The 60948-nt window shown below is 43.3% G+C and overlaps 2 protein-coding genes and 1 long non-coding RNA gene across 3 annotated transcripts in view; 2 read left to right on the forward strand and 1 right to left on the reverse strand.

Moving 5' to 3' along the window:
- yjefn3 (YjeF N-terminal domain containing 3) overlaps positions 1-20408 on the forward strand; it is a 44650-nt gene extending 24242 nt beyond the window's left edge. The window contains exons 2-6 of the mRNA XM_064331780.1: positions 7399-7507; positions 14732-14842; positions 17892-18005; positions 19048-19198; positions 19624-20408. Coding sequence (XP_064187850.1) covers positions 7399-7507; positions 14732-14842; positions 17892-18005; positions 19048-19198; positions 19624-19820 — 682 coding nt within the window. The 3' untranslated portion in view covers positions 19821-20408. The remainder of the gene's footprint in view (positions 1-7398; positions 7508-14731; positions 14843-17891; positions 18006-19047; positions 19199-19623) is intronic.
- A 4216-nt stretch (positions 20409-24624) lies between these two features.
- On the forward strand, positions 24625-47333 carry cilp2 (cartilage intermediate layer protein 2). The gene is made up of 10 exons (XM_064331781.1): positions 24625-24884; positions 32251-32334; positions 33086-33355; positions 36026-36208; positions 37827-37982; positions 38605-38922; positions 39314-39422; positions 39696-39853; positions 42240-44671; positions 44887-47333. Exons 1-9 carry the CDS (start codon positions 24821-24823, stop codon positions 44657-44659), a joined length of 3762 nt encoding a protein of 1253 aa, XP_064187851.1. The 5' UTR covers positions 24625-24820; the 3' UTR covers positions 44660-44671; positions 44887-47333.
- A 2046-nt stretch (positions 47334-49379) lies between these two features.
- LOC135253026 (uncharacterized) lies at positions 49380-51348 on the reverse strand. The gene is made up of 3 exons (XR_010329518.1): positions 51014-51348; positions 50446-50561; positions 49380-49403 (listed from the first exon to the last, which is right to left on the reverse strand). It is a non-coding gene; the product is annotated as an uncharacterized LOC135253026 (long non-coding RNA).
- Positions 51349-60948: the final 9600 nt, after the last annotated feature.

The raw sequence follows: 60948 nt of genomic DNA on the forward strand, positions 1-60948 counted from the left end.
GAAACAACCAATAGAGTATGACTTTTCAAAGCCCTTTGCAACTGAAATGACAGAAAAGTTTTTAAAAAGTATAAGCTATTTTCAGATATCAATGTATTATTATTCCTTGAAACAGAAGTGTGAGAAACGTATCAATGTCGAGGAGCAGTGGGCTTGTAAAATGTATCGCTCAGGAGCATGAGCGTGGTCACACCCGTCTCTGTACTTGCACAACCAATGAAACGCTGTCCCCTGCCCCAGTCCTAGTCAACCTCCTCGCTGCAACTCCTTTGCCTTTTACTCCATTATATCGAATCCAGCCCTCCTGACCAGCTGCCTGTCTTTGTGTTGTCCTGTTGCACCGACCTTTCTGCTCTGTGCTCTGTTATTGATGTCTGAAAGGCTGTGCTCTCCCTCGCTCGCTCCCTCCCTCCCTCCCTCACCTCCCACCGGTGTAACGGTCACCTGCTGCGGAGTGCTGCCAACCTTGCAACTGCCCGCTGAGCCGTCAAACCTTTTGCACCTGCTGTTGGCTCTGAGACTTCAAGAGTCTGTTCAAAAACTGCACAGTAAAAATGTCCAGCTCTAAAATTCAGGTCTAAAGGTGTTAATTCAGCTCTAAAAGTGTTAATTCAGCTCTAACACATTTGGTCCTGCTGTGGACTTCCAGCGTGGGACCAAATGTTGTCTGTGTGGTTCAGCTGGCTGTCGTGTCTCCCGATACGTTTCTGTTTTTCACCGTGAGCGTCGGACGACCACGATGAGCACGCCGTGACTGCATGCATTTACAGCAGTGATTGGCTGGATAAGGGAGACACATCACCCCACCTTCATCTCTCTGTATTGAGTACAATAGAGTATTAATGAGTTCTGGGCCCATACTCATAAAACATCTCTGATGAAGAGTCTTGTTTTTTTTTTATCACAGTGGATAATGTTAGGATATGCGAAGGGAAAATCTAATCCGAGATCAGAGCTCTTTTCAGATTCTTTATTAACACATGTACTGTTGTTCACAATCCAACCAAGATACCTGGATTTTTTGCCTTATGGAATACTGGTTCTGGATTGTGAAGCTTATTAATTAGCATACAATTAACTTATAATTAACTCTCTGTGGTGTTGGTATGACTGAAAACAAAATGGCTACTGCGAATTGCTTATTGGACATCACTTGTAATCCATTAAAAGTGACAAGGTATAATTTGGCATTCTTCCTGAATTTTCAGGTGAACCATGAAATAAAAGTGTAACTCCGAGCCCAAGTAATTAAAAGCAAAGTGATGTGGTCTAATTCCCTTCCACTCTGCCCACTGTCAGAAGTAATTAAACTAACCCCCCCCCCCGCCCCCCATAGGTGAAAATGGAAATGACAGAAAATGAAACAAGACAGAATAAAATACATTTGATTATCTCAAGGGTTCCCTCTTGAGGGATTTGCTCATTGCACAGAATTATTGTTAAGTGGAGCTTAATCAGGCACAGGGAATGGTGACGAATCATGGGGGACCGAATGGAGACCTATTCGCCTGTAGCCAGGCTTTATTCCTTTGCCTTCCCCATCCTCTTTCTTCTGAAGCTAATAAGTATGTGACATTGGGCAGTGCTTGACTTTATTTGAGCATAAATGGCACTTGAAACATCAGGGCACCGGACCCTGGACTTGCTTGAGTGGCAGTTGAACAAGTGTGGGAAATGCAGTTATTTAGCTTGTCTTGAGAGCTGGGTAATTACAGCACGACTTACACGAAAAAGATGGCTCACCACGTGGATCCAGATTTAGGAGCTGTTTGGTTAATTATCACTTGTGGGGGGGGGGGTGTCATGTGGAAGCTCTCAGTCTTCCGTGGCTCCTTGTAAGGCCATATGACATATTTAGGCTTTTGTTCTTTTTTTTTTTTAACTTTGTTAACAGTTGCTAACTGTGGGCATTAAAATACTTCATTTGCATGGTGTACTTTCTTTCTTGTAATAAAAAGAAGACACATTATATCAATGTGCCGTTGCGTGCACTTTAATATCATGCCAATATTCCAACACTGTGCATGACTACAAGAATACAGTATATAAGTAAGTATACAAGTACGTCACTGCAGGATCATGTTTTAAAAAAAGCCATGAGAACTGTTCACAAATTCTGTGTGTGTGTGTGTGTGTGTGTGCATGTATGTGTGTCTGAGTGCAGGTGTATATGTGTGTGTGTTTGTGTGTATAGTGTGTGAGTGTGTATATATATGCAGTATATGTGTGTGTGTGTGTGTTTGTGGGCATGATTGTGTGTGCGTGTGTGTTTGTGGGCATGAGTGTGTGCGCGTGTGTATATGCATGCATGCACACGCGTGTGTTTTCCACAGGAGAGCTGTAGGTGTCCCTCAGGGATTGTTACCAGGGGTGCAGCCTTGTGCGCTGAGCTGTCACAGTAAACATGCTCATTAAGAGATGTGATTACAGGCGCGGGCTGCAGTGAGGAGCCCAGGGGGGGCGGGGCGCCACATGGGGAAATTAATGAGAAGTTTTGGGGGGGGGAAAGGGTCTCTCCTGCGTGCCGCTGTTGTTCGCTTCAACAGATGTTCCTCTGCATGGCCTCCCTGGGTTGTGTGTTTTTATATGCAAACTTGCTACACAATATGGTCCCCCCCCCTCCCCGCCCACTTGACTTAAAGCTGGCGCTGAACCTGAAGGAATTTGGCCTCTGACTAACAAAGCAGGCCCAGTGAAGGCCTTTGTTTCAATCTGGGCTCGTATTTGGCCGGACCCGCTCAGCTGGGCAAAATTCCATCAGCCTCACCAGCTCGTGACCACCACACTGGAACCATTTTGTGGGGGTCCTGCGCTGGCCAAGTCCTGGCCCAGCTAACACGAAACGCTCTTACACTGTTGCTGCAACGTAGCGGCGATGTTATAGCATTGATGAACCAATCCGGAAGCATGGTGAGAACATTTTGTGTTGGCTGGGCTAGTGCGTGGCGCTCACACACCGCAGCATCGCACTTGCAAAACAACAGTTGGATGGATTCATGTTGCCTAATGCAGAAAGCGGTAAGAAACCGCATCATGGATTTCCAGGGAGACGGTTGCCCTGGTGATCCAACACAGGTTAAGGCAGGAACATATCCGCAGGTGTACACTAGTCGGGAATTTGAAATTAAAATTTTAGAAAAACAATAGCAATTTCATTTATCATTGTGTCCCTGAAAAACCGGAGAAAAATGTCTTCTGTAAATTATGTATGCAGACTGTAGTGGCTTCTACCCACTGAAGGCAGTTGGTAAATAACAAAAGGCATGCTGTACACTACCGTAAAGTGAACTAAAAATGTAATTGAGGTGAGGAAATGTTCAGCAGCATTTGATGGAAGCAAAGCTTATGTGCCGTAAAAGGATCCCTAGTTGCTTTGAATTTTATAAATAATGTGACTTATCTTTGTTTTTCATTAATAATGATTCCCTGGTTACCTTACTCTGTGTCTCCAAAAATCCATTTTGCTGGTTTGGGCACAAACAAGGATTGCATCATCCCAAAGAGGGATTACTGAATACTGTGCTTATCTAACATCTATGTCATGATAGGTGTTCTGCGGTACCATGTGAATTCGGTTTAGACAGACAGTGCCCCCAGGGAATTGAAAAGGACCGCCCCCCTGACACACACACACATCCACACACACACGCACGCATGCACGCATGCACGCACGCATGCACACACACACACACAAATGGGGCTTGAGATATGTGTTTCATGAGTTTCACCTGGATCGATGTGTGTGGGCACTGTTTACCGTAAGCAATGCAGTGACCCACGCACTATTCATGAATTTCTTTGTTGCCTTGGCAACATACTGTGAAGATTATGTCATTATTCTGGAGGAGCCGAGTAAGCCATGTCCCACAGTCGGTTAGACTCGAGCTAAAAATTATTTTGCCCCCAATTTCTTTTCATTCTCACCAGAAGCTTTGAGACGTCAGTTTGAATGAAACCTAACGGAATGAACTGAAGTCCTTACATATATGCCCGGTCAGTACCAATGATGTGACTGAATCTGATTAAGTTTAGCTCAGCAAACACGGTCAGTTGAAAGGAGGGGCAGGCAAGGAAGACTGTATCTCTGTCTGGACTTCCTGCCAACTTCAGCTCATTTGTTTAACTGGCCTCGCCATATGCGATATGTGTTCTGACATTTTTGCCAAGCTTTTTGATAAGCTCATGATTCACAGATGATGGCATCCCTGTCAAAACATTGTGCCAAAGCATTGTCCCTGATGAAACATTTTCCCTGACGAAACATTGTACATCTGGTGGAAAGAAAAACGGGCATACACCCTGGCTGAATAGATTTGCCCATCCCTGATTTAAAGGCTTGTTTTTAAAGATGGCCTTAGTAGGTGTAAGCTGAGCTCATCACAACGTTATGAAAGCTGATGTGCTTATCCAGTACGTCACTTGACATTTTACTTTATTTATTTATTTAGCCAGGTAGGTCAACTGACAACTTGTGTTTGCAAATGATGACCTGGGGAATCAAAGTGAGCAAGGGATTGTGGGAATCCAGTCAAATCTAAGGGATGGGTGATGGGGGATGGGTAGGTGGCCAGATTTAGACAGCCAGTTATTTATTTATTTATTTATTTATTTATTGTGGGATTTTGGCCAGGAAACAAACAGCCCTATTCTTTCAAAAAGTGTCACGGGATCTTTAGTGACTACAGGACCTCTGTATAACATGTGTTACGCTGGTGGTATGGCTGCTGGAAACTAACAGTTAAGACAATATCAGGTGTGAACTGCAATGACATTTAAAATGCATTACTTCTTTGCTTGGTACTTCATTGATTTCTAGAAGGAAAATACAAGTTTTAACAATCAGTTCAATATTTTGGAACCTTTTGCAGATTACCCATATGTTTGGCTCTACTGTAATCAAAACACGAGTGTCCATCTGGTTTATATAAGCATTAAATGTCTGCACAATACCTGTATCAACACGAAAAAGCACAGTAGCAGTGCATAAGGAATCCACAAGGTGTCTCTAGTGTAATAACCTATGCCTCGTGAAAAGCTCTTGACTTCGTAACAAGCTAATACATTTGAAACTGCCCTTTAGCTACAGGGCATTGCACATCATATGAAGAAGAAAATCGCTTTTAAAAGATGTGTGTTTTGGGTCCATTTTATAAACTCACTTCAAATTCTTGCTCTAGATGAAATACTTAAATCCAGAGCAATCCTACAATTCAATTTCATACAATTTTTATTGTCCACCTTTGAAAATGATTTTTGTACGATCATCTCAAATTCCACCCAAATAGAAAATGGAACAATCAATATAATGGTCTTTTTGTAGTGATGTGGATATAGCGAGTGCTCAAAAATGTTGGTTTGTCGGTTATTTTTGCCTATTTTACCAGTGCAGCATTGTAAAAATCAGATGCTCCATACTATATTATCAAATTCAAAATGATCTCACCTACATAGTATGAAAAGGGAGTCAAATTATTATTATTTTTTAACGCACATTCTGTAAATGGCATCAACTTTTCAAGTAACTTACGCTCAGAATTGCTTGGATACTTAAAATTCACCTCCATTTCCAAAAGGCTAATGATTACAGTCCAGTCCAGGTGTAAAGCAGTGAGTCACCCAGTTATGACTGAGTACTGAATGCCTGTTATTTCACCCTCCGAGGTCACCATGCAGCCTACCGTGTGAGCCCTGAATCTGAGGCTCCAGTCACATGACACTACAAGCATTTAGCAGACACTTTCATCCAGGGCGGCATTACACGGCTTTTGCATTTTCACATAGTTACTCATTTTTAAAGCCAGATATATCCTGAAGCGATTGAGGTTGAGTACCCTGGCTCAAGGGTGCGGCAGCAGTGTCTTACCTGGGAATCGAGGCTGCAGCCGTTTGGCTACAAGCCCAGTTCCCTAACCTGTTAAACTACACTGCCACCCCCCAGCTAGTCCCTGGGTGTGCCTTATCCATATGGCTCTGCTCTTATCCCTGGAGATTCAGGGAGCTAAATAAAGAGACTCGGCTCAAAGAGGACAGGAAGAGAAGGCGTTTGTCATGTGAAGAATGAAAACCAGCTCAGAAACAATACGCTCAAAAATGCCCACCGCTGGCGGCCATGCAACTCACACCTCTGTCCTCAGACCACTTGGCAGTGTCGTGATCAGACAAACTATTCTTGAGTTACGAACCAGAGGCCGCTTCTGGGGATCCTGTTAAAGCCCGAGCTTGTCTTCTGAAGCACGTAATGTCAGCCGCCGTTCACCTGCGGACTTGATCCACCAGCAGGGGTTGCTAGTGAGCAACAAGACACTGTCATGCCAGCAGAAACCCGCCTATCCCTGGGAGATGCTGGAGCCAGTTGTGTGTTGCACAATTGGGCTGCCAGCCTCAGTCAGCACTGGCCTGACCTGGATGTGATGCTGGAGCGTTTGACCCATCCATGCACCAGAACAGTGCCTTAACAGGCTGGGTCTCCCCACACATGCTCTTCTGGTCCATTTTAGCAGGATAGTCTAGTGGTTGGATGTTTGACTGGTAACTGTAGAGCTGCTGGTTTGAGTTCCTGGTGGGCATATAGGGATGCTAACTTGAATCTAGAGAGATGAAGTCGGGTCCCTACAGGAAAAGAAACAACTCTCTTTACTAAACAAAATAACACAAGCTCTTTTTACCCCTGTTCTCTCTCTCTTTCCTCTCTCTCTCTCCCCACTTGCAACTATGGCGTTCACTCTGGAATTTCTCCCAGGGTGTTCTTGAAAAAGAGGGACATGTTCTCAATGGACCATCCCTGATTAAATAAAGGATTAATGAAAAATAAATGATAAATAAATTTCTATGTAACCATGACTTCTACTGCACTGCTGTGCCCAAGCTCTGGAATTACCTACCTGAGCGCTTTAGATCTACCAACCCCATCCACTCTTTTAATACACTCTTTTAAGTTAAAATCTTACCTGCTTAGGAAAGCCAATGACATTGTTTGATGTGCATAGTATGCACTTCTGTGTGTAGTGGTTATGGTTTCTCTCTCTTGTTTCCTTGTACATATTGTTTGTTTCTTTGCTGTTATTTTTATTTTATTTATACTGTTTTTGTAGTGTTCTGCATTGTTCATTTTAGCATACTGTACAGTGCTTTGAGAATAATAATAATAATGATTATGGTTATTATGATTATTATGATTACTATAATTATGATTATGATTGATATGATTACTGTGATTATGATGATGATGATGATGATGAGTATTATTCATGATATCACATAGGCGCAGCAGATAGAGCACCATGAGCCACTTAGCAGTGAGGTAAATCCAGTTCAGAGCATTGTTGAACTGCACCGACGCAAAGTCGCGGGCAGATACGCTCCTAACGCGCTTCTTTGTGACCTCGCCTTCCCCTGCAGCAAGGCAGACGCCGCCGCCATAGAGACAGAGCTGCTGAGGGACTACCGCTTCGGACAGCAGCAGCTCATCGAGATCTGGGGTCATGCCTGCGCCATCGCCATCGCCAAGGTCTGTGCTCTTTCCTGCAGGCCAGACGTGGGCAACGAGGGTATATACAGCTCATTGAGGCAGGATGATGGTTGGAAACAAAAACCTGCAGACACGCTGGCCCGCCAGGAGCGGAACTGCCCACCCGTGCTATCGGCGCTAAACCCCAACTATTTTATCTCTCCATCTTGTGTCTTTCCCTGGCCAGCTTCCTCTGCACCTCCGCCTAAGCTCTACCACTCCCTTCCCTCTCGTTTAGCGCTGTCTTAACAGGGACACGGGGCACACATGTGGATCCCATCCGACTGTTAAATAAAAAAGAAATTAATGATTGAAATGAAACTGCCTTAACAGCAGCTCCAGGACACTGATCATAAAATCAGCAGCACATTTAAACAGAATTCAGTAATAATGCTGGGGTGAAATGGGCTGAATGGGGTGATCTGGTTTAACTGGTGGAATACGGTTTGGCAAATGGAAGCATTACATCACCCTGAACAACGTAACGTCCAAGCTCCAAAAACCATCCCCTCGCCAGACTTACACAGTCATCAGAACTGTCTGCTGTGAGTCACACTGAGGATGAGGGGTAGAGTTGCTTATTACACCTGCGGCTTATAATGCTCGATTAACCTGAGATTTGGATTTGAGCCTAAGTGAATTATCAATGGGCACTCACAAGCGTATGAGGAGAGGCACCATTCACACATTAGACCGTACTCGATTAGTTTAACCTCTTCAACACGCCACATTGGCCATAGACATACTGCACTGTAAATTCTGATTTCTATTTTGTATGTATTGATTATAAATTGAATTTCTGTGCCTTCTGCACTCCTGAATTTTACACTGATGTGTAAAACTGATGTTCTCCACTTTGCTAAGTCACTCTGGATATGAGCATCTGATTAGTGCGTGTAATGTAATGTAAATTCTGCTTGGGGCATTGAACCATGTTTGCCACCTAATAATTAAATAATGTAACATTTATTTACATTACGCTTGTCATGTATAATCATGCAAAGCAAAATTAGGAAGCCATGTTGTATTTCAGGTTACTGCTATGATTGCAGCTGAAGATTATGATAGCAGTCAGCATCAAATTGCACGGATAATAACAAGTATTACAGCAATGATGATTCATAGCCTTTTCCTACATGGACATGGTTGAATTGTCATAGAATGTCATCTGACTGAACCTCAGAACTGGCACATGAGATAATGTTATATTACAATTTTACATGATTGTATTGCATAGTACAATGGAAAACTATACATTCCAGATTTACATTTGAACTGCCAACTGGATGAATATAACACAAAGAGGTGTGAATCTCACACTGCTATATGTCGAAGTCCCATACCTTAGAGACTGATTCTCAGAATGCTTGACATCTATTGTCATTTGTAGCTGCTGATAACAGTCAAAGCGCTTTCAATGTCGTTTCGAGTAAGTAGAGCAAATAACCCCCCCCCCCCGAGCATTGCTGCTGCTGAAAATGTATTTTATGTATTTTAGCTGTTTTTGGCAGAATGCCGAAGGCAAATTTCCATTTCATGTAAATGTAACGGACAATAAAGTTTCCTTATCTTATCTTATCTTATCTTATCTTAAATACCGCTCCGCTTCTCTCTCCGGAATCTCTCACCTGCGGAGTTCCTCTACCTCGCTGTGTTCTTCTAATCTGCGGCCGTTTGCCACTGGCTCGGCGTTGCTGTAGTGATGTACGCGGTGCTGATACTCTCACATCAATCATGTATGGTTCGGGGCGGAGGTGTCGGCTCGATGGGAACGTGGGTCACGCCGCTAATTAGGAGAGCCGCCGGGGAGGCGCGTCCGCGGGGACCCTATTAGCGGCCCTCCGTCGCCCCGGGTAAACACCGCGATTGCTCTCCAGCATCTGGACGGGACCAGAGCCGCGCGCTGGGATCCCTGGCAAGGAACCGAAAAAACAACATTCCTTTTGCGAGGTGCGGAGCGTAAAACCCACTCGACGCAACATTCACTGGCGGGGCAACGCAGAGGACGCCGCGCCGTCCCATTCTCTTTCCTCTTTTCTTAATCTTCTGAAGAGTACGATTTTGGAACTCTTTCAATTACAAGTCGTGATTGGTACATCAGCATTAGAATGTTCAGTTAAGAGCATTCTAATAACCGATTTGTGGTCTTACACCTTGACGGGTTAATGGCCAGAGAAATCCAAAAATGGGGGTTTGTTTTGCCTCAGATACGATGGGCATACTCCCCACCTATGTATTAATTAGGGACACCGTGCTCTGATTGAACTTAAGCTGTTTCCGCCTGGGAGACCAAACAGGATTTTTCAATTCGGCACTCAGGGAGGTTGGAAATACCACAGTGCGACACGAAGTATACCTTAAACGACATGCCGTTTGCAACGCTCTTAAAATTTTTTTTTTTTTTTAATCCTCTGGCAGTTCTCAGCCGCTTCCCGTGGACACGCGCACCCTTTTCAGTTTTCACGCGAAGTGAAATGGCCTTTTTAAAAAGGACCAATGCATGTTCCATGACCTGTGAGCAGCTATCATTTGAACTTGTATGTTTGGAACAGGAATTTGATATTTTCTGAAAAAAGAAACCAATTGATGTCTGGAAAATAAGCTGAAACATCAGTGTTTTAAAGGTCCAAGCACACATCAAACTGAATGGCTACTGTATATAATGAATTCTTGGTCAGTTCAGTTGAGCTATTATTAGTCTTCTTTTTATCTCATAGGAACAAATTACTTTATTAAGTTCTAGAACCTTCTGCAGGAAGCAGCTTATAATTTGCAATATATTTTCTGTCTTCTTTCAGAGGTTATAATATCCGCCACCGGTGCATATCACAAGAGCAGTCCGCTAATGAGAACAAAGATTCTCACACCAGTGAAACATGTTTTCTTTACCACTTTATAGCACATACTGTATAATTTCAGTACCCACAGCTGTGGGCATCATTATTATAACCACTGCGCGTTCTGTCATCTCTCTTCCACTGATTATCTTCGCCATTGTCAGATGCTGGAACTGAACCAAAGTCCTTGAGTCTCAAGTCCAATAAAATAGTGTTATGTTACTTCTTTGTGCATTAAATACAATGGAATGTCACATAAATAAGATCACTAACTTCATTCACAGCTTTTCAACTGCAGTATTTTTTGACCTACACCTTGACTATGTTAGAGAGAGAAAGCATTCTTTACATACCGGAGCCAAAGCACCTTCACCCGGCACAGACAGGGTGTGTCAAATAGTGTCACTGTCAGGGGCGCCACCAGGGATTTCGTGCCCCATGAAAATAACACAATGGGCCCCCCCACCCTCACAATGACCCCCCTCCACCCTCTCAATGCCCCCCCGCCCCCCACAATGCTCCTCCCCTCCACCCTCACAATGGCCCCCCCACCTCACAATGGCCCCCCCATCCCCACAATGGCCCCCACCTCTCAATGGGCCCCCCAACCCTCACAATGGGCCCCCCCACCCTCTCAATGGCCCCCTCACCCTCTCAATGGCCTCCCCACCCTCTCAATGCCCCCCCCCCCACCCCTGGAAATGAATATTTGTTTAGAGACCCTGTCAGTCTGGGCCCTTGGAATCCTGTCTGTCCATCCTGTTCCCTCCCCCCCTCCTTTTTTTTGGTCCCTCTGGTCACTCAGTGGGTTTACATGATGCTTGAAAAAGTCGATTTATTGTATTAGTCTGGCTAAAACTGGACTTTTAAAAATCATGTAAACATTGTAGTCCGACTGAAATCGTGCTCATTCAAATTTTTCAAAGTCAGAATAACATACCTAGATAATGCGGTTGTGGTCGATTTACTACAGCATGTATAGGCTACGCTTCAATAGACCAAAAATTGGCCTAGGCGTTCTGCGCTTGTTCCGTAATTTACATAGCCACTACTGTGGCCAAGCGGAGTCGATAACATTTCAGAAAATATATAACTTTAAAAGATTTAATTCAATCTTCTACTGGGATTTTTGTCGTTTATTGAGGGTGTGACAGAAAAATTTGGTGCCGCTGACTATAATCAAATGTTTTTCACATTTACCGTTTGATTGAGCAAGTACCATGCAAAGTACATTTTTATGGGTTAGTGCTGTCCGATTGTGCTAGCTACTTCACATTAACCTTGTACGGCGATCAATAAAAGCTAACAGCACAGGACCATTTAATTATTGTCACTTCTATCACCACTGTAATGAACTAAAAAAAATGTGACAAACAACCTTTTCTGTGAGAAATGCATTGTCGAGCTCACACGCATACACTGCTGGCGACATTCTAAAACTCAGTTTTGCCCTAGTATCATGGCGAAAAAAACACATTTCTGGATGGACGAGGAGACTAACTTCATGCTATCGCAACTAAAGGAGTTAAATATCCTAAAATTCATGGATGGAAGAAAAACGCGGAATGGCGAACTATTCAAAAAAGTTGCGACAAAATTGGAGGAAGCAAGATTTATAAGAAGCCTTCGTCAGACACATCTCAGTCATGTATATTGGGACAACGACAATAATCCAATCAAATCTCATCTTTGGCCAAATCGAGCTATTAATATAGATCGATTTCAACTGTGCAAGTAAACGCACTGCCTGTCAAACTAATAAAATCTGTAAAGGTGTCAGTAGTGGCACGGCTGTGCTGAAAGGTGGGATGCAGGGCGAGAGGGGCTAGCTGGGGGTGTGTTAGCCAGCGGCCGCAGCGAGCGGCCCAGCCTGCTTCGGGACGCGCAGTGGAAAGTGCGTTATTTAAAGTCGACATCCTGTGGCGCGGGCACTGGTATTTTTTCCGATCCTGTCAGGGTTTATTTTAATTTAAGTTTGGGCTTTTAAAAAAAGACAGGGATGCCATTCCCCGCCGGCAGCTCTCGCTATGGATAGAGCAGCTGACAGTGATGGAGGGCTGGCTTCTCTCTGACAGGTCAGGCTGCCCCTGATGCCGGAGAGGGAGCCTACGAGACAAGCGGCTAATTGCTAATGCTTTCTCTCTCCCCTTGTCTCTTTGGCTATCCGCATTTCTCAATCCTCAATCCATCTCTCTCCCTTTCTTTCCTTTCCGCTTTCTCACTCTCTCTTTCTTATTATTTTCTCTTTTTTTGCGTGTCAATATTGGTGTGTGGGTATCATTTTTATTGTTTGAAAAGGGAAGTTAGAAGTCAAGTCTCTCTTTTTCTTCTTCTTCTTACACTCCCTCTCTTTGGGAAAAACACAAAAATAACAATACCTTAAAATCAGAGATCTGTACAATTTACACCAAGGATGCACACTCTCACACAAGTTTCCACTAGTGTGAATTGATGTGTCTTCAGAATGAATGTGCAGTTTTGGGTGACGTGCCCAAGCCTCACTGCACTCATGTAGCTGACTGTGTGTGACAGGACGGGTAGCTGAGAAAAAGCCATCAGATATGGCACCACAGATGGCTGGAAGGGACACAGTATTCCATACAAGGCGCAAGCATGAGGGCTGAATGTGAGGAGCACTTCAGCTCCCCCGTGAAGTAAACACCAGGAAAACGGCAGTGGCTCTGCCGTTCCTTATGCAAACGTGACCTTCCCGAGTCCTGAGTGCATCCGGCTAAATCATGACTGCGACCAGGCGTCCCATGGGGCTGTGCGCAATTGGCAATAGTGACCCCCCCTCCCCACCTCGCATTAGCGAGGCACCTGCAGCCTGCCTGCGCCATCTGTGTAAATACGTGTCCTCTGGGACTGTGGCCATGCAGGTGGGCTGCAGAATGTGAAGACGTGGCTGGCTGTGCACGCTTGAAAGGATGCATGCTTTAGTGCATTTCGTTCCGAACTGATAGAGGATGCATGCGTTACTGCGCGTTCTCTTGACCCAATGCAGGATGCATGCGTTAGTGTGCATCCTTCCGAACCGATAGAGGACGCATGTGTTAATATGCATTCCTCTGAACAGACGGAGGATGTTATAGAGAATGGATCGGCCAACAAATACCGTTGTGCAGTCCAGGAGACCAGTATGTATGGAGGACAAACGCTGCTTTAAAAATACTAATAAAAATAAAACACAGAAATGAATGGAAGCAAATGTGAACTAAAATCAGTCCAAACAAATTTGCCATGGTTTATACGCAGATGCTCAAAGAGGCACAGGAACAGATGGCTGGACGCCTTTCTTTTTTTTTTTTTGTACAATTTCCATGGCCCGTGTTTTCTTCCCGTTTTGGCTCTGGTAATTGTACTTATCTAGTTACCACTGTGCCACCTACGCCCACGCGTGTGCTGCACCTCCAACGCTTCTGCCAGCCAGCGATGATTTCCCCCGCCACAGGTCACACGCTTTCAGAGCGGCTCTGCTCGGGCCAATCAGAGGAGATGTCTGTCTCTCACTAATGAGGACTGTCACCTCTGGGCACCCGATGAATTGCTCGGATGGACATATGCTGCTGATGAATCCTGGTGGACTGATTACCCACAATGCCCTCTGACCAGTGAAGACTGCCAGTTACGTAACTGCCTTTGTGTACTGCCAGTGCAGACTCTCAGTCATAGGGCCTGATTTACTAAGACCTTTAGCACATGCAGAACCTTTTAGCGCATGCAAACCAATAACATGACCAATGATTGGTCATGGCATTTGCTTTGCACCAATCAGCGGTTGTGTTGTGCTAAAAGGTTTTGTACATGCTAAAGGTCTTAGTAAATCAGACCCATAGTCGGCATAATGACATAGCCAAGACCTGAACCTGCTGTGTGCTTGATGGCCGTTGGGTCATACAAGGAGCTATTAGGTACACACAGCTATTTTATAAATTAAGCCATATTTTAGATTCTGTCACCAAACCGATTCCAGCGGCAGAATCCCTTTGACGTTAGTGAGTCTTTCTATTACCTCTGTTGTTTTTTAGAGAGTGAAGTTTGGACCCAAATGATTTATTTAACCGGTTAGGTGAAGATGCGGGCAATAGAGCCGCTTCTGTGCCTTTAAAGTTTATCACGATAAAGGGATTCCTGAACCCCTCTGAATAGCGTGCTTATGGAAACCTGTGGTGCTGCCAGTGCAGCAGTCTGGCTATGTGTGCACTGTGCCCGGGAAGATTTCAAGCATTTTTCAATGTGCTATAATATATGCAGTAAATATTTTTATTGCTTTCGCAGATGATATTATATTGCTTTTATATGGTGATTTTATTGAAATCTCTCTCTCTCTCTCTGTCTCTCTCTCTCTCTCTTCTCTTTCTCTCTGTTTCTCTCCCTAACCTTGCAGGCCTTTCCTCTGAGTACTCTGAGCAAGAAGCAGCCGACAGTGCTTGTGGTCTGTGGCCCTGAACAAAATGGCTCCATCGGCCTGGTTTGCGCCAGACACCTGCGTATTTTCGTAAGTAAGGCTTGGCTCAGAGCAAGACCACAGTGCTGGGCTGCTACATACGGTACATCCTGACAACTCCAGTAGCAGCATACAGCAGGTTCTGTCATACTGTCAGTCAATCAAGTGCAAAACATTCCACTCACCGATACTAGCAGGGTTCAGAGTGCGTTTGTCAGACATATCTGTTGCAAGGCTGGAAGTGTGTGTGTGTGTGTGAGAGGTTTCACCGTGTCACAATGAGCACCTGTGAGTCACTCCACGTTAAGAATTTCACTTCCAAGAAAGTTTAGATGGTTAACGTCCATGATTGCAACACTCCTTGGTGACTTATTGAGCTTGTGGTACAATAAAAATATTTTTAGTTCATGAGATCCAAAAATAATTACTCAAGTATTTTTAAAAATATCATCAAGTGGTTACCTCACGACCACAAGATACCTAACTCTTGATTTTTAATATTTCCTAAGAGGTTAATGTATGGTGGGTTGTTAAAGTCTTAATGAGCCATTTTATTATTACCGTGATCAGAGTAGTAGAATAAGTTTAGGCAGCTTGCCATTAGAGACTGCCCAGCAATGTAATCGTGCTCTCAATCATAAAATGCTTCAACAAACTCAGCATCGAAAAGGTAGTAGCATGGACAGTTGTGTGGCTGATTGTTTATCATTTGTTGATGTTTTTATTGATGTAATTTGTCGTCATTTATTATTTATCTATAGAATCTCCCCATAACAACAATGCAAGCAGCAAATAGCCTACATGGTAAGCAGGTCTCATCTCCAGCACACATTTAGGGTGTGTGAGGTGGGTGGTGGCCAGGCCTCATAACCCAACTGCTTCTGGTGGCTACTGATCTATCACAGACTTACGGTGTACGATAAAAGACATTACAGCTCATTCAACAGACATTCAACAGACAGGACTGCGGGCTTTGGAAGGCAGAGTTTTTATTGCTAAAATAGTGCAGCCAATAACTATGAAACACATGCTAAAAAACCTTCAGATGAACGTGTGCCATATGAATTTGCCATATGGACTTCAGATGCAAGATTTATGGAACATTTAGATCTTCTATTGAAAACAGATTTTTTTTTCTGTAAAGTTGGTGGAATACTGTCTGCCAGCCATTCCAGTCAGACCTCATGTGAATTGGAGCTTCATCATGCCGTGTGTGTCACGTGTTGGAGATGTTTGAATGCACAGTCTGTTATCACACCCGATGGGAGTGTGATAACTAAAACATAACCTCCTGGAACCCCTCATTACTGTTTTAGATGGGATGCACCCTTCCAGGATACATTAAATAGCACGGCACACCTTTACAGATTGTGTTCTGGTGGGCCGGAGAGCTTCGAACCTTAGCTCTCATTCTGCCAGGGCCAGGGGGAGGCCAGGATTGAGACTGAGTTGGTGGAGGACGGTGTTTTCCCTGCTACAGTTGAGCATGGCTGATTTTAACGTGGGACTCAGTCATCTGTGTTTGGCCTCAGCTTCAGTGTCCTTGGCACCATGCGTGTATTCCCGCTGTCCTGTTCTGCTTTGTGCTTTAAATAACCCAACGAGCGAAACGTTGGGCGCGGCTGGACCGAAATGTCCCGCGGCCGCGGCTGAACCTGAACGTGCGCATAGCAGGGATGCCATCGTGCGTCCTGGTGGCAGGGCGCTCGTCCGCCCCTCCACCTTTCCTGTCTGGGAAAATGGAAATGATTCGCTTTGCCCCTTTGTCTGGGACGTGGATGAATCCTTCTAAACGTCCACACCTGGGGGGTACATCACATTCACTCTGTAGTTCTTGAAAAACTTGTGGGACCTGCTTTTGAGCTGTTAGTTTACCTACCGTTAAGCAGCAACTCAGGCTGTTGCTTAAAGGTCATGGTTCATAAGCTATGTTGCCAGGCGGAAAAAAACAACATTTATTTATATTATCCCACGTAAGAAAAATAAGCAAATACTGTAAAAAAAATTTTTTTAAAAACCTCAATGGTGTACTAGTTAAATAGTTAAAAACCTAACTTAATAATTAACATTAATAATAAATATATAATGTTGTTTTGAAATAATGAATAAAATCCAAAACAATATTTCAATTGAGCGCTTGCATCGGCCGCTCTGGCCTGCTCTTTACCTTGAGAGCAACCGCTGTAAATAGTTATAGACCGTGACCAAAGGAATGTCACGGTCCAGATGTTTACCTGTGAGAGCCCCGACTGGGTCGAGGGGAAGCTCGGGCAAAGTGCTCGGAAGCTTGAGAATAACAGTGAACCTGTAACCTGGGCAACAGGATGTGAAGTTGTTTTTCTTTCACCCGGAGAGGGAAAGCCCCCCCCACCCCCCAGGTGTCCTCACGGCGCAGTGTTTGTTCCTGTATCATGTCTGGAGCCAATCGGAAAGGCAGGGGCAAATCCCTGGCCAATTGCAGCGCGGGGGATGCCCGCAGGTACTCCGTGGCGTCTCCGCCTTCAAACACGTGCAGCCGCCGTTGCGTTCTTTGGTGAACACACACGGGCTTCAGATATGCAAACCAGGCGCTCCATAGTACAGCCCCTCTGATTTACAGTCCAGAGAGCCGATCCTCTGCATGCTGACAGGACGAATCATTCCCAGGGGCCCCTGGGCCTTATGAGGGCCCGGCCCTGCTACAGAGAAAAGCACCATGACACTGTTGCCTAGCATGACAACAAAAACACACCTCCGCCCAGAAGAGACAGTCTATATGTGCTCAGAGTCTATCTGTGGATTTCTGGTCTTTATCGTGGGACGCCACCTCCTGCCATTTTTATCCACATATCTCTGGCTTTTCGCTCACCTTGGCCTTTGATTGCATATCGCAGTGTAGTCAAATCCCAGGGGCCTTTGGAGAGTGACCTGACACACCGAACGAGAATGCTGAATCCCCAATGCACATTACAGATGGGGAACAGACCAACAGCTGACATCCTTTCTTAAAACTTAAATCAGTTCAGGACTTCAGCCACTCATAGTCAAGTTAAATTGGCTTGATTTAAAGGCTCTCTCTCTCTCTTCCTCTCTTCTCCCTCTCTCTCTCTCTCTCTGACAGGAGTATGAACCCACCATCTTCTACCCCAAGCGCTCTTCTCACAGTCTTCATCAGGACTTCACAGTTCAGTGTGAAAAGATGGACATCCCCTTCCTCTCCTACCTTCCGACAGAGGTGACTGGCAGGGGCACCACTGAAAAATTCCACTGTAGGAGCTTAAATATGAAATGAAAAGGGTTTCCCCCCTACACAGTTACTAATGACAATATCAGATGCTAAATAAACAATGAATAAATTCAAAAACAACATAGATCATTTTTGTAAAGCACCATTGATTAAGACATGGTGCGGTCAGATTTTAGGACCATGCAATGTGTCCAATTCTGTAAAATGACATATATTTTCCCACTGACAAAAAAAAATGTCTTGTTTCATGCACAGGCTTTCTCAAATGTAACATGCTTCAGCATAATGGGCTTTACTGTTAGGTGTTGTTCTGTAGCAAGGATGCCATGGCATAGGAATTCTGTGAGGCGTTTTTGTTTTTGTTTTTGTTTTTGTTTTTGTTTTTGTTTATGTTTTTGTTTTTGTTTTTGTTTTTGTTTTTTATCAGAGTGCCTGACTTTAGTTAATTTAATAGCCAGATAGTTTTTCTCAGGTTTCTTAAAGTATTTTGTCTGTAATTAACTCACTGCAAGTTCATTCTGAAATGACACTATTTATTGGAGAAAGGTGTGGAGCCTTCCAAAACGGCCTATTTTTAGTGCCTTCTACCAACAACTACCCTTTGGTGACATACAGTATGTGTACTTTAAAATGTGACATTTGTACTTCCATGGAATGTGGCATTACGCACAATTGTATTAATAATTTAAGCGCACATACATGGTATCAAATGAACTGAGATTCAGAAAAAACTACACTGAAATACCAACAGACAGAAGTGCATTTACATAAAGAGTTTATTAGGTTGGTAAAATCCCGTTCCCAAAATGTTTTTTTTCTATGTATATGTACCCCTTTGTTGTGAGATAACAAGACTTTTTTCCGGTGATGTGCAATGGCGCTACTCTTCGGACACACAGTTGCAATTTTTGGTGTAAATGTAATGTGAAAAGTTCTTGAAATCTTTAAAAACAATGGGTGATTTTTCTTCATTGTGCTGGAATGAGATGAGCTGATGAGGCTGTCTTTGTGCTGTGATTAATGCGTTCAGGTGCAGTTGATAAATGACGCCTATAACCTGGTGATCGATGCTATCCTCGGGCCCGAGACAGACCACACGGACATGAGAGAGCCCTATACGAGCATCCTGCTCACCTTAAAGCAGATCAAGATCCCCATCGCCAGCGTGGATGTGCCATCAGGTACCATTACTCTAAGGAAATCCAAGCCGCAGTGTCACCAGTGGTTTGATCATGTACAGCCTCCTAAACCCAGGGCAAGTTTTAGCAATCTTAAACGCACTAAAATTCTCAGAACTATCCCTGCGGGTTCAATTGAATTGTTAAAAATAACAGAGGTTTTAAAATAAAAATGCACACTGGGAGAGTAAAATGGTGGTGGTGGTGATGATGATGATGATGATGTAGATTATTATTATTATTATTATTATTATTATAAAAGCAAATCCTATGAAAAGTCTTGTGAATTTATTAAAATTATTTTTTCATCTTGTGAAATACCAAGAACATTTTATGATACATGACATATTTATCATTGCCTTGACCATAAAGTATTGATTGCCGATGCAGACTTTGAGCAAGACTGTATATATCTCTGATAAATCAAGGTTGGGATGCGGATGAGGCCAGCACAGATGGAATAAGTCCGGAGGTCCTCATCTCCCTCACGGCACCGAAGAAGTGCGCTGCCAGCTTCCCTGGGAAACATTATTTGGCTGGACGGTTCCTACCCTATGACATCCAGAAGAAATATGAGCTCAATCTGCCAGAGTACCCTGGCACAGACTGTCTTATAGAATTGTAATGGGCACACCTGAGCTATTCTTTCCATAAAAATATACAAAAAAATATATACAAACACATTTTTGTATTTTACAGTTTGTTACAGTGCTATATTGTTATTGTGCTCTATAATATGAGTCTGAAGCATATTGTGGCCTAGTCAGAGTTTTATTTCTCTGCTAATAAAAAACAATAGAAAGAAATATTATATATTTAGAGTATGTAAGTGGTCTGAGTTACAGTATATGAAGTAAATTTGCAAAATAGTTTGAGGATTGTTCATGTTAATTGCAAAATTCCTTTTTTAATTTCCCTCCCAAATAAACAGGACCATTTTCACCAATGGCAACGTGTTATGAATGCTGTGCGGCATAGGTATTTCATACCTTTAACCTTTGGCGTTCTTTTTTATTTATTCTTACGATCACCATTTTTGATGTTCACACCACCTGTAAAATATAGCTTCTGTTCTTGTTTTCCCTGGCTGCATTTACATTCTGTTTTTTCATTTATTACAATGCTCTCTTTCCTGTATCCAACCGATTAACTTGTTTGATATTGAGCAGTTGTAGGGATTATTCTTAGGTTAATTAAAGCTCTTGACAAGCCACCAAGTTTATAATGAGTGTTTATGTGCAAATTCTTTTTTTTCCAGCATAAGAAAAATTGAGGAGGATGCTTGAGAAAAGGCAAAAAAAAAACCATGAAGGAGAGAAGTGGAGAAACAAGGATACCATGCACTAAACATAAAACCGCTTTCCCTGCATTCGCCCCCGCACCCCCCCCCCCCCCCAGGAATAGAATTAGGTATTATGCTGCAAGTTATTTCTGTGTTTGACATGCTGTTCCACAATCTGCACACCTGCAAACCAGGGACTATTTTCCACCCTACTGATTTCTCTGGCTACAGCACTTTACAGTGATTCATGATGACCACTGTGGCTGATTGTGGCAGTGAGAGAGGTCTTAGTAACTAACAATATTGCAATAGCCATAAAATACAATATTTGACCCACCTTAAACAGTGTACCTTGCTAAGAAGTGTGGTTCAATCACACCTTACAGCTGAAAAGCCGAAGGTGATTAAATTCTCGCACAGAATCTCAAAATTTGAGATTGCTCTGGAGCTGGGACTTTGGGACAGACGAGAGGAACAGCGTGGTCCCCTGCAGCTGGTTCTAATGATGGCAGCCGGGAAGCAGAGGTACTGCAAAGATGAACACGTCAAAGAGACAAAATTACTGCAGATGTACACAGTGTTGGAGTGCCCCTTCATTCCAGTACTGTGTTAAATCCTTGAATGTTACCCAAAATAAAAAGGGAACACTTTCATATTACTTTTTTAAAGTACTCACTCAGTATGGCTTATCTTTATTGTAGTGAGTCATAAAATGATCATGCACACACACATTTAAAGCTGCAACATCCTCATATCAAATGAGTACAATAAGTACAAGCAGGTTAGCATAACAACATATATTCTAAAACTGATACAATTCAAGATACAGGAGATGGGCAAAGGGGTCAGTGGCAAACATCAGTGTTTCCATTACAACACATTTATTTCCTATTAAAATATTTGACTGCTGATGGAGGAAGCAGTCTTAGAAATGATCTTTTTCTCTCTCATTCGATCTCTCATTAAATGAACACGCTCCTTTAGCAGTGAATGGCAGTAATGAGATTATGCCACTAGAGGGCGTTAAGGCTGATGAAGTGGTCATAGTGCCTTTCGTATTCCGCTTGGTTGCTGATGTTGTGCAATGTAGACAACATGTTTCTCATTTAGATAGCATTTGTAACCCACCTAAATAATGACAATTGTCAATTGAACAGTAAGAATCATAAGCAATCTTGGCCGCTCTTCCTTGGCTATAAAATGTAAAAAAGATATGATAACAATGACATACAGTAACCTAGTATTAAATATTGTAGAAATAGATTGCAAAAGTAGCATGTTACTCCAAAACCTGGACTGTGATATTCCTTTAAAATTCAATACAAATACAATGACCTAATGTCTGCCTACTGTTTAAAAATTCCCTAAAACCATCACAAAGAACCCCCCTGTGAAAAGCAATAAACATGAAGACATACGCTGGTAATCACACCTGTCAGCACTACAAAGACGGCCTCAGACGTACGAGGAGCGGAGAGCACCGTGCGCGGATACTCCCCGGCCTGGAATGGGTCTTCCACGTTGCGTAACCGTCATAAAAGGACGGGGAAAGGAGAAAGGCTTAAGGCTCAAGGTGAAAGCATATGGTTGCCGAGACACGGCAATAAATGTTCGCTCGGGAAGTCTGTTCTCAGAATCGACCTCCTGCAAGGCACCGGGAGCTACACGGCCTTACGAGGCGCCGGTGACCTGGAGGTGCTGACGTGAAGCTCCGGGGGGATCCCCCGGGCAGGTGTCCCCACCGCTGGATCACATTTCTCTCTCCCTTTGAGGCTCTGAGGCAAATGTACACTGCACATAATATGTGTCTGCCTTTCAGGGTTGTGCCATTTTTTATTTACAGTGGAAAAAAGAGTTGCTTCTTTCTTCAGAGAAGTTTTGTGACTTGAACATTTTAGAAAAATTAAAGTCTTACACGACTTCATGAGATCAGAATGAGCTGGGGGGGGGGGGGGGGGGGGGGGGGGATGCAAAATGCAAAAAATGAAACTGCAGTTTCTTGCTAGTAACAATGATGTTTAAGTAGTGGTGAAAAAAAGATGCAATACTTGCATACATGCATTAGTTAAAGGACAAAAGTGTTTATTCAGAACCTTGTATTTTTAAAAGTGATTTTCTCTCATCTTCCCTGTAAGAATTATGATGCATTATTGATGAATTACAGGAACACTATTGCACTTAGTCTGAGAGTAAATGCGTCCTTTGGGGCCTGTTCTATTTCTGTGTGTTCTTTTGGGAGGTATAAAGGCTTTTTAGAAAGGAATTATCTGATAAGCCAATGTTTGTCATAACTGTAACGCTTCGGGTGTATACATGTGAGAAGGGTATGGAACAGTTTATGTATGAGGCAGTGTGTTCAGGGCTGGAAAAACCTGAAAAGGTCAGAAGAATACTAACATTGTGGGTGGGATTCAAGGTCATTGTAGTGGAACGTTGATCCATTCAGTTAAGTAAAGGATATGAAACCAAGGATTCTTAGACCATAGTGGAGATTTGCGGCAACGGTTAACTAAACAGAACCAAGCTAGTCTCTCTCTCTGCTGAGGTGGAATAAGGTGGTTCTGGGATTGAAATAGAGGTTTGTAATGTGGCTGAATATTCATAAAAGTGTTAATGAAGCATAAGAAGGGATCTTTGCTCGTCAGTGTAACCGTACGTGCTAATTGAGGAGCATCACTTTTCCGGAAGCATTTCACAGCCAGCGCCTCTAGAGACTAGCCGTCGTTTTAACGACAAGACAATTCCATGCGTTATTATCATAGCCTTAAGAGCAGAGATGGAGTTAAGGGGAAAAATGTTAACTCTAAGTCTTCATAAACAGCTCAGAAATCCAGCAAAGTACATGAAAATAATAATAAATACAGACACAGCACTCAGCATAATCATCAAAAATCCAGCAGCAGAATTATGTTAAAAGAGCACACACATTTGCAATAATTATTGCTTTAATTTCTCACAAGAGCAAGATACTTACCATAAAGTACACACATACGCACACACATACACAGACATTCATGCAGGAGCACATCCAGACACACACAAGCAACGATCCTTTGACAGTACTTGTGTTTCCACAAATCATACACAAACCTATATCAGTGAAAACAGAATGAAAACTGTGATGCATAAAATTAAATTTCTAGACTCCCCGTTGGTTTAGATAGACTGTAGATTAAGCAGCTTAACCTAAATTACCTCAGCACTACTTTGGCTCTATAAATAGATGACATGTCAAATGGGAACTAAGTTCCCCTTTCCCCTGGGAAAGTAATCTGCCAAACAAATAAACAAAACAGATTTTTTTCCACCACTAATTGAACACAGACTAAAAGCTTATTAAGGCAATAGAAAATCACCCCTGGATAGCATCTAAATGTCTAATGAGGTCTGATCAGTTTGTTCCTTTCCTGAAGCATGTCTAACAATATTTTGTTGCGCAGTGTTTATTGACTGGCACGCCATGTGATGCCACTTCCTCCTCTGGCAGGACGGCGCGGTGCAGTCGGCTCAGCGGCTGTTACAGTCGCAGAGCCGCAGCGCAGACGTTCCCCGTCTGCTGTCCGCTGCTTCCATGCAGCCTGAGCGAAGGCAACTGGTGCAGAGGTCTGCTCTCAGCCAGACCCGCAGAGAGCTTTTACATGTCAGCAAAATTAAGAAAACTGCTCCTCTTGAACCTACACAGGACTGCTGTAAGATCAAAGCCAATCTGTAGTAATATGTGTTTCATATATAGGAAACACATTGGAATACACAATGATTCCTTGGGAAGAAAAAAAACACATACTATACATGGATGTGCTATTATGATTTTAATAAATTATTTTCTTTTATTGATTCCCCACTCACCTGACAAATGAAAAATGTTCTTCCAACAGCAGATGTATAAATTGGATAAAGAGAAGCAAAAGGACGATAAGAACAGCCAAACCATGAACATTTGGAAACGTCGCTCCTACAATCAATAACCAAGACGCCCATTTATTCATTTTTTTTTTTTAACTTGAGGTTATTTTCATTCCTTTCTCTTTTTTTGGGAGTGACCAGAAGAACACAGATGTTAACACACGCTGGCCAATGGCAAGCTGGAGGGGGCCGGATTGGACTACACTCCGAATGTACCTTCTTTTAAACCTCCGAGCCACAGTGCAACACGCAATTCTCATCATCCAGAGTTACAGGAGAGGGCAAGCTCTTCAGCCAATACCACTTAACTTCCTAAAACTTATCTTTATATGCGTGTGTCAATATATTTATTACATAAATAAAGTTGGAAAAAGACTTTTTGATTTTACTACCTTGAGTGGAAGAGTGATCGGCGTCGCAGGAAGACAGAGATTGAGACCATGTGGAACTTAAAGAAGGTGATACTTTGTTTGCCTGTCCTGCTTGCAGTGGCCCTAGCACAAGGTACGTACATTCATATTCATTTCTGTCTCCTTCTTTCTCTCTGTCTATGTGTGTGTATCTGTGTGTGTTTTCTTGTGAGCCATAGAGAGAGAGAGAAAGATTGTGAGTAGGTTACAATTGCAATTACAAGAACTTAAAATGCAATGACTGTCTTTTACCACGTGATATATACAGTAGAGTTAAAAAAAGCGAGGAAAAAAGTTGTCAAACCATTTTATCCATTTCAAATTAACAAGAAGACAGATACTCAAATATCTTTCCTAAATATCTTTATAGTTCCTAGGTTCAAACAGATTCAGCCCCTGGCATTAACAATGTCCACGGACACAACTGTAATTTTGAAGGGGTCATTAAGCAGACATCACAGCTGTTCCTCTATGCATCCATAAAGTGGCTGTCATTTGAGGGTATCATCACAATATGGACATCTTAAAACAATTGAGTGACAACCGACAAGTCTCAGATATAAGAACGCATGCCTGTCAATGTCACACTGTCATTATACTATTACACTTACACTTTTGACACTGACATCCTGCTTGTTGCATAAGTTGCATTAATATCTTTAAATTGTACAGCATGTCTTCAATCCTGGCTAGCCCGTCCATGTGTGAAATTAAGATTTTGTCCAATGAGGTTAGTTGTATTTATTACATAGAGTCGAACACGGCAATATGTGTTTGACTTGGTTACATACTGTTACATAACAGAGTGTCTCTTTGGTAAATGTGAATGCCATAGAAAGTCAGTGGAAGTTCAGTGAGTAAATAAATCACCTATTGAGATCAGCTGAAAGAGGACCCCATGAGTGGTGGTCACCAGTGTTGACAAGTTATCAGCAAAGCGCATTGTCATTTCAAAATTAGTCTCCTGTGTGTGTGCGTGTGCGTGTGTGCCTGCGTGTGAATGCGCATGTGTGCTTGTGTGTGTGTGTGTGTGCTATGTGTACGTGTGTATATGTGCACACCACGTGTGTGTCTGTGTATGCTACATGTGTGCATGTGTGTGTGCCTGTGTGTGCATACGCATGTCTGCTTGCGTGTGTGCATGCTGCATATGCGTGTGTGTGTGTGCGTGCCGCATGTGCGTGTGTGTGTTTGTGCAGACAAGATGCTGTGTTTAAACCCAAGAATATTAAGAAATCATAGACAAACTTTGCAGATTCAACTTTCTGAATAATTGTATAGCCAATATATTTGCCTCCATAAATAGCAAGGGTCATGTGGAATGGTCTCCATAGTCATCATTTGATCATTTGACATTGATTCCACTTATCTTACCCTTCCAGAAGACAAATTGTACAAGTTAATCATTATATACAGTTAAATGTAAAAGTATCGGAAATGTGATACCATTTTTGTTGCTTTAGCTCTGTACTCAAGCATAGAGGATTTGATATAAAATAATGAATGTGAGGTTAAAGTGCAGACTATCATCCATGGTATTTACATACATTTTGGGGGATCTGTGTAGGAAAGGAAAGAAAAAGTAATTGGACAAATGAATATATTTAGTACATGGTTGAAAATTATTTGCATTCAAGGATTGCCTGAAGTCTGTGACCCACAGACATCACCAGCTACTGGGTATCTTCCCTGGTGGTGTTCTGCTGGGCCTGTACCATCTTCAGTTCCTGTTTGAATTAGCAAAAACATTGGGAGTGTCAAAATTAACAGTTTTATACATTGCTAGGAAGCAAGAATGTAAGTACAGTAATATCAAATGACCTGGTTGACCACAGAGGACCATTATAGAGAATGACTAAAGAATACTTTCAATTGCATACTTTTCTACCCTAATACTTTTCTACAGTGGTCTTCCATGGTCAACCATTTGCTATTGCTAAGCTCACCAGTGCGTACTTGCTTCCTAGTAATGTATCAATCAGTTGATTTTGACCCAATGTTTTGGCTATGTCTCCATTCGATTTATTCTGATTTTTCAGCCTCATGATGGTCTGCTTTGCTGGCTTTGACATGTCTTTGGTCCTCATATTGAGAGACAACAGCAACAGGCTTCAAATGCAAATTCCACACCTAGAATCAACTCTAGACCTTTTGTTAGCTTGCACATGAAGTAATGCTGCAAAGACGCACAGCTCGCCAAGAAACAGCTGAACAGCCAATTATTCAAGTACCGTCGCTCCCCTAAAATCGGGGAACTATATGCAAAAAGTCTGCACTTCAACCTGATTTCCATTGTTTTATTTAAAATCCAATGTGCTGCAGTACAGAATCAAAACAACACAAACTGTGTCCCTGTCCATAAACCTACTGACTGCATTACAATTTCTTGCTCTTAACAATAAAAATATACCACACACCACTGGTATGTAGAGATAACCTTTTGAAGAACAGCCTAGGCTTTTTGGAATGGTTTTTTTTCTTCAAAATTCTATGTCTAAGTATTCTAGAACTCCATTGCTTTTAGTTACCAGCAGCTGTTGTTACATCAGTATTTTGATGTTCAGTTAAGAACATTCTAATCACGTATTTGTCATCTCACAACTTATAGACCCTCTGGCTCAGTTTGTACTGCTACCATAACATGAGAAATGATAGACATTGGTTTCGTCCCTCATCCCCCCCCCATGCCCTTCACTCTCCCTTGACGTGTCTTAACTGGCGTATAAGATCTGAGCGAAATCGAACTGTCAGTCATTGGTGAAAGACTTCATGCAATGGTGCCCGTCTGAGAGCAACTAACTGTGATAACATTTTGTACCCAAGACGCTATTCCAAGGGTATTTCATCAGCAAGCGAAGGCAGAGAGTGGTGGATTCAGGACATTCCTGTGAGTGACAGTAACACAAATGACTTGCTGTTGCTCTCGCTCTCTCTCTCTCTCTCTCTCCTTCCCCCTTCCTCTCTATCCCCCCCATCCTCCCTTCCTTTCTCTGTCTTTGAATTTATGATCCGTTTCCCAATTTGAGCTGGCAGCTGCTCCTGGATGCTTTGCAGTGCTGAAATGGAACATTGAAGCTAACATTGTTGGAGTTAAGTTGAGGTTTTAAAGCTGCGTTTTAAATAACCCGATGAGCCACTCGATGAGGCGGTAACAAGTTGTGCTGTGGCATTCCAGGCAGCCGCGGTATGGGGACGTTCTTGTAAGCATGATGAAGCCATTTTAGCGGTCCAAAGTGAACATCTGCCTCATTTGCGAGCTGAATTCTCCAAATGCTTACTTTTTGGATACATTGGTGTGTCCATTAAAGATATTCTAGTTCACTGGGATTGAACTGAAATAACTTTTAATGAGAGATTGAAAAAGGAAGTCAAATTTTCCCCCCCAAAAAATCAGATTATCAAGGCCAATCCAATTAAATACCTCTATTTCACCTTCCTCACATCACAATGCCTGTTTTTTTTGGAAGTATATTGTGCTACATCATTTTTGTTCTCAAAACATTATGTCCCTCAGCATCCTTGTGGCACTGAAAATATAAAAGTAAAAATACATTCCTTTTTTAAGCGTGAGTCAGAAAGACATCACCAGGAGAAAAATCTTATAACCCAGAGCTACTGTTTTTCTCTTTAATCACGGGGAGTCATGAGGGCTGATTTGCATCATTGATGCTATTGTCCGAGGGGAAATTGCATCTAGAGTAATGGCGCACAGATGCCCCTATTATAATGCGATCAGAATGATAATGCTGCCCAGGGGGACATTCGGTCAATGGCTAGACCAATACTGGAGAGGGTCAGACAGGACAGCCTTCTTTCTAAATGACCACCTGTGCCAAACACACAAAATAGTCTCCAAATATATGACAAAGACGCATTCAGCTTTTGGGGAAAATCTTTCGATTCGTTAATCTGTAATGGGGTGTAGAGGAAACAATTCAGCCCCATTGGTTTGTCACAGTCCTTGTCCGACTTGAATGACTTTTTAATGTTTTATATATAAATAACTGCTTGTTACCTAAATCTCAATAAGTCCGGGATGGCTGTGGACCTCTCTGATGCTCTAAACACTCATGAACACACTGTTCTGTTACTGCACTTAAGTGCTGTGGTGTGGTATGTCTGAATCAACACTGTGACTTTGAGCAACCACCATTTATCCAAAGACTTACATAACACAGAGGAGTGATTGACGTTTTTCTTCTGTTAGGGTCTGGACTATTTTGAACTACATTAAGACAAACAGGCCAGACGTACTGAGACGACTGTATTGCTGCCAATCCAATTCTGGCATTGCAAACTGCCAAATCTGAAGGGATCCACTCTGTGTAAAAGCTAATTATGTTTTTCTATTTTTTCATTCTGTGTTTTATTAGCTTCTGCCAAAAAGGGTGAAAAGAGCATGCTCTTTTTATTAATTTTTTTTGGAGAGTATACCAATAGCTTAAAAATAAAATGTTTTGGGAAAAGTCTCCTTGTTATTACTAGACTATTTACCCTTGTGTACACTGTTACTAAATAGTAACTCGGCTACCATAACTCGGTAATAAAGTTCAGAGTATTAGAAGGAACCTTCTGACGTGATGGATGTGTACCTTAAATAGCATGCTCTGAAATAACCTGGGCTGGTACACTGCACTCTGTTCACAGATAATGCATTGTTTCCATGGCGCCTTCTGAAACCCTGAGCAATCCTTTCATGAGGGTCTCTCTGTGGTCAGGGGTGGGGCCACAACAGGAAGGCCGGCCAATGAAATTGTGTTCTAGCACAGCACTAACCTGCTACCACTTCAAGTAGAACTGGCAGCTTATCATTTTTTTTTCCTGCGCAGCCTCATTTTAATGACCTCCTGCTCGATCTCTGTAGAGCCAATGAAAAGCTGTTTATGCCCCCGGTTGCATAAAAATACATTTAAAATCATTCAGACTGAAATGACCATAAAAAGTGTTAACAGGGTAATGTTAATGCCAAGGAAATATAAGCCATAAAATGCACCCCTGGAAGTGCTATGCAGTGCACCTGGATGACTCGATGTCTGTGCTCCTGGTGGTGTGTCTGACACATAAAATATGTCTTATAACAGCATTCCTCTTTATGTGCATCATAAGTGGCTCTCTTTTATACTTAAATGAGGCAATGATTTCATAAACATGTCTCCACATCGTCATTTTGAAATCCTAAGTTATGTATTGACTGGCGTGTGAGCTGCCTGTTCATAGTTTCTTTAACATGTGTGCTCTTGGCTTGGGTACAAAATTTATCACAAAAACAAAAACGTATACATGATGATGTCATGCAGAGGTCACAGAAAGATGTTTGCACGTCTCCGACCGGTGTCTCGCCCACTGTTCCACTTTGCGCATCGTTTGAGCTAATTAAATCATTCTGATTTAATGCTTCACGGTATACAATTAGCTTGACGGCAAACTGAAATTCACCAAACACAAACTCATGCACAGAGGGCTGTTTAAATCCGACCACGGTGAATGCAAGTGTCATGCTCATCGAATAAAGGTTATGTCAAACGAAATAAAAAAACACAAACTGCATGTCGGACGGGGGTGGGGGTAAACGTGCTGTGCGGGGTATCCTGGGTTCCATTCATCTCCCCCTTTCTACGACGTTACCGAGGAAACATTTTTAATGACAGGTACTCATGATTTACTTTCCATCAAATTAAATTAAACTTTCCATCTGTCTTTCGACCAGTTATGAATTGCTGTCAACAAAATCCCCATTGCAATAAAACTTCAATGTGAGCTGCAAAAAGGCTTATGAAAAGGTTCCAAGCCAAAGAGGTAAATAACAATAAAATGGTTCTCCTCTCTTAATTTTATGGTTCAACTGGCTGAATCCCTTTTCTGTTTGTTGTTTACAGCGATGACCTGCTGGGTCAAACACAGTAAAAAAAACAATGAAAATGACAATAAACAACCTGGCATAGCAAAAAAAAGTGCCACGAGAAGCCGTAAAAGTTAGCAGAACGGGACCGAGTGCGAGACCCTGCATGGGGCTGTTTTCGGGTTTCCTTCCAATAAACTCAGCCGTTCCTCTTGGAAAGCAGTGAGCGTTCCGCCAGACAGACCAAATGGTTTTCTCAGGCACGGGTGACCTCATGCACCAAAAAGGTGTGGAGTGACTGTCTCGCTGTCGGTCCAATGCCCCGTTCTCCATCAAATGTGCAGCGAGTCTGATCAATCGGCTTCTCTGAAATGCTGAGACCGTTGTGTTCTGGCTCCTTAATGAGTGGATGAAGAATGGGAAGGCGGTGGTGGGGTGGGGGGTTTGGGGGGGGGGGCTGCAATACTGACACAGAAGAAGGATGTTTCTGCTGCGGTAGAAAATAACGCTCTCCTCATTTTGCCTCTCTGGCTCACATTTTGCAAGATACCACAGCTAATGACTCACTGTCAAGGCTACGGAGGATAGTTCAGGAATTGGTAATGTCGGGCTTGAATGCAATTCTGGCCATGTCGCTTATAAAGGATGGTTTTTATGAGCGCTTGCTTTATCTCAATCGCTGCCAGATTGTCCGAGATATCGATGAAGGCGTGTTCACATCAACGAGCGTTTGGACCCGATGTGGGACGCCAGAGAGCCTTGTTGTAAAGAATAAACACACACACACACACACACACACACACACACAGAGTGGTCCCACACTCTCTGAGCGGGTGGGGTGTAATTGGCCATGTGGAACATAGCTCGCTGTCAAAGAACAGCGAACCACTTCCACCTGTCTCGTCTGTGTTATCTCCGCATGCATCCTGAACCCTTCCCATTCCTCAGCATTCCTTCAAAGATGCTCCAGCGCATAGCTTTGCTCCTGATTACCTCTGAAAAAAAAGAAGAAAGAGAGGGAACCGGCAAAAACAGAAAGAGCGCCATGCAGATACAATCAGGCTCCAGTGATTTTCCATATGCGTCGGCACTCTTTATAGGACTGGACTTTACTCAGCACCAGACAGCCCCAGGACTAAAGGGGGGAGGAGGAAACACCGTCAGGCCAGGGAGTCAGATGTCTTTGGAGGGCTAAGATGTGTCTGGCAGTGGCCGGGCCAGACAGACCCAGTGACAACGCTGGATGCGGGGGCGGTTTAAAAAAAAAAAAAAAAAAAGGCGAGACTAGCTCTTATGTTCAAATGGCCCCCAGACAGCAGGCCCAGTGCACGCAGACACTCAGGGGCCGGTCCCGAGATCGGGTGTCTCCCAAACTCCCCCCCCCCCCACCTCTCGTGAAACAGGGGCTCAGACCGAGACATTCCTTCTCAAATTCACGGACAGTCCTGCGAGCAGACAGGCAGCTGCATCGCGTAGCGCGCGACGTAGCTAACGCATACTGTACGCCTCAGTAAATCTCACAAGCGCCTGTATAGACCGCGTGCAGACACTGGTCCCAGGTCACTGTTACAGGGTACGGCCATTCTGTCTTCTTACCGGAATCTTCTCCCGTTTCAAACAGATCCCACCGGGGGCAACGTGCAGGTCAGGAAGCGGAGCCAGAGGGGCAGGAACAGGAATCAGGCCCTCGGGTCACAGACCACAGGTGACTGTCGACCGCTCGATGCGCTGCCGTCCCGCTGCTGCTCTGTCTCCCCATGCAGCGCTCCAGACAATCTGTCCTTACTGCGCACCGACCGTTTCTGAGACTGATCATAATCGGGAGGAAAAACAACATGAAAGAATCAATTAGGAATGTTCATTAAACCCACTGCAAAAAAAAAAAAAACTAAAATAAATCCCATAAAAGCAATGACAGAATTTAGCCCAATTTAGCCTGGAACGTAGCCTTTTTCTTACGTATGGTCTACGTGGTCTATGGTCTTGATTAAGGAATAATCAAGATAATTTCCACAATCACTACTGGAGATCTAGACAATAAGGTTTTATAGCGTAGGAACAGTGGCTAAGACTGAAAGCATGAAAGGATATAATGTTATTTTTTAGAAATACTGCAAGTGTTTTTAATCCAGCAGCAAGAGTCATTGGGTGTAGATTTACACTGTCCTTGTGACAGCTAACTTCCTGACAACTTCCTCCCATAAATCTACAGACTTTCCTTATGACGCCTCCCTGGAGTGTCTTTTAAATGACGCAATCAATAATTCTGAGGAAAAATACGGGGCGCGCCGCCACCGAGCTGCCGCGAGGTATTTCCCCCCGAGCGAACACCCCGAGCCGATCCCGCGGCACGCGGAGCGCCCCGACATCTCTCAGGGGGAACCCCCTCCCCGGGCAGAGGAGTTCTGACTGGCATCTGTCTGTGAAAAAAAAACCGCTCTGCTGCTTTCACGCAGGGCTGACCGAGTGGACGTCCTGGTTCAACATCGACCACCCCGGGGGGAACGGAGACTACGAGAGGCTGGAGGCCATCCGCTTCTACTACCGGGAGAGGGTGTGCACGCGCCCCGTCGCCATGGAGGCCAGGACCAGCGACTGGGTGAAGGCCGCCGACACCGGGGAGGTGGTGCACTCCAGCCTGGATAAGGGCTTCTGGTGCATCAACAACGAGCAGCCATACGGCCGCCTCTGCTCCAACTACCACGTGCGATTCCAGTGCCCGCCAGGTAGCGCGGCTCGCCCACCGCTCGTCGTAAGAACGCGCACAGGAAGGGGAGGTGGGGGAGCGTGGTGCCGTTCGTAGGGCGGCCAGCTTTGAACCCGTGTACCAGGACTGCGCAACCCTGCGCCTGGAGACGTACCGTCTTGGGGGTTTTTGTTTCAACCCCAATTTGGCATACCTGATTCTACTTATTAGCAGCTCAGCGAGACCTCTAGCTGATGAACGAGGTGTGAGGTTGGAATGAAAACCGGCAGGATGGTAGATCTCCAGAAACAGGGTTTGGCAGCCTTGCCATATACGAATCCTGGCACGTGGCATGTGGTTGGGTATTTGAAATCTCCCCCCCACCCCACTACCCGCACAACCCGATGGAACATTCTGTGCTGTTCTGTTCTTTCTGTGTCTAAATAGAATATAAAAAAAACAATAATAGATGAAAGGAGGGCAGACTGTCTGCTCTCCTTTAATAAAAAAGAACAGTGTTGGATTGCATTAATATTGGCCTTTTCATCTTCAAGCACCTTGCAGTGTAGAGGATAACATTCATTCCAAACCCCACTGATGTGCAGCATCCACTTGGGCTTTATAACACCTGAGCTCACCTGGGCTTTATAACACCTGAGCTCACCTGGGCTTTATAAAACCTGAGCTCACCTGGGCTTTATAACACCTGAGCTCACCTGGGCTTTATAACACCTGAGCTCACCTGGGCTTTATAACACCTGAGCTCAGCTGGGCTTTATAACACCTGAGCTCACCTGGGCTTTGTAACACCTGAGCTCACCTGGGCTTTGTAACACCTGAGCTCACCTGGGCTTTATAATACCTGAGCTCACCTGGGCTTTATAATACCTGAGCTCACCTGGGCTTTATAACACCTGAGCTCACCTGGGCTTTGTAACACCTGAGCTCACCTGGGCTTTATAACGCCTGAGCTCACCTGGGCTTTATAACACCTGAGCTCACCTGGGCTTTATAACACCTGAGCTCACCTGGGCTTTATAACACGTGAGCTCACCTGGGCTTTATAATACCTGAGCTCACCTGGGCTTTATAACACCTGAGCTCACCTGGGCTTTATAAATCCTGAGCTCACCTGGGCTTTATAACACCTGAGCTCACCTGGGCTTTATAACACCTGAGCTCACCTGGGCTTTATAACACCTGAGCTCACCTGGGCTTTGTAACACCTGAGCTCACCTGGGCTTTATAACACCTGAGCTCACCTGGGCTTTATAACACCTGAGCTCACCTGGGCTTTATAACACCTGAGCTCACCTGGGCTTTATAACACCTGAGCTCACCTGGGCTTTATAACACCTGAGCTCACCTGGGCTTTATAACACCTGAGCTCACCTGGGCTTTATAACACCTGAGCTCACCTGGGCTTTATAACACCTGAGCTCAGCTGGGCTTTATAACACGTGAGCTCACCTGGGCTTTATAACACCTGAGCTCACCTGGGCTTCATAAAACCTGAGCTCACCTGGACTTTATAACACCTGAGCTCAGCTGGGCTTTATAACACCTGAGCTCACCTGGGCTTTATAACACCTGAGCTCACCTGGGCTTTATAACACCTGAGCTCAGCTGGGCTTCATAAAACCTGAGCTCACCTGGGCTTCATAACACCTGAGCTCACCTGGGCTTCATAAAACCTGAGCTCACCTGGACTTTATAACACCTGAGCTCGCCTGGGCTTTATGAAACCCGAGCTCACCTGGGCTTCATAACACCTGAGCTCACCTGGGCTTTATAAAAACCTGAGCTCAGCTGGGCTTTATAACACCTGAGCTCAGCTGGGCTTTATAAAACCTGAGCTCACCTGGGCTTTATAAAAACCTGAGCTCACCTGGGCTTTATAAAACCTGAGCTCACCTGGGCTTTATAAAAACCTGAGCTCAGCTGGGCTTTATAACACCTGAGCTCAGCTGGGCTTTATAACACGTGAGCTCACCTGGGCTTTATAACACCTGAGCTCACCTGGGCTTTATAACACGTGAGCTCACCTGGGCTTTATAACACCTGAGCTCAGCTGGGCTTTATAACACCTGAGCTCACCTGGGCTTTATAAAACCTGAGCTCACCTGGGCTTTATAACACCTGAGCTCACTGGCTTTATAACCTGAGCTCACCTGGGCTTTATAACACCTGAGCTCACCTGGGCTTATAACACCTGAGCTCACCTGGGCTTTATAACACCTGAGCTCACCTGGGCTTTATAAACCTGAGCTCAGCTGGGCTTTATAACACCTGAGCTCACCTGGGCTTTATAACACTGAGCTCACCTGGCTTTATAACTGAGCTCACCTGGGCTTTATAACACCTGAGCTCACCTGGGCTTTATAACACCTGAGCTCACCTGGGCTTTATAAACCTGAGCTCACTGGGCTTTATAACACCTGAGCTCACCTGGGCTTTATAACACCTGAGCTCACCTGGCTTTATAAGCTCACTGGTGAGCTCACCTGGGCTTTATAACACCTGAGCTCAGCTGGGCTTTATAACACCTGAGCTCACCTGGGCTTTATAAAACCTGAGCTCGCCTGGGCTTTATAACACCTGAGCTCACCTGGGCTTTATAAAACCTGAGCTCAGCTGGGCTTTATAACACCTGAGCTCGCCTGGGCTTTATGAAACCCGAGCTCACCTTTGCTCCTCCGCGTGTTTTCAGTGCAGGCCTACTGGACGGACTGGACGGCGTGGGGCGCCTGCTCGGCCACGGCCTGCAGCGACGTGGGCATCCAGGTGCGTGAGAGAAAGTGCGTGAGCAAGGAACCCCAGACCCGCCTGCTCTCGCCACCCTGCGAGGGCCCTCACACCGAGAGGCGGGAGTGCACCACCCCTCCATGCCGAGGTAACGACTTTACTCTCCCTTCTGGAAATTTCTCAGTGTGATGATGGCTGGGCAGTAGCCTGCATTGAGCTCTGAGGACGGTATAACTCTGTGCTCTACTGTATTACACTGGTAGCAAGTAGCAAGTAGTCACCGGTAATTTTTGTTTATGCGATTCTCATGGTCACACAGTATATTCTGAAAGGGAGAAATGGACTGCTATCATGTTCACAGCACCAGACTGTGTTCTAGAACTCCACTGATTTCAGTTACCAAAAGCGGTTGTTACACCAGCATTAAAATGTTCAATTAGGAACATTCACATATTTTTATCACAAATACAAGATCACTTATTTGTGATCTTAAGACTTTAAAAAATCTGTTTGTGTTTTTTTTTTTGTTACAAGTTGCTAAGATCACCTAGAGTATCTATAAAGTCATATTTAATTAAGTTAGCTAGCCAGACATCACTATAGTTTGCCAGTACGGTTATTTTGACCGTAGAGATTTTGTACAGCATATTGACCTAGAGACATTTAATGCATTGCAATCAGGCTAGCTAGTTGGTTGTGTTATGCAGAGGCCTACGTTGTTGACAAGAATCGTGTGATCAGGCTTGACTGCCAGTTCAGACACTCATGTTAAATTATAGCAATATAAGTTTTGGTTTACTTCATGTCGCTTTGAAATATTGAAACCTTTGCACTGAAATTCTATTCGACAGAAATACTATCAGATTTAAGTGTTTTCTGCCTTGTGACAACACATGGAAGGTCGGCCTGTCCACATCCTAATTATAGCCCCAATAATCTAAAGTAAAAACAATGTTATTCTGATCCAGGATCAGTCCTCTGAGGCTGGATCTCACAGCGGTCATGGCACCGCGGTCTCGCAGAGAAGCAGCATTGCACAACGCACATGACCTTAAAACGTCAAAAAATAAAATTACACGACTATTTAAATTTGAAACCTACACGAGAGATTTACAAGAAAGCAGCAGGAAGACATTACAAATCTGAGCGGCTCGTGCGTTGGCAGTTTTCACATTCACACATGAAAACAGCTGTGGAACGTGATTATTCCTTCCGTGCCGACTGTTTGTAGCGTGTGCTGCTTTCAATTAGCCGCACGCATCACTCACGTTGGGCAGACCCGTGGATCAAGGCTTCGATCAGAGTCGTCTGCCAGTGTAAAACTTTACCCAGAATGCTCCAGTGTGCATAACTGATAGCTGATGTGTGGTGAGCGTTCTGGCGCAAAATGGCTGTCGTGCATCACCCAGCTGGGTGCTACTCATTGGTGGTGGTTGAGGCAAGTTCCCTTCACACTGTAAAGTGCTAAAGCACTTTGTGCGTTATAAAAGCAAATTGTGCGTGTGCTCTGCGATGGACTGGCGAACTGTCCAGGGTGTATTCCTGCCTCTCACCCAATGCATGCTGGGATAGGCTTCAGAACCTCCTGCAGCCCTGACAGGAATTATTATTATTATTATTATTATTATTATTATTATTATTAATAACCACTCTCCTCAATGGAAGGGTACCACTAATGCTCCAGACCTTCAGAGGCCAAAAGTGTGCTGGGGTCTGCTCTCTAAAGCTGTTCCCCTTCCATCCCCCCTTCCCTGTTGACCATGAAGCCGATTGGAGCCCTTGGGGCCCATGGAGCGTCTGCTCGGTGACCTGTGGCAAGGGCCGAAGGGTCAGGAGGCGGACCTGCCTGAGGTCTTCCGTCAGCGTGCAGTGCGTGGGACATTCTGCAGAGCTCCAGAAGTGTGGAAAACCCCCCTGCCCAGGTACCGTGTGCCAGCCAGTACATGCTCCCCGCATCTATGGAGGGCTGATAATGACAGCTGTAGTCAAAGGTCCTACAATTACTTATTCATGGAGACTAGATTTTTTTTTTTTTTAATGCAAGTGCAATAAGCCATTTGTAAAACATATGCCATGAGAAAAATGCGAGCCATAATCCTTTGTTAAACAACGTATGAATAAGTAGTGTGGATTCAACGATCATCAAAGCATTGTTAAAATATTAATAGCTTTCGTTTGTTGTTCTCTCACTGGTGGGAGCTACATGAACGCTGTACAGTTGCACAGTCTTTTATGTATATTAAGAGTCATAATTTTTAAAATTCTTTCTCAATGATTGAACAGTAAGAAAACCAAGAGTAATTAATTGGCCTTGGGTTGCCAGTAGAATAGCCCTGAAATAATCAGTAAATAAGAAAATTCTTTGTGTATGTCTGTGTGTCTATATGTGTGTGTGTGTGCGTTTGTGCATGTCGGTGTGTGTGTGTGTGCGTCTGTGTGTGCATGTGTGTATGTCTGTGTGTGTGTGTGCGTGTGTCTGTGTGTGCGTGCGTGTGTGCGTTTGTGTGTGTGTGTGTGTGTGTGTGTGTGTGTCTGTGTGTGTAGCGGTGTGCCAGCGAGTGTGCTCTGAGGGCCGCCCCAGCGATGATTGCAGCCGCTGCGTGTGTAAGGGTCACCTGCTGCGTGGCGAGGTGAAGGGAACGACCGGCGTGCCCGTGTCCGGAGCCCGGATCACCCTGGACAGCCAGCCCAAGCTCGTCCTCGCCCAAACCGACGCCAGGGGTCTCTTCACTGTCCCGGGGGTGTGCTCCGGCACTCCGACCCTGGTCTCCATTCAGAGGGAGAAGTTTTCCCCCGTCGCCGTGACAACATCCAGCAACAGCACCGGAACATCCTGGGTCCGGGTGGTCATGAAGTCATCCGGTGAGTTCTGCAGGAAAGCTTTAGCTTCTAATGATATCACCAAAGGCTAGCCTGCCAGGTGTCTTGACCTCTGAGGCTGGTCTATGTAGACACTCATACGCAATGTCCAGACTGTGGGAAACAGAACATTAAACAAGGGCCACTGGAGAGATAAAAGGCTGTATTTTTTAAGGGATTCCTGAAGTACTTAAAGCAAGAATACTGAGGCCAGCAGCTCAATCCCACAACAGTAATGTTTAATGAGGACTACTGTACATCCCACACTGGTTCAAAATTATGCGCACGATTAGATCCTAGGTTTTAACACCACCCGAGGCCTCAGTGGCACATTCATAGCTGTTAAGCAGAACAGGCTGGGGGATTTACCTTTGCACGGTCCGTCGCTCTACAGAGAAGCCGTACATGGAGAAGCACCCGGAGGACAAGGTGCGGTATGAAGGGCAGCGCGCGGCGCTATGCTGCAAGGCCACCGGGACGCCGGTCCCCGACAAATACTACTGGTGAGGCTATGCAGGTCTATGCTTGTACATCTGCCAGAGCACAATCCAAAAGCCAAACAGAAACACTGCAAAGCAGCTTACCATTATTAAACCCGATTTATTACTTGATATAATAAGTGATTTTTCTCTGGTGAGAAATAAACACGCCACATGAAAACAGATACACGCCTGGTTGATGCATTTATGCGTGCGGCTTGGCCTGGGGGCTCCGTCTCCCGGTCTTGCGGATGCAAAATGAATCTGATCACAAGATTTGTTTCGTTTTGTTTTCAGGTACCACAATGGAACGCTGCTGGATCGCAGCATGTACAAGTATGCAGAAGACCTTATTCTGAGAGACCTGAAGCCAGGGCAGACCGGACAGTACCACTGCAAGGCCACCAGCGAGGCAGGGAGCATTAAGTCCTCTCCAGCTTTTGTCACCGTACTTGGTGGGTGCAGTTGTCATTAACTTCATATATACCTGTATATATAAAAGTTACACAGGAGAGCTTAAATTGAACTAAATAGATAACGGCAAATGTACCGGGTCTATTAGAAGAAAATAAGACCTCAAAGAAATGAAGAGCATAAAAAATCAGGACTCCGATATATAACAATGTGCACAAGAGTAAGGTTTGTGTGTGTGTGTCTGTATGCCTGTGCGTGTTTACATTAGTGGAAATGAACCTTTTCCAAACAAAGATTTTTTGTTCTTCTATTTTTGCCAAGAGATTTCCCCAGATACTGCAAAACCACAAACCCCCATTCTCCAGAGCTGTGCGCATTGAAGAGAAATTCAAGATTCCCAATAAATCCGTTTTCTGTTTTTTTGTCAAGTCAGACAAGTATGCGTTTCCACATCCGCAAGGGATAGATACACATTGAGCAAAATCCCTTGATGCTTGTTAGTCGATATATAGATTGACCAAAAGGGTCTGCTGAGGAGTGTGCTAAAGTCATCAGCCCAGGGTTTCCTGAGAAGGATCAGTAATGCTTTTCAGTCACAGCAGGATTTGAAAAGCGGTCCAGTGAATAAAACGAGGAACGCTGCAGCGCTGAATAGAATATTATCAGCCTGTTTTGCTAAAACCGCAGTAATTGCCGTGTCCTCCTTTTTTCTTTTTCTTTCTCCTTTTTTTGCATTTTAAACTTCTGTACGAGGACAGACAGTTATTCTCAGAGGGAGAGGGATATGATTTAAGATCATATCATATACACTAGATGTACAGGAAAAGCTCTCCCCCCACCCCCCCAATTAATAACCTGTACAGTAGTAGCTCCTGCGATGATTAGCTTCTTCCCTCCATCAGCAATGATCTGCTTATTTTTGAAAAATGTTCTGATTATTGGACTGCAAACTAAACCATTATGTCATACATGGAATAATTTGCTGACAAAAAAAGTAATTTATTGTTATGAATTGTTATTCTTTCTCTCTGGTTTCCTCTTGGGATGTGAGTGAACTGACTTATGCAATAGACTAACAGAGAATACTGTGTTGTTTTTTCCTCCCACCAATAATCACTCTATAGCAAAAGCTAAGACACATTACTAACATGAGTAACATTACCTTCCCTGTGTTTGCAGTGTGACTAAAGTAAAACAGACATAGCACACACACATATACACATACACACACATACATGCATGCACACGTGCCAACACACACGTGCACCCATGCGCACGCACGCACACACACACAGACCTGTCATTTTGAGTAACTTTCTTCTGGACTGAGTTGTAGAGGCTACTGGAACAGTAGTATATCACAACCACAGGATTTTGAGTGCGCTTATTGAATAGGAGTCACAACAATTTAAAAGTCAGAGGCCATTTTAAGGGTCATGTCTTCTCAGCTGTGCATGGGTCAAAGAAGCTGAAAACTCATATGCACTCTCTATAGGCCACATCAATTCATTTGACCAGTTTTCTGACGATTCATTGGCTAGTTTTTTTTAAGTTTCAACTTTATGGAAAATACTTGACTGATTATAATACAATGTTTGTGCGCATATTTGACTGAAAGGTAATAAATGAACCTTGGCAGAGTGTTTGAAAATGTTTGAATCTTCAACAACCCGCTCCAGTGTCCTGCCAAGTGGTGAACATATTTTGTCTGAAGTGAAGCCATGTATGGTACAGTACCATTTTGAACAGTCGCAAGTGTTGGAAAGCATGGCATAGGTCAAGCAAGAGTGCATTGGCACCCCATCTTTAATTTCCCTGGGTTTTGGCTAAACATTTTCTGTCATTTAACACAGGGAGATTTTTTATTCCAGTGTTTCGTTTGGAACGTATTTAAGTGGATCAAATAAACACTAGTTTTTCACCACTGAAAAAATGTCTTCTTGGATTTGATAATATAGTCGGTTCACTGAATAGCCTTCCAAAAAGATCAATGTTTTGCAGCTTTAATTCAAAGGAAAAACACGTGGTCCTGCAAGAAACAGCTTCTGGAATATGTTGTTGTTTGAAAGTAATATTTTTACTGACTGTTGGCTGGGCTTGTGAAGCCTGGCATTTAAAGCCATTCTGTTCCCAAAAAAAAAAAAGAATTATGACTTGCTAGGAATTTAGTTTGCCGGTTTAATTTGAATTTAATGACAGTTCGCAGATGTTCACAAGAGCAATTCTCATAGCTCTTAACCACCTGACACACCACAAGACCTATGGCGTTAAGCCGATGTTCATGTGTACATGCCTAATTTTCATGATGTAGGCAGAAAGTTTGAAGCATATGTTTTTTGTTGGGACTAAACTGGAGACTAAAATCTAACAGTTCAAGGATTACGTCAAAGACATTAATGCTAACTGTCTGTATCTTATGTCCTGTAGCTAAAGGCACACCTGCCTGCGTACCCACCCCCGAAAGTCACCTAGTCAAGCTGCCAATAGACTGCGTGCAGCCAGGAACTAACTCCAGGTTCTATGATGCTGGGAGCTGCCCCCATAACAAGTGTGTGGGATCGCTGGACTATGACCTGCGCTGCAGAGACGGCAGCAGCTTTTGCTGTGGGGTGAAGCGCCTGGAAACCCGGGAGATCAACTGCGGCAGCTACATCCTGCCGATTCGTGCCGTTACCGAGTGCGGCTGCCAGAAATGTGTGGAGCCCAAGGTGCTGGTGCGGGGCAGGGTGGTCGCCGCGGACAACGGGGAGCCCCTGCGCTTTGGCCACATCTACATTGGGAAAGAGAGGGTGGGCACCACCGGGTACCAGGGGAGCTTCACCGTCCAGGTGTCCCCCGACACCGAGAGGCTGGTGGTGAACTTTGTGGACCGGCTGGAGAAGTTCATCGACACCGTCAAGGTTTTCATCTTCGATAGAAAGGGGGGTGCTGTCTACCATGATGTGAAGGTGATGCGGAAACAGGAACCTGTTGACATCAACTCAGCCGAGACTAACACAATCTACCTGGGAGAGATCAAAGATGAGGATCCCATTGGCCAGATAGTCATACCTCCGAATTCGTTTCACAAGAACAGCGGGGAGGTTTACGAGGGCACTGTAAAAGCCAGCGTTACTTTCCTTGACCCCAGGAACATCACCACAGCACCTGCTGCACCAGGAGACCTCAACTTTGTCAACAATGAAGGAGATATGTTTCCGCTCAGGACCTATGGGATGTTTTCTGTTGACTTCAGAGACGAAAGCAACCAGGAAGCCCTTGGGGCTGGGGCTGTACAGGTGCTTCTGGACACCGAGCATGTTAAAATGCCAGAGCACATTCCTAAGATGAAGCTGTGGTCCTTGAACCCGGAAACAGGCATCTGGGAGGAAGAGAGTGACTTTCACTACACTCAGGCCACTGGTGGCGGGAATGGAAGAAGCAAGCGGGAGGAGCGCACTTTCCTCATTGGGAACATGGAAATCAGGGAGCGTAGACTGTTCAACCTGGATGTGCCGGAAAACCGCCGCTGCTACGTCAAGGTACGGGCATACATGAGTGACAAATTTCTGCCCAATGAGCAGCTTGAAGGAGTTGTCATAAACCTCATCAATCTGGAGCCCAAGCCTGGATACTCTGCTAATCCAAGGGCGTGGGGCCGATTTGACAGTGTGATCACTGGACAAAATGGGGCCTGCTTGCCAGCCTTCTGTGATGCTCAGAGACCTGATGCTTACACAGCCTATGTTACAGCTATAATGGGAGGAGAAGAACTAGAAGCAGCTCCCTCAGCCCCCAAAATGAATCCCAATATCATTGGAGTAACCCAGACATGCCTGAAGAAAATAGATTACAGGCGATCAGACCACGAGGATCCTGCTCTCAAGAAAACTGCTTTCAAAATAAATTTGCCAAAGCCTAATCCGAATAATTTTGATGAAACAAATGGGCCAATATACCCCTATCAGAGTTTAATAGCCTGTGAAAATGCACCCATCGATGCCAATCACTTCCGTTTCTTTCGGGTGGAGAAGGACAAGTATGAGTACAATGTGGTTCCGTTTGAGGAGAGTGACTTGACAACATGGACTGGCGACTACCTTGCTTGGTGGCCAAATCCCCAGGAATTCCGAGCTTGTTACATCAAGGTGAAGATTAACGGGCCCAACGAGGTCATGGTGAGGTCACGGAACTTTGGCGGCTCTCACCCTGCGACGAGAGGCCAGCTCTATGGCATCAGGGACATCCGCAGCACCCGAGACATGCATGTGGCTAACACCTCCGCCGCATGCCTGGAATTTAAGTGCAGCGGAATGCTTTTTGATCAAGACATTGTTGACAGGTCGCTCATCACAGTTCTCCCCCAGGGCAACTGCCGACGAGCAGGCGTCAACAACCTCTTGCAGGAGTACCTCACTAAGCACCCTCCCGTTGTGCAGAACAACGAAAGCTTTGCCTTCAACATGCTGGCCCCTGTTGACCCGCTCGGTCACAACTACGGTATCTACACAGTCACAGACCAGAACCCCCGAGTGGCCAAGGAGATTGCGATCGGGCGCTGCTTTGATGGTACCTCAGACGGATTCTCCCGGGAGATGAAGCCTGATTCTGGGGTGGCGTTGACTTTCGCCTGCCCAGAGAGGCCGGTGACTCGGGAAAGCCTTTTCCAGCGCTTGCAGACCAACCCTGCCCAAACTCTGGCTCAGGTGGCTCAGGACATGAGAGAGGCAGGAGGGGTGCAGGTCAGCAGAGGGGAGCCCCGAGTGGTCGCCTACCCTTCAAGTCAGCAGAGCCGAACCCAGAGTCGCAGGACCAGCAGTACTTCCAGCAGAAGGAGAACTCAAACCAGGACACAGCTTCCTCAGTAGAATTATTGTTCGGTAAGCTGTGAGTTCCTGTCAATGTTGAATTTAGTGATGGCAAAAACTCAAAACATACCTTCAGTACTAAGAAGAAATCCAGCATATAAATGACATACAAATTTTTTTCTGGCTCACAGTTCCTTTCACAGTTAAGTTTACAATCCTGTTCATAATTAATAATGGAAAATTTCTACTGAAATATTTACTATTTTCCTGTTTGTCCCTTTTTACAGAAAAAAATACTTTGTCCATAAGGGATAAGTATGGTGACGAAGGTGAAGATGAAGATGTCCTCACAAAAATGAAAGATAGAGATCCCAAGCTCAAACGACTTGGTGACGTTGGACATGAATGCTTTCCCGACATCCACTGAGAATGTGTCTCCCTGAAAACAGAGCCAAAAGACTCAAAAGCAATGCTACTATTACCATCACATACCCATCATGTACAGAGCAAAACAGATTAATTTGGATCACATTGCATTGAGTCAAAAGATCAGTTTACAGAGTGGACACAACTACTAGTTTATGAGATTCATGATTTCTATTCATTATATAAACTGCATTCCAGATTCTTACATATTTTCCCACACAAGATATAATACTTTCCTTAGAAGGCCTCATGAAATTTAAAAGAACATAAGCTCCATGTTGAAACACGTCTGCCATCACAGTAGCAGGGCATCCGCTACAAAAGCGTGAAACCTGTCGTCCTGCTAAAGAAAGACGTATTATTAGAGTGTACGGAGTCAGGATGAGATGCATCTTTGATCCCATTTTAAATGTACGTGCTAACAGTGCCGACTGGAATACAGCCAACCCTAACTCTGACAGCAATGTGCAATCGGGCTTTTTCAGAGACAAGTATCCCTTAACAAAATGGATCTCACTAGTAGACTAAACAGATGCAGGGGTATGAAAGACCTGGGACTGAAAGTAGCTTGTGAGAGGAAACACATTTCCCTTAATCCTGAGCCCCATTTTGACCTTAACTTGGATCAGTCCTACATTTTCTCTGTAGAGAAATCTTGTGAATTGTATCATGGAGAATTAGCTAGACTAATCATAATGCTTACTTGACTGTATATTGTTTTTGTTGGTGTCTTTGTCACTTGAAGTGCAATAGTATTGTTAATGTTGACTTGAGTGCCCTGACAAAAATGTCCAAAAGGGCAGACTAATTTATTATAGGATCCTATATCAAATTGGCTACTTCCCATAATGAACTGAGCTAACCTCTAGTACATATGAGCTTTGTAAGATTCACATGTAATTTGGATGAGTTCCTGTACATGACAACCAACAAGTAAAACACACATAACTTTGCAGAGAACATTTTTTACATTAGGTCAATAACCTCCACATTTTTAATTGCATAATGGTACTGCATGCAGTACATACGAAAAACAATATTTATCTACATATAGTTTTGCTTCCTCCCAATAATGTTCCATATCTGTCATTCACTGTTCTTGCTGATGTATTCTTAAGATGATATTACATGTGATATCTTAATGTTACAACTCTAACAGAAATTACTGACGTCCTGACTAACTCCTTGGTATGATTTGACCATTTTGTTTATTTTAAATAACACAACTCAGAAAATGACCTTCAATTGCCCCAGTTTCCCTTGAGTGCATAAGAGTCTCGGAAGGTATTTTGCCGCAGCAGTGGTGACTGATGGACCTTATCAATTAAATCAGAGTATGTTTACAGAGTTCAGAGGGGCAACTCTAAACGTCGATTTCTCATCTTCACAGTGAGTACTTCAGTTCCGTTAAGAAAATAAGACCTTTGGATTGCTTTAGAGTTTGACCAAAACTTTAATGGAAAACACTTTTTTTCGGATATACATTTCAAGATGAAAAAAGTCAGACTAGTTTTCTTTCACTTTTTCTATTTACAATAATTTAAAGATTCAAGGCTTATTTAAGTCTCTGTAATTATGATTGAGTTCATCCCCATCACTCTTTGGTTGAACTGTACATTATATGCCAATGAAATGGTCCTGAAGATCCAACTTTCTTTTTGTCTGTGTATAATTTGAAATATGAAATATACACACCCTGATAGTGATTGCTTTCGCTGTGTGTGGTGATTCTGAATTTATTCATAATAAAACTTGAATGCTATTCACGCCTAATCAACCCGAATATATTATTCACATGTAATACGTATATATCTATACAATCAAGACTTTTCTCCGCAAGTCTTCAAACATAGAGGATTTCAAAGGCAAGCCATAGAAGAGCTTCTAGGCTGTTGCCATGCAGGACCGGAGTTAAGTCACAATTTGGCTATTGATGTTGATTCTGCTGTTAACAGACGCGTTAGCATCTGTCTTCTCCACTGCTGTCTGGCAAATCTCTCGGAGACTTTAACTTATTTCAGGACATCCTCAAAAAAATCATATTTAGGTTTTTTTTTTTTTTTTTTTAAATAACCATGACCATTCTCTTGGATAGTTGTGTGGTTTCCATTTCACTATGAAAAAATAAATCTGAATATAAATATAAAACAAATCCTCATATCTCCGCCGAAATCATTATGTAACATGTATTGCATGACTTATCTCGCCTTTTTAATATTTTTGTGCCGATTTATGTGTACATTGTGTATTGAAGGGACATTATTAAAATGTTTTTGAGGTGCTGTAAATAAACCTGTTGTAAACTTGATTTTGCGTTAAGCCATACTTCATGAAACATCCCAAAGGGGCTGGGGAAATATATTTATTTGATCACAAACTATAAAACCAACAATATGTTAGTCAGGAAACTTAGCACCAAGCAGAGAAGGACAACCAAAGTAAAGAACAATAGGTATAATTCAGCTCACTACTTACAGTAATAATCACAGAAAACCTAGGAGTAAAACAGAACCACTATCACCACAGTGATTGTTAACATTTGGAGTCAGGCAGATAATGTAACCGTAAAACAGTAGCGTCGGCAAAATATTGCATTAATATGAATGGCAGTTTTGCAAATGGCAGACAAGGTTTCTCCAAACGGTTCACAATAACCAATAAGAGCGACGCTTTCAAAGCCTCCTAAACATCTGTAAAAACCACACGAGCTATACACGGCAGAGCCAATAAAATGTGATTCTTCTACCGACAAGCCGCGGCTGCGTCTCAACTGTCTTGGCACATTATTCTCTATGTATTGAATTATTAGATATGTGTCCACATGGCAGACAAATATTTTTCCAATAAAGACTCTCAACACACAACACAGAACAAACGAGGTGTGAGGAGGAAAATAAAAAATAAAATAAAATGATATTACTCACTTTTACTTCCTTTTTTTCCAGCAGCTTTAACATGTACATGTGTGAAAATGGAAGAAAGAAAAGGCGTGCCAATTTGTTTGCCAGATTATAAGGGGGAAAAAAAATTACATTACATTTAGCAGACGCTCTTGTCCAGGGCAACTTAATCATCTTTCTCAGTTTTTACAGTATACAGCTGAATATATACTGAAGCGATGCAGGTTAAGCACTTTGCTCAAGGGTACAAGGGCATTGTGCTACAGGGGAATTGAACCTGCAACCTTTAGGTCACCAGCCCAGTTCCCAAACCAATAAAATAATAGCAAAACAATAAAACTGTGTTTCCCTGTGTTGCTCCAGGAAAGCCCTACTGGCCGGAGTTCCATCTCACTTCAGCCCCACTGCCAGGGTTAAAAATGGCTACACAAATACCAAAGGGAAACACAGAGGTATCATTTTATGGAGGCCTTTAACATAACAAACAGAAAAAGACCACTGGACAAAAACCAATTGTATTTACACTTGATGCGTGTAGCTAAACAGCCGGTAGGACACCAGATTAACATCCAATGCAGGATTTCTGTGCTTCTGTCCTGCTCTGCTGGAGTTCAATCCAGTCAAACTCTTAACACTTTTTCATTGCCTTTTCAGTCTTTAGTGAACAGCTAGTTAGATAAGCACTGGTGAATGTTATGATGCACATATTTGCTTTGTTCAACAGTCTGAAAAAATGCATTATTACTAAAAGCTTATTTGTTAAAAAGAAAATAATTTCAAGTCAAAATATAATGCCTCAGTAAAATCTTTTTTGACATATCAATAAGAAACTCAAGTTGCTTCTTGCATAAAGGACATTGTTGCTAACCTTTGCTGATACATTTGCTTTGAGACTCGTCAAATCTACAGCATTTTAATTCTTCAATACAAAAATCTTCCATTAAAAATTCATTTTTGAAGATCCTTTAATGGTTGTTAGATTGAGGTTTTGCCATGTACTAAAGAAGGTTAATTAAGAGTCCTAAAGTTGAACAGTGGCTGATATATAATAAACGTTGAGTGTCTAGTCGATTGTCACGATCAAAGCGAAACCTCCAATCACTTTTTCTTTCCACTGTCAGCAATGGCTTCAGTCCCAGAGTTTGAGGGGAAAAAAAAAAACAAGACAAGGTGATGTCAATCCCCCCTAGACGATTCTCTAGATAGTGCCTGGATGTTTACATTGCCAGATTCCTGTGGAAAAGGGCTGTTGCCACAGCAGATAAGGTGAGGAATGTCTTGTGACAACCTGGGTTTTTGAAAATAAATCCAAGACACAGCCAGGAATGTTAGAGCCGGGTCTTTATGTAGAACACAAGAGTCTGTGGAAGCTTTGAATTTCAGCTCTTCGGAGTTGGAGGGAAAGGCTGTAGAGACAGTGGACTGGCATGCTTCACATACACTCCTCCTTCCTCTACCTTTACTTCATACACTTCTTGCTAAAACAGACAAACACATAAAAAACATGAGTATAGATTATATTTCTGTCAATTGTTTTGCTGCCTGTGTGTCATACAATACATATTTCTGGTCTCCCCTGGGCTGCCCAATGTCTGTCTACTTTGTAAACTGAAGTTAATTTGCAATTTGGCATGGTTTCAGCATTGTTGCCTTATACTTGTTACTTTTGCCATTATTTTTGTTCATAAATAGATTGCTCAATTGAAATTGAATGAACAGGCTTGTACATTAATTTTGAAAGTGATAAGACAAGTCGCTGGAACTGGAGGGATTTAATCTTTAATCTCACTGAACAGAATCAGCCCATGTTCTATGCCAGCACAGACAAGCATGAAGTTCACAATTTATTAGCTGGTCAAAAGACAGATTACAGCTTGACCCCATGGAGACAAGACAATATAGTACATAATGTCATCACTATTTCTATACTTGAAGCATCTATTCATTTAAAGTTTTCAAGTTGTTTTGCAGTATTGCTATAGGGATTTTTATAGTTCAGTCTCTTATGTGACAAGCTACACCTTGGCATGTCTTGCTATTGCCCTCACAGTTAATTAATGGACAAGTGTTTCCCCTCACCTTTAAAACTAATTTAATTTACATCTAATTTTGTTAATTAAACCTCATAAAACTCATACTTACAGCCATATGGATATTGACAGGACATGAGGAATTGGCATGTTTTTATGACAAAAGTCACCTTCAGTTACAACATCACCATAGCTACCGTAGCTTCTGAACAGACAACTGTACAATTCACAATACAGTTCCCAAACAGAGTTGTTTCAACCAATGTCATTTAGGGGTATAGAGAGGGACAAGTGAAGCTCAGAAGCTAGACATGTAGGCTGTATAAGACGATGTACACCTATAGAAAACACACAAACACAAATGTGCATCCATACACACAAATGCACACACATTCACACATGCACGCACACTCAAACGCACACTTTGGCTCAGGTACCATAGCATTTGGCCTGTGAGGACACGTCATAACATCGCTAAATCTCGGCCCACCTGTAAACCTGTCTGTGACTTTCCTGTCCTGATGTTGAAGTCATAATCATGCCAGGGACAGAACACCTGTAGCACTCCATCAGCCTCTTCAATGTCTCCCTCGCACAGTGGGCCCCCTGTTATAGTCACAAATAGGGTTCTGTACAACTCTTCTGACACATTTTGGTGCAGTTTCACAAAACCAGACAAAGTTAGGACCACTCAAAGTGGATTTTGAGTGCTTTTTCAGTTGCTTTTTAGGTTACTGCACTGGTGAAAGGGTTTTAATTGACTGTAACAACAACAAAAGGTATCAGACTATTCACCTTAGTTATATTTCTATTATACGGAGGAATATACGTGGTGACGTATTCCAAAGTGCCTGCTTTAGCCACATTTAAAATAAAAAGAAACATATGCAACGTTCATCTTGTCCAGATAGACAACCAGCGGAGACGGCCCGCCAGCGTAAACCGAATGGCATTTTATAATGGTTAAAATTAGCGTTTGTAGTTGAGTGTTTACGAGGTGTCGCTGATTTTGCAAGGCGGGCTAGGAAGTAGTTGAAATTTTAATGATACATACGTACATAAAGATTCCATATCCCGCAGGTAACACAATGCATCTTTTAGAAAAAACAGGGAAAAGAGTCCGGTAACCTACGTACGCACGCGCTTTCAGCCACCCCTAACGTCTGGTTTTCTCCGCGTTTAGCGTTTAACGTCAAAACACCGCAAAAGAGGTAAATCTTACTTTTATTCTCATATAAAGGTTATCGCTAATATTTACAACGTTTTATATAGCTACATTGTCGTTCTATTTAAAAGTTAGTGTAAAATAACAACCGATTGTAAAAACACTCCGTGGATTTTGTGTTTTTAAATTGTAACCGACACGGACGTAGCCTATATTGAGCAGCCTGATTTCACCTTACCAGCGTGAGCGCAGCGAGCATCCATAGCAAAGAATTCCCCCTGTATGAAGAAGAGGCACACATCCGAGTTGTGGCCGAGAGCGGAGTACACCAGTCGGCATTGTTTCTTGGAAAGCTCCGTGACTGGGCCTATTAACCTCCATAAAACGGCATTAAGTGTGTTCTCATCAACACTTCCAGAAGCCATCAGTAACTGCAAACAGCCTTTTGTCTGTTATAAGTAAACAAAGTCCTTAATTTATCTTCCAACGGACAGAAATGCATAAAACAAATAACTGTAGTGTCACTGGCAAGGAAGTAGAGCAGCAAATAGAGTAAACATTGCATTGGATGGCTACTACGAGAAAGGTTATCTCCATAGAAGGATATCTGTCTCATTGAATTATTGTATTTAGCTGGTTAGCCAATAGCATTGCAATTTTATTAAATATAAAATGTCATCATTATAAACTGAATTGATTCTGTACCACAGCTATTTAAAACGTACTGATTGCTAACCACGTCATCGCAATTGTGTTGTAGGCTACTATTTGTGTTGTACTACGTTAATTTTTTATTCTCTTCGATTTTAAAATTTTTTATTATTACCATTCAACTAATTAGGCTACATTGTGCAGTTTTGCATTTCAGTTATGAAGACTACAGTTGAGATAAAATACAATTAACATTTAATTTAACATGTACAGAATATCGACACTGTTTGATGGTTTGTTGACAAATCCTTTATTAAATAATTACAATGATGCGGCAATATTTCGTACTTCATTGACCTTATTGGCTTACCAGCCAGGATGCAGTCACTCGTTACGATTAGCTTTTCCCTAAGGAACAGAATGTTATTTTATATACACACAATGGAACATTGCACCTAGATTTTTATTAAAAACGTGTTTCAGCTATATTTCTCAAATTGTTATACAAGCCATCTGGTATGGGCGCTAGTCAGTGTTTACAGTGTTTTTGGTGTATAGCCATAATAAAATTAGCACTTGTGTATTTCATGGCATTATTTAACACATCTGCATTCTATTATCTCTCTGATGTGAGCAGTTTTATAGAATCTTTAATGAAGGAACAATGCAAATACATCTGCTGTTTCCAGGGTAACTGCAATTTTGAGCTTTTTATTAATTCAACAAAACTTTTTTTTCCAAAACAAAAATAACCACTCTCGGGTCAGGTAAAGGTAGTTTAGTTAATTTGTTGCAAAAAATAATGCGACAAATTAACAAAACTACTTTTACCTGACCCAAAATTGTTGTTCAAACATGTTTTCATGTATATAAGCAAACTTCTACATTACATTCAGTATGCATTGTGATAGAGTGTAGTGTCCAGTGATGAATTGCACATTGCTGCTATCAATACCCTTATTTTTCTTGCAGGACCTTGCCAAGCAAACCTCTCAAACCCTAATCCCAAACCTGAAAACAGATACAACTGTCTAGCCTCTGCTTTTAGAATGTCTGGGCCAAGCAACATAAAATAGGTGCTCCATAAACATATCCTATAGCAGCAATTATTTAATGGAGCACTTATAGTTTACACATTTATCAATTAGGCTACAAATTATAAAGGTTTTGATTTGTGTAAAAGTTGAGGTCATTATCTGGCCAGCCTGCAGTTAGTTTACAATCTAGAAAATTTAGTGAAAAAAATATTCTTTCAGTATTCAGTAGTTTTCAGTGTATTTTTATCAGTGTAAGTTTATCCGTAGGTACCACTGTGTAGCTTTTTTGTACCAAACTGCTGAAGCTATGTGGGACAGGGCCTGGTTTGTTCCTCAAAAGGAAATCTCCCAGGAAAACTAGGACCGTGTCCAAAAACGGCCTCCTGTACTGCATCCTCAAAATATGTCTATTAAACATACTGCCTACTGTTTAGTGTATTTTGTTGACGTCCTGCCCCTTTGTAATAAAAAGGCCCCGCCTCTTTCTCTCTGATTTATGGTTTACTTCCACAGAAGTGTGCTCCCAAATACACTTAGGGAAACTCCGGAAATAAGTATATCATCCAGGGATTTTAAATACACTACTGTGTAGAGAAAACTTTGCCTACCTAACAACATTCTCATCCAGTGTACTCAACTTACATACTCAGTAGGCAAGTAAGCTGTTTCCGACATGGCCCTGGTTACTGTTGAAAGTTGTGTTGACGGCCATTAGGGGGCAGTTTTCTTAAGTAAATAGAATGCCCTGGAGTAGAGAAGGGGGTGCTCTTCTATTAGAAATGTAGCCTATTGTATGCGAGATGTTAAACCAAGGTTCTTACTCATTTCACCCACTATGAGTAGAGTAGAGTAGAGTAGTGGAGTGGAGTGAAGTGGAGTGGGGAAGAGTAGCGGAGGAGAGTGGAGTGGGGTGGGCTGGGGTGGGGTAGAGTAGAGTAGCGGAGGAGAGTGGGGTGGGGTAGAGTAGAGTAGCGGAGGAGAGTGGGTGGGGGTGGGTAAAGTAGCGGAGGAGAGTGGGGTGGGGTAGAGTAGAGTAGCGGAGGAGAGTGGGGTGGGGTGGGGTGGGCTGGGGTGGGGTAGAGTAGAGTAGTGGAGGAGAGTGGGGTGGGGTGGTGTAGAGTAGGGGAGGAGAGTGGGGTGGGGTGGGGTAGAGTAGCGGAGGAGAGTGGGGTGGGGTAGAGTCAGAGTACGGAGAGAGTGGGGATGGTGATGGAGTGGAATGGAGGGACACAGTGTCAACAGCTGCCGGCTGTGGTGTCGACTCAAGTGAGTGATACTCAACGCTTTCCTTCTGTAGAGCAGAGTGAAGAAGAAGCATATCCGATGTATGAAGTATAACATATATAGCATTTGATACGATAGATGATTTGTGGTTAGTCGTCTGTATCCTGGGTGCAGCATTACATGAAGCTTTGTTGTGCATGGTGCTTGATTCATTATAGGAGCTTTTAATAACGATTCAGTTAGTCAGACAACCTCTATGAAGTTACATCAGAATTAGATAAGCTAGTAATGCCTAAATGACAAAACATAGGACAAAAGCATTCACAGAGCAATTTACAAAAAACGTTTGTGCACAGAAAGGTTTGTACACTTTAAATTTAAAGTGCAGTACAATACATTTGGAGCTTAAAAAGGGTTTTTGACGACCTGTATATATCAAGTACACAAAGAGGACAGACATTGTGCCTTTACCTGAAGACCTATCAAAGAAATCCATGCCAAATTTGCATTAGAAAACAATTTATTTGGTACCTTACCTTCGAAGGTACAGAAGGCATCAATACTTACTAGGCATGTTTTCTATATTTATTAATCAGCTAAGAAATTCATATGCAAATCACATGTGGTATGTATGTCTAAACCCTGCCTCAAATAATGTAGCCTACTTTCCAGTTTTACGCCTATTTGATTGTGCCAGTGCATTGTATTGCTTGATGGGGTTTATGTACAGTGTGACACAAACAGACATTGGCTGAGCTGGGTTGAGAAATTGGGAAGCAGGCTGTCGTGGGGGTGTGTTTGATCAGGAAATAAAGGGAGCTGTGATAATGTCACAAATTTGGATTACTTTTGGACCTCAGAGTAGGAAAATAATCATTGTAATTCCATATGGTGAAGGGGAAATCACACAGAACAGAAAGAGCTCGGTAGTCAACGCTTCTGAATCCGTGAAATTTCAGGATAATACGAACGGATGATTTACTGGAAACAGCACCTCAGATGGTTCCTGGTTAGAGCTAACTGTTACAGTTAAAGGGGTGTGATTTATAATGTGTAAATAATGGCCCTGGGGTCAGGACCTCTAATTTGTCCCTCCATGCAGGCCTTCGGGCCTGAAAGAGCCCATGCACACTGCTGGTGGACCCATTCACGGGCGGCGTTGTGCCAGTGTTGAATGATGGTTATTAATGGAAGGGGAGGTGGAAGTCTGCATTCTTTAATAGGTAGCTGCCAATTTATTAAATTGGAAAATTAGGAATAATTCATTTTGGGACATTTAAAAAAATATAAATACACTCATGCTTGTTTTCTGTCATTGTATTGCCACACTGCAGTATGCAATTACTGAGAAGTGGGTATTAACCGTACTGAGAGAGATTACCACATTCCTTGGTATTTCACATCGGAAGGAAGGTGTTAATGATGTTTGAACAAGCCTTTCCACTGCCGGCCTGCAGTTTACGATGCCAGTGATCTTGTGCATGTCATGCAAGCATCGCGTGGCTGTTTGAAATCGACCCACTTCATGAGAAATTATGGGACATTGCTGGTGTTCAGTCTGTCACCCACAATGCTCTGTTGTGCAGTGGGATGAACGGGGCTTTGAAATTGCCCTTACATCATGGCGGGCATGCGTCCAGTGCTCCCCTACTCCGACGTGTTAGTAACATATGAAACGGAAAAATGCAAAGCTCCAGACTGGCTAAAAAGGACAGAATTACCCTACTTCCAAAAATATTTTCATTTAAAAAAAAAGAATAAAATGCACAGTAGAAAACAGTCAAGTAGAAAAAAAAAATGACATGCAGGGTCAGCAAAACTAGTAATAAGTGGAAAAATTCAGCTCTTACAGAACAGCAAACTGCTGAATGTAGTATTTCAAGCCTGCTTTAAAGTAAGGCTACTCCTGAAAATTGCCGTTGTGTGCTTTTTTTGTGAGGGCAAATGTGGCCTCTCTAAAATCTGTTCTTCCTACACCACAATGAGGAAGCTCAGACGTGATATCTGGCTGCCAGTGAAGCTCAGGCTCATCCATCAATGACTTCCTGCAGGTTCCCCAAAACACTGTCTTCTTCCCAGCAGCTGCCCTCCAAGGGCTCCTAACTCACCGGCCGGCCCTGGACCACGGGCCTTCCAAAAAGTGTGGTTTTCATTTAGATGAACTGAACGCTAGCTAATGGCTTGCATCGGTGCCAGCAAAAGCAGCAGTGAGCGCGCTCCATGCCTTTGTGCCTCGCTAGCGTCCATAGGCAAGGAGACAAATAACACCCTCAGGCACCCATGTATGAAGTAATGGCTGACCCTTTTTGATGATGTCATCGCCAGCTGAAGACGACCGGATTGGTTGAAATGCATTGCTGCGTACCTCACTAAGCGCAGGTAGCTATAGCCAATTATCGATTGTCTGTTCGTTATCCATCTGTTTGGAGTATTAGCTGTGCATTCTATGTCTTGTATTACATTACATATGTAAGTTGCTTACTTTCTAAGAAACCTGTACCTCCACCATTTTTATTGTACCATTAATGTGACCTCCTGATACCTTATATTGCCAAACATTACATAGTTGTACAGGGATTTCAACAGGAAACAAACTTCAGCTTTGAACTCTAGTTTTGAGGTCACTTCTCTTGGGTTACATATAATCTATTTGGGTTCTGTTTAAATAGTGCTATAAACTTTCTGTAAGGTTCTTATATCAAAATGTGCATTCAATGTAACCTTGGTCTGGACCCCTTTCTTCAGTGAAAGCACTCAGCAGGGGCTTGAAATCCAGCTCACCTCAGTAAGACCGCCAAATTTAAATCTGCTTATTTTGGAGTTGCCTGCTAAAAAAGAAAAAAGTGATTCAAAAGCAATAACAGAGCTTATTTGTCTTTACACCTCCCCCCAAAAAAGAGAAGAGAAAACAGTGTAAGAAGATATGTGTGAGATCATAGCCCTGTCATAACGGTAGGAGGCCCTGTCCACTGTGCCCTAGGTGGCCTCATGAATGAGGAGGTGATGAAATAAACAACAGAGAAGCCATCTACTCCCTACTAATCTTTCATTCTCAACACTGAATGAGTACATTTCACAGGAAAATATATATGAGTCACATATTTACTACACTAGGTGCATTCAATTAAATGGTACTATTCATCACACAATGTACAACTATACTAAACCTGACTTGTGTACTTTGGGCTATTGGATGGCTTATCCTGTCAAATGTTGACATGTTAACATTGGAACAGGATATATCACCAAGCTACATTTAAAACAAAGTGCAAGGAATCAATTGCAGGTACAGAAAATACTACATAATTAAGAAATAACTGAAACAGTTATATAGCTGCTATTATGTTGTAATTATATCAACAGTAAACTTATATTTCGGATCAATCAAAATGGACAGCTGGTATTGGATGGTGAATGGGCTTGGAAAGGATTAAGAGATGGTTACCTCCGCCAAGGAGGGTATGTAATGATGTCCATCCATCCATTTTTTAGTATCTGGAAATGTAACGGCAGGATTTCCATGATTGCTGTGCTTATTCATTTTCCCAAAAGGGAGAAACTCGTTGGTTTTGGTGACCCCTGAATTTAGACGGGATATATTACATTACTCTTACAGGATTGCACTATCACCATGTATAAATAACGGCAGATCCCCTTGATCATTACTTCAGGGAACAACCGTGTTTTGGACCCTGATTTACGTTAACACTAACACTCTTACAATTTTGTATTGATAAATCTAAAAATAGCAATGGCCAGAGTGCCATGAAATTTGCTGGGCACATTCATGTTCCCAAGAGAAAAAAAAAACCTGTTGATTCTGGTGACCCCATGACCTTTCCTCTTTAGCACCACCATCAGACAAAACATATCTGGAAAAGTAATGACTGAATTGCCAAGACTTTTGCTGCATACATTCATGAGAGGGGAGATTGTTCTGTTTTGGCGGTGGTCTACTGAGTGCATTCTTTCCAGTTTTGTTATGAGATGAGTGACAAAGACCTGTTTTGAGACTGCACTCAGCGCTGTACACTGGCAAAGAACTGGACACGGCATATATTTCACAATAAGATCAACAGCTCCAATAACTCTGAACTGAACTCTGAAGAAAAGAAGGATGTCTCTTTTGTCACGGTGTATTTAGATGTACTGCAATTGTAAGTTCCAGTACATCTAAATTTTAATTTATTTGACCAAGTGCCCCTTCAAAACCTTTCCCTTCATGTGCCTCATTTCTTCTGTCACTAGTACCTTATTTTTTTCCATAATGAGTGATGGCACACAGGTGGTTTGGCCCTGCTGACAAATGAATGAAAGTAGGGTTTTGGGCTGAGTTAAAGGAAGCATCCGTTATGTGGTTTGAAAATGGGTTTTGGATGCATAGGGCTGCATGATGAGGGGATAATTGCGGGTCTCCTTTTCGCCCTGGACCCAGCTCCGTCTCTGATGCAGGTCTGTTAAAAAGATCAGACTCAGACTCATTCCTGATTCATCCTATCATCATTCATAATAACCTCCAGACCTAACGTTGCTTGTTCTGCGCGCCTCTGTCTGACAGCCGCCTTCTGCTTGATTCCGGAGTCTTCGCACATGAGCTGGAGCAATTCTGTTGAGGAAAACAGGATCCGCTGCTGCAAAACAAGGCGGAATATGGCCAGGTGTTATTCACTATGGGAAAAGGAAGGAATACTTCACAACTGATTTGCAACACTAGCCTGTGATGTGCATTATGATATTGTGGATTTTAAATCATAGCGGGAATGGGAAAATGTTTGTATAAGTAATGGGAATGACCTCTGAACGCAATTCTTGATGCAAAAGAATGGCTGTGATCATCGCATCATTTAAATATTTCAGTTCTGATTTCCATGAAATTATTGCCTGCTCAGCTGACCTACTTTCAGCAGAGGCTAGAATGTAGCCCAAGGTGCTCCACATGTGTGAATACATTTGGCATAATCAACCACCAAACGAGCAAAAACTCTTACATTTTTAGAGTAAACAAATAAAATTGTTGCCTTCTGGGACATGTAAGTATGTTGTTTATTTAACAGTGAGCAGGCACAATCAGGGTGCCAGTGCAGCAAGAAAGATGGAAAAAACAGCTCTGATGCAATGGAAGATGAGCTACGAAGACTGAGTGCCACTTTCTTCCGTGGGGGTTTGAGAGTCTGGTTATTCAATGGGACGAGACACATCGTGACCATGCCATCAATCTTCTTCTTAAGAATCTGAAGGCAGAGACGACTTGGCAGTGGTCTGGTGCTTGCACAAAGCCTTGTATAAATTGGGAAGCAGTAGGGCTGCAAAGTGGCCCGTGGAGGGGTGTAAAGCTGCCGTGTTCCAGTCTGCCGCTCCGCAGGTCAGCTGGCGGCTGCAGCTGCCGAACATTCGCCATTCGTTTAGCCAAAGCCGTGCGTCCCAGGTACCGTGGTGCCACACATCTCTCCTAGGTTACGAACCCCCTCAAGTCCGGCACCGTTCGCCACAGGGGACACCGGAGATGCTCCGAAAAACACCTCCTCGTCTAGGTGGCAGAAGGATCTGGCTGTTTCGGGCACTCTCGCCTCTGGCTCTCGCTCAAGATAAACCAAAATGAACAGCAGACTATCTGCAGGGGAAAATCCACTGGTCTGACATAATGTTGTTTACATTTGATTCGATTTGCGAGAGCATTAACTCCAGTGTTTACTTCTTTTTTTTTTGCTTGAATCGGACATCTGCTGCCAACTCCACAGCTCCTGTAGTTGGGACAGATGTCAAAATGAGCCTTTTCTTTGGGACACATTAGAAAGCTGAACAAATTTCCTAAAGTTTCACCCCCTTTCCACTCATTAATTTAAAGTTGACGTGCTATGACAGAGAGAGAGAGAATTTTGTGCCAGCATTTTGCAAACTGACACTACAGCGGTCCGTTAGAAAGGCAGCACTTTTCATCAGCTATTCTGCCTTTTCTTAAAAAACTGATCCTTGTCTCTTAGCAGCTGACTGTCCATGCCATTTGCTTTCAGGGTATTTTCATCTTGTGCAATGTTTATCAGTGCTTTTCTGAGTTAAAAGCAGAGATGACATGACCAACCATCTTTGGTGGTGTACAGCTGGATTCAGCTGGTTGACGGCTCCCCTGTCTGCAGACTATCATCACACAGTCTGCTGGGAAACCAGGAGGACAGCACTGCTTAACACTGGCTAGGCTTTTACTGGAGATACCAGGAATGACTCCCAAGAGCCATCTATCCACTTTCTGACCGCTTAGCCCAGATCAGGGTCACAGTGCAGTCTGGACATCCCTCTCCCCAGCAACATGCACCAACTCATCCCAGTGAATCTCAAGGTAATCCCAGGCCAGCCTGTGGATAAAATCCCTCCAGCGTGTCTTTAGTCTGCCCCTGGGTCTCCTCCCCGGTGGTCTTGCCTGGAACACCTCCAGAGGAAGGCGCCCAGGAGGCATCCTTGTCAGATGCCCAAACCACCTCAACTGACTCCTTCCAATGCAGCGAGAATGTGGAGAATAAGCCCTGCCACCCTACAGAGAAACCCCATTTTAGCCACTTGTATTTTCAATCTCACTCTTTTGGCCACTACCCATAGCTCCTGACCTTAGGTGAGAGTAGGGACGAAGATCGACTGGTAAATCAAGAGCTTTGCCTTTCAGCCCAGCTCTTTCTTCACCACCACTGTCCGATACAATGCCCGCATTATTGCAGCCACTGCACCAAGATGGCGGTCACTCTCTGAATTCCTTTTTCCCTCACTTGTGAATAAGACCCTGAGATATTTGAACTCCAGCACCTGGGGCAGTTTCTCCCCTTTTACTCATGAGCTAATGGGGGAAAAATAGTCTGACTAGCTCAATGGAAAAAGGTGTAGTTTACATTTAACTCAATTCTAAATTACTGTCCTAAATTCAATCAAA

Source organism: Anguilla rostrata, chromosome 4 (assembly GCF_018555375.3).
Source record: "Anguilla rostrata isolate EN2019 chromosome 4, ASM1855537v3, whole genome shotgun sequence".
Lineage (NCBI taxonomy): Eukaryota > Metazoa > Chordata > Actinopteri > Anguilliformes > Anguillidae > Anguilla > Anguilla rostrata.

What these genes read in the sequence shown, in the direction of transcription:
- cilp2 (XM_064331781.1), top strand. Translation starts at nt 24,821, where the DNA reads ATGTGGAACTTAAAGAAGGTGATACTTTGTTTGCCTGTCCTGCTTGCA. An exon ending in TGCAGTGGCCCTAGCACAAG is followed by an intron (nt 24,885 to 32,250) that starts GTACGTACATTC and finishes CGTTTCAAACAG; the next exon opens with ATCCCACCGGGGGCAACGTG. An exon ending in GTCCCCGACAAATACTACTG is followed by an intron (nt 39,423 to 39,695) that starts GTGAGGCTATGC and finishes TTTTGTTTTCAG; the next exon opens with GTACCACAATGGAACGCTGC.